A 72,089-nucleotide genomic window follows, 5' to 3' on the forward strand; every position below is an offset into this window, starting at 1 on the left:
TCTTATCTTAATATTGTATTCCCATAAAAAAAGCAAACAATTAATGTTCAAATTCAGCAGAGACTCTAATTGCTATGCCTAATGTAACACTATCATCCTAAAATGACTTTTGAACTAATCTTATATGTTTTAACTATTTATTTATGTTGTGATGTTATTTAAAGGTCATTTGATTGAATTATTTGCTTCGATCTTTATTAAAAAGGTTATATATCTAGAAAATACTAAAAAAAATAAATGTTATGCTATTGAAAAATTATGGTCATAAGCTTCAATCTTGATGAAGAATGATGTTTTTTTTAACATTTATACTAAATCAAATAATGCTAAATTTTTAAAATTTAAGTCTTCTATATTTATCATTTTTCTAAGTACTAATAAATATTATTTTCTAAGTATATAATTTAAGTTAATCACAAAAAAAATTAATATAGCACCAAATATTGTATAGTATTAGTATAATACAGTGATAACACTACAAGAAAATTGACAATAGATGACGGAAAAAAACTATCATAAGGGGAGGTGGATGATAATAAAATTATCCGTCATCTATGTACCTATCACTCTTTTATGATAAAAAAAATGTCATTAAATTATAATAGTGTTTAGATGTCATATGTCTATCATGACAAAAATGAATATTTTAATTAATTTTTTTTGGCGGGAAAATTGAATTTTTATTTGAAATTTTGACGAAAAAATTAATTTTCATGCGTCAATTCTTATCCAGTTAATTTCAGTGGATAAATTATTTTGTTTATGACGGAATCTATAGTTGAGGTTTTCTGTCATAAATTATTTTGTTTGTAACATAATTTATAATTAATATTTTCTATCGCATGATTTAAATTTATATTGAAATTATGAATTATTTCATTTAAATTTATACATTCTTGTATTTGAAATTCAACCACAAATTCAATATGAACCAAAAATTAAATTATACATTCTATTAAGTCCAAAAACACTTTATATTAATAACATCATCCAACAATAATATCCAACAATAATTCCAGCAATAACATGACCCAACAGTTAATATCCAACCAAAGTAATTCAAAAGACAAATTCCAGCAACCAAGAGCAAATGTTTCAAATTTTACAAGCTAAGAAGCCATCAAATCTTGTAGTGCAGGACTCCTCCCATATTCTCAGTAAAATTCCAATAGATAAACTCCCATTGTCAACAAATACCCAGCAAAACTCCTAAGTCCAGCAGTTTCTTTCAACCTGCATGTGGAAAACCAATTGAATATACCAGCACTATCATTATAAATCATTAACTACTATAGTAAAACTCTCAAATTTTGGATGCAACAGAATCATTTACAAATTCAAACTCAATCTGCATGCGCAACAGAAATGAATCTAGCCAATACTATCATTATAAAGAGTTATCTATTAAAGTAAAACTCCAACTTTCAGATGCAACATAAATTAATTCCTTGTTGCAATAAAACATGGAACTAAAAGGGTATATATAAAAGCTGGTTAACTTTCCTACAAGTACGAAAATAAGGAAGAAGCTTTGCTTTGAATAAAAAGTAAGGAAAAAATGAGGAATGAATTCTTATGCTGAGAAAATGGTTACTATGTTGGGTCAACGAGACATGGGAAATTTGGGCTACAATTCCTATGTTACAATGTTTCTCCATCTCATAAATTGGTGCTGCAGAAATAAAGTATCAGATTTAGTTAAAAAGTAGCATTATTTCAAACTTGAAATCCAACAAGGATGCAATATTATAGTTTTTTCTTCTCCATATTTTCTCTCGCGGAGATTCTTGGAAAACTTGAGAAAAATCCAAGTTGTTCAAAGAACATGTAACAAATTAGTAATCAAAACACCCATCAATAAAGATGTTTCATAAGATCTGAGACATATATGTTTGTTGATCAATGTCATTCATAGCCAAAAACAAGTATTTATCAAAAATCCAATCCCATAAATTCCCAACAAATAGTTTCCCCCAATAAACACTTATTTTGAAGTCAAAACCACATCATGTTAAAACAAATTCTTATCAAATAAATAGTGCTTTTTTACGATAATAACAGTAAACCAATGAGATAATTGAAAAAATTAAATTAAATAAGTGACCCCTAAGCAACTCATTAGGTACTTATCCTGAAGCATTATTATGTAGACCAATATCTATTACAAATATCTCAGTAATGACTTGATAAAAAGTGTTACCAAATGATATGGATTTAATAAAATATAATCATCTTCTTGGCTCGGCTCTCCCTGTTTTCCACTGTTATTGTCCATGAAAAATGAATATTTAAGTTAAAATGCAACAAAATGACCAACTCCAAGATTAAGTAATCACAAAATTGAAATAACCAATGGATCTAAAGCCAAAAGAGCCATATAAATTACAACTGTTCTCTAATAAAACAAGGCAAGGGAACAAATACGTCAGCTTTTATGTTTGCATGCATGTGAAATGTAGTGACTAGTGAGAATAGTTAAAAGGGAGAGCAAGAGCAAGTTTTAAGAGAGATTTAATGAAGTCAACTCTTTCACGCAATAAGAAATCGGTGAATCACATAAATTAATATATTTTTCTTAATTTGAAAAGACCAAGCAAGCAAGCTTTACATGATAGTGGAAAATTGCTTTTCCAGGATTGCATCACTGCACTTGCAAAACCACAGTGGGATTTACAAGGACATATGAAATGGTAATCTCAACAAATATAGAATGATTTAACACAGTATATTAAGGCAATTTTACAATTATTGTTCCGTGAAAACATAAAATCAAAAGAAAACTTATTATGCCACGATAGAAATGACTTCAAGAGAATGAAGAATTGGAAATAACTATTTCAGACCATTTATTGTAACAAGAGAATTTCACACAAACTTCCTAGAATTGGCAACCAAATTTATTTTCAGTCTTTAATACATATTTGGTGCATAAAAAATCAGTTACCCTCTTTAGATAATAATTCACCTCTCAAGATAAACTAAGTAAACACATGATAACCAAAATGATGCATTGCCTCAAATATGACCATGATAAATTGGTTTAACTCACTCACCTGGACATAATGCACACCACCTATTTTTGTTGGATTGCTAACTAATTCAATGATGGAATTGCCATTTGATTTTCTAAAGTCTCGAAACCTAAAAGAGTTATTTGTTGAATCCAGAAATTTCCAAGTCCCTGCACACATCCAAATATGCCACTAGTCAAATATATGTTGCAGTACAATATTGTGCTTAGACGTTCTCAAACGTCATAATTTTATCAATGCTTTTCACAAATTATATTTGTATTTCTTCAATAAAATAAAAATGAGTAAGAATGCAAAGCCAAACAATTATTAACAGGCTCATCTGAGTGTATATCCTCCGACATCTGACAAAAATAGGCAACCTTACTCTAGCAAGTGAAAAATTTAGAAACTTGGATAGAATGCATATACAACTTATTTATTATATAACATCACCATGGTTTAAAACAATTTATTCAAAAAGATAACTTACAAACCTCAGTATGTTCCTATTATGTTCCATTTAAAATGTGGACCCAATTCATTTTCATCTTTTCTAACAAATAACCATTGCAAAAAAGAAATATTAATAATAGACAAAAGAATAAGCTTATTTCAATTACATTTTCTGTAATGTTAAGGCAAATCTAATCCATGAAAAATAACAACTTTACCCACTTCCTTGAAACATTAAAATGTAATGCTAAAAAATCACATAGTACACTTATATCTTGAGAAGATAACAGGTTACAAAAGAAACCATATCAGCCCTAGACAATTTAAATGGTGATTTGAAAAGACACTTTCCTCACCTATCGTAAAGCTTTAAGTAGACTACTTATTACTATATTACCATAAATTGTACCACAACTCAGTCAATAACTTTATCAATTAATTAAGCCAAAATGATTGATATAGTTGATGATAGGATTGCATTGTAGAAATATTATATTATATTTTGTTTATTTATTTCCTCTAAAAAACAAGTGACTCAAACAAAGTAACACAAAACCACATACACATCCGATGAGGGAATAATGGAAACTTCAGGCTATTATTGTAAGTTTCACCTCCCAATGCGTTTAATTTTATCCTATGTTAACGTCAAAGGGCATTGACTAAATCTGGACCCCTGAATGCAAGTGAGCTTGAAAACTAGTTTTATGAACCAAAAGATCCTGCAACTATAGACCATACTTTAACACAAACTAACAGTAGAATTTGCAACAAAGGATTTCTTTCAGTTGTCATAATAAACTAACTTCTCTTCAATTTTTTTTCCCATTCTTCCCTCCCCATTAAACTACTAGACACCACATTTCCCACTCCCATTTTACAACATCTGTCTTCAGAATGCATTCAAACGCAGAGAAATATAACTCTTGAAGCAATTATCAAAACCCATCAAAATAATGTCAAGCAGAAAAACTGAAGTATCATTGCACCGTGGCTTCCACTAAAAGCACAAATTCACTACAAAAGAGTAATTTGACCATACAAACACCAAATTTAACCAAACTAATTTGCATCATCACAACCCAATTCACAGTCAAATTAAATTTAAGTAACAAAAAAAAACTAAAAAGTACCAGCCTCATTGCCCTAGGTCCATGCCCGTGCTCGCTCCCTCAACGATCTGAGACCTTCCACAGGCTTTAAAACCAAGAAATCAAACCATAATCCTAAAATAAAATGAAATCATAACCCTAATTTCCTTCTCCTCTAGAGGAGCAACAAAAAACCCAATTGCGTCGCGTCGTGCCATCACCATTCATGTTTGTGGTGGCTAGCTCGAATTGGATCAATGGATCTATGATTTGGGTGTTGATTTGTGGTGGTGGTGACCAGTTGTGTTTGGAAAACCTGTTGGGAAAATATGCTCTTTAAAAGCATATGTGTTTATTTAATTGTAATAAACAATTTTTCTGATTAATAAAATAAATGAGGTATTTTATTCAAATATCTTAATTGCATTAATATTTGTATTAAAGTCCATTTAATCATATTATATGTATTTATGTGATCACCATGTGGATTCACAGAAGACATAAATACAAGTTATCTTATGATTAAATAAATTTAGTTCGCAGTTGATAAATAAAGTTGGGCACTTTATTTAGGTATAGACTGTAATAAATTCATTGAATGATTTGTCTTAATCATGTATGAATTTATTGATGTAGTACGACTACATTGAACAGGATCACATATGAGATTTAATTAACTTTGTAATAACTGTCAGACTTATTAAATCTCATAGGTATTGATTTTACTGTAATCTTAATCTTGAGTTAATTATGATTTCATGATTGTAATTGTTATTCCATTTGAGTTACCAACGGGCACGACACATACTTGTGGTCAAGATTACCCGGTATCTTGGTGGGAGCAATTATGAGTATTGGAGTTATGGATTAACAATATAGAATTTGTACAACACATCTCTTGATAGGTTTTCGGAACTTGATCATAGAATTCTCTGGCCAGAGTGTGTCAACATATTTAGTATGTTGAAAATGATCATTAGAGAAAACCAGTAAGGATCAAGGAATAAGATGTTATTAAATTGATTGGACAGTTGAGATATCAATTTAATTAACGATGTGGTACAAAGGATTGTGCAGTAAAGAAATCAATGTGGCTTGGGGCGAATTATTATTCGAGCATACAATTATGGAAGTCAGTTCCAATCTTTTAGTGGAGTAGATTTGGAATTAAATAATTGGGCTAGTTTAATTACAGGCCTAATTATTGTAGCCACTATTGTATGTTCCCAAATGATCCCCGGGTTAGCTCATTTAATTGACTGCACCACTACTGGACTAATAAGTAAGATAACTAGCTATTTGGGTCAAAAGCCTAAATATATCATTTAGTGGGAGGCTCCATTTAATTAGCTTTTGTATAAGGGGCCTTATGTTATTTTACAAGGTGGGTCCCCTATTGAAAAAGAAAATAACGTGAGTTTTATTTATGGCATTTTTTGGAGCCTAGGGTTTTCACTAAAGGGAGATATATAAGGCTTATTTTCTCTAAAGAAAAAAAGGTGAAGCCACTTTATACAGATCAGAGAATAAGATTTTTCTCTCCATTGTTGAGAGAAAAATTTTCTCGTGCTAGTTGCTTTGGTAGTGATAAAGGCGCCCACACGTCAAGTGCAGATCGAACCTGAGTCATAACCTGGAAGATCATTGGTGACAGTTCGTGATCTAGCAAGCGTGGTGGTGACGGATCGTGATCTAACAGGAGTGGTGGTGGCGGATCGTGATCTAGGAGCCTAAATCATTTCAACGGAAAAAGCCAAATCGGATTTTCAAGGTACGATTTCTGGATTACGTATTCTTATATATTATATGAGAGCGATCTTCAAAAGGTTTAATAAAAATTTAAAAACCTAATTTTTCCCCAACAATTGGTATCAGAGCCATCTCATATTAATATATAAAGAATTTCGTATGAAATCATTCTTGAAATTTATGTATTAGAGTGGCACAATTTATTCAGATATATATTAATTGTTTAATATATGAATAAAGCATGTTTTGATTTGTCTTAATTCATGGTTAGATTTTCCGTTGTATTTTTCGTTTGGATCTGTAACAAGAGGGGTGGCTTTTTATCACCATAATTCCCTCTTGATTTATTTTACTGTAATTGAAATTTTGTAAGCCAAAATTTGCGTTGAAAATTTGTAAATCACCGAAGCATCATCACTGGAAAACGAGCGCAAACAATGGAGGACGGAAATTTCAGCAACGGCCAGCAGCACACGCTGCTGCGCGAGCAGCGCGCGGCCCGCATGGGCAGCAGCGCGCGCTGCACGCCCAGCAGTTGCCGCGTGCGCGCTGCAAGCCCGCAAAGCACGCTGTGACCAGCAACTGCAGCGTGCAACCAGCAGCGTGAGCAAGGGCTTCCAGTTGCACGCGCGGGTTTGATGCGTTTCCGGCGAGGCGGCAGCGGTTGGAGATGTGTCGGAGATCGGCGGCTGTCCGGTGTGAAACAGTGAACAGTGGCTGGAGGTTTTTGGAGATGGCGGCTGGGGAAGAAAGAAAGAAAAATATGGATTTAGGGTTTCATGGTTTTTATCATGGAGGTCCCTATGGTTCCATAAGTTTTCACTTGGGCAGAAAATTTTAATTTTTTGCATTTAAGTTTAAAAACAGTTTTGGGCTTAATGAATCCTAGTTTTAGGCCCAATTTTAATTGGGCTTAATGGATTAAAATGCATAGATAAAATTGAATACATTAAATTTATTTTTGGTCTAAAAGTTTTATTTTAATAAAAAAAAAATTTTTTATTTTCTTTCAAAAGTAAAATTGGACCAATTATAAATTTAAAAGTCCAATTTCCCCTAGTCCATTAACAAAGACAAGATTATGGAAGATGGACATTGACAAGAAGCCCAATGAAGATTAGGCTTAGGTTAATGTATTTTTCATTATTAGGAAAGCCATGAATTAAGATTATTTAATTATTTTTCTATATGTTATGTTTTGGATGATAATATGCCATGATAACATGTCATATAGAATAGGAAGTGCCACTCTATGCATAATGATACATGTCATTCATTAATAATGAATTTCATTATATTGTTTGAAATTTGCATATGCTTAATAATATTTGATATCATCTAGATAATATTATAGGAAGCATGCAATTAACAATATGTATGTTTTAAAAAAAAAAAAAAAAACCAATTTTAAAATATTGAGTGGGAGAGGGAAAATTCAAGATAATTTTCCCACGGGCTCCATTGTTAGTTCAATAATAAAATTATATATATACCTCGACTTCATGATACAGTGATGCTCCCTTCGGAGGGTATATATATTAGATATTTTATTTGATGAACTTCTTCAAAGATAAAATTGAAATATTTTTTAATCGATTGTTCACCCCAACGGTGACTATTGATATGAAAAATACGTAGATTGAAACAATGGTTATACACTCAACTAAAGTTTGTTATTAACCTTCCCAACGAAGCTCTGTTAATAAATTTAGGCCTAAAGGGATAACGATAATTATTTATCATGTCTCTACATGAAAGTAAATAATCTAATGGATAATTGGGTCTAGTAAGTGTAGACATGACTTCCCCAACGGATAGCTTGTCAAAGCGGTACTAGATTGTCGTTACAATAAATTAAAATGCATTTATGGTTTTTTGCATTTTTGTCATTTATTGTGAATATTGTTTCAAAGTATTTATGCATGTCTATTTTGTTTTTTTTTCAGAAAATGTCTTCCATCAACCCATTATTAATTATCCTTGTTAAAAATGAACTCACTAGCGAAAATTATTTAGATTGGAAACGCAATCTATTTAATATTCTCACTGCTAAGGGAAGCAAATATGTTTTGACTCAGCCTTGCCCTCCTGAACCATCGTTATACGATTATAGAAATCAGAGGGAGCCTTATGAGAAATGGTGCGAAGCTAACAAAATGGCTAAGCGCTATATATTGGCTTCGATTTCTGTGGAACTGCATAAGAAACATCGGAGCATGGAAACAGCCACTAAAATAATGGCTAGTCTTCATCAGATGTTTGGGCAAAATACCCATTTTGCCAGAGAAGCAGCATTGAAATGTATTATGGATACTAAGATGGAAGAGGGCACAAAAGTTCGTGATCATGTCCTCAAAATGATGGACTATTTGAATGAGGTAGAGATTCATGGTGTTCAAATCAATGATAAATCAAAGATTAACATGGTGATTGAATCTTTACCTGATACATTCAAAGAGTTTAAGGTCAGTTATATCTTAAACAATAAAGATATGACCTTAATTGAATTAATGCACGAACTACATGCTATAGAAGAATTTTATCATAGCAGAAAACTTCCTGAAAAAGGATTCTCTTTAAAGCTTAAGTCGAAAGACAAGAATGAGCAAGCAAGAGTTGGGATCGGCAAACTGTCCACTAAAAGAAGTGGCAAGCCAAAAGGCAAGTGTTACAAATGTGGACAGAAGGGTCACTGGAAGAAAGATTGTCCTAAGATTATTAAAATCAGGTATAGGAAATCTTTAAGCTTCCTAATTAGTTCAGATTTCTATTGCATCATACAATAATGAATTCTGAGATAACTAATCTTATTTGTAATTCATTTATTTGGTTTTCAGGAAACCAAGAGATTAAGTGAAGAAAACATCAAACATCAGTTGAGGACATGCTAGTTTATATCAATTGAAAGACTAGATCAATTTTACAAGACTTTAGTTTTGATATTTGTCTTTATATTAGAGGAATTTAATTTCGGTGGCTTGTTTTAATAAACAGGAGTACACTGTTATTTTTTGGATCCTCTATTTATTATTTATTTTGGTTATTTATAAAGACAATTTATATCATAGAAGTCCATTGATCTATTCAAAGTAAGATATAATGATAAAAAGTATATGCATTTATCTAAGAAAAGAAATGTTTCTTCTAACCAAAAATCACCTCTGATATTTATGCCTAAGTCATATAAACTATAATAAGATTTTAAGAAAATGATTAATGATAGACTTGTTGGCCTATTAAGATTGATCATTGTAACTCTATAAATCTTATTTAGAAAAGTAATATGATAAGGATGCTCTTTTTGAGCTAAAAGCATAACATTGTATTTGATGATTTAGCGCATACAAATGTATACGGACAAATCAGTTTACATGTTATAAGAGGTTATGAGTATTCTATCAATCTTGTTGATGAATATTCATTTTATTTATGTTTGTCTAAGTGCGTCATGATTCCATTGCTTTTGAAATTCAAAAGAGTACGTGGATAAGACATAAGCAATTAGACAGGAACATAAAAGAACTTCGATATGATCGAAACAAAGAATATCTCTATGGAGAATTCAAGCACTATTTGGTTGTCAATGAACACTATGATACAAATAGTGTAATTAAATGGAGAAACAAGATTCTTTTGGATAAGACAAGATATATACTAAGTGGTTTATCATTTACCTTTTTGATTCCAGATACTAGTATTTGAAACTACAAAGTTTATTGAACTTAGTTTCATCTATCTCGGTGTCTATTACTCCAAGATATTATGAAAAAGTCACAAACATAGTTTGAGACACATTCGTATTTGGAGTTTACTAGAATCAGAGATAGAGAAGATGGATTCGTGTTCAGAAGCTTGCATGTTTTAGGTATCTTAAAGGAATAAGGGAAAGTCTGAATTATAGTCCTCAAGATAGGAATGTATTTATAGAAATATTCTTTACTTTCTTTGAGGAAGACTATATAATGACTTATAACCTAAGAGTAAGGTAAAACTAGAGAAATAAGAGAGAGATCAGGTTGATGCTCAGCTTTCAACACCTGTTATAGAACAGGAAGAACAGCAACAACCAGCTGATCAGCACAGGATTATCCTTGAACAACCATCACTTTTAGAACCTCGTCGTAGTGGGAGGGTAACTAGGTTACCTGCAAGATACATGTTTTTGGGAGAAACCTATAAGGCTACCTCAGATGAACATGTATAAGATCCCACTAGTTACAACGAAGCTCTAATAGATAGAGATGATGAATTTTGAAAAAGGCCATGAATCAAGAAATGGAATCTATGTATTCCAATAAAGTCTGGGAACTTGTAGAGGCACCAAATGGGGTAAAACCTATAGGGTGCAAGTGGATCTACAAGAGAAAAAGAGGAGAAGAAGGAAGGGTGGAAACATTTAAAGCAAGATTAGTAGCCGAAGGGTTTACTCAGAAAGAAGGAATCAATTATGAGGAAACCTTTTCTCCGGTTGCTATGCTTAAATCCATCAGGATTCTGCTCTCCATTGCTGCAGTGCTAGATTATGAAATTTGGCAAATGGATGTCAAGACTGCCTTTCTTAACAGGCATCTTGAAGAAAACATCTACATGCAGCAACCAGATGGATTTATACAAAAAAGGCCAAGAACACATGGTATGTAAGTTGCAGAGATCTATTTATGGATTGAAGCAAGCATCCCAGTCATGGAACATCAGATTTGATCAAGCGATTAAATCACTTGGATTCATTCAGAACATTGATGAACCATGTGTGTACAAGAAAATTCAGGGAAAATTTGTAGCTTTCCTAGTTCTTTGTGTAGACAATATTCTCCTGATTGGAAACGATATAGGAGTATTGACTACAATAAAGATTTGGTTAGCAAAACAATTTGATATGAAAGACCTGGGAGAGACAAGTTATATTCTTGGTATCAAGTTACTATGAGACCGGAAGAATAAAACTTTAGCCTTGTCTCAAGCGGTCTATATCGATAAGATATTGGCTAGATTTAGTATGGAAAATTCCAAGACTGGTTTATTACCATTCAGACATGGAATTACATTCTCTAAGGATCAATCACCTAAAACATCTGAAGAGATAGAGAGAATGAGACGAGTTCCCTATGCAGAAGCTGTGGGAAGTCTCATGAATGCCATGCTTTGCACTAGGCCAGACATCTGTTTTGCGGTAGGGATGGTTAGTAGATATCAATCTAATCCTGGACCTGAACACTGGACTGCGGTCAAGCATATAATGAAGTATCTGAAAAGAACTTAAAATTATATGCTTGTGTATTCTGGTGATGAACTTATTCTAGTGGGTTATACTAATTCTGATTTTTTGTCAGATAAGGATTTTAGAAAATCAACTTCCGGCTATGTGTTTACATTGGGAAGTGGAGCTACTAGTTGGATGAGTGTGAAACAATCTTGTATCACAGACTCAACAACTAAAGCTGAATATGTGGCTACATCTGAAGCTGCAAAAGAAGCTATATGGCTCTGCAAGTTCCTACGAAATCTTGAGGTGGTACCTGTTGTAACTGCACCCCTTAAACTATTTTGTGATAATGGTGGTGCGGTAGCTCAATCTAAGGAACCAAGGAACCACAAGAAACAAAACATATTGAAAGGAAGTATCATCTTATAAGGGAATAGTGTAGAAAGGTTATATGACAGTACCCCAAATGGCATTAGATGCTAAATGGCAGATCTTATTACAATGGCCATTAGTGGGAAACCTTTATAACCTGCACTTAGAGCCCTAGAGCATGTGCAATATTGAAAGGAAGTATCATCTTATAAGGGAATAGTGTAGAAAGGTTATATGACAGTACCCCAAATGGCATTAGATGCTAAATGGCAGATCTTATTACAATGGCCATTAGTGGGAAACCTTTATAACCTGCACTTAGAGCCCTAGAGCATGTGCAATATGCCAGATATGCTTTGAGAGCTAGTGGGAGATTGTTGGGAAAATATGCTCTTTAAAAGCATATGTGTTTATTTAATTGTAATAAACAATTTTTCTGATTAATAAAATAAATGAGGTATTTTATTCAAATATCTTAATTGCATTAATATTTGTATTAAAGTCCATTTAATCATATTATATGTATTTATGTGATCACCATGTGGATTCACAGAAGACATAAATACAAGTTATCTTATGATTAAATAAATTTAGTTCGCAGTTGATAAATAAAGTTGGGCACTTTATTTATGTATAGACTGTAATAAATTCATTGAATGATTTGTCTTAATCATGTATGAATTTATTGATGTAGTACGACTACATTGAACAGGATCACATATGAGATTTAATTAACTTTGTAATAACTGTCAGACTTATTAAATCTCATAGGTATTGATTTTACTGTAATCTTAATCTTGAGTTAATTATGATTTCATGATTGTAATTGTTATTCCATTTGAGTTACCAACGGGCACGACACATACTTGTGGTCAAGATTACCCGGTATCTTGGTGGGAGCAATTATGAGTATTGGAGTTATGGATTAACAATATAGAATTTGTACAACACATCTCTTGATAGGTTTTCGGTACTTGATCATAGAATTCTCTGGCCAGAGTGTGTCAACATATTTAGTATGTTGAAAATGATCATTAGAGAAAACCAGTAAGGATCAAGGAATAAGATGTTATTAAATTGATTGGACAGTTGAGATATCAATTTAATTAACGATGTGGTACAAAGGATTGTGCAGTAAAGAAATCAATGTGGCTTGGGGCGAATTATTATTCGAGCATACAATTATGGAAGTCAGTTCCAATCTTTTAGTGGAGTAGATTTGGAATTAAATAATTGGGCTAGTTTAATTACAGGCCTAATTATTGTAGCCACTATTGTATGTTCCCAAATGATCCCCGGGTTAGCTCATTTAATTGACTGCACCACTACTGGACTAATAAGTAAGATAACTAGCTATTTGGGTCAAAAGCCTAAATATATCATTTAGTGGGAGGCTCCATTTAATTAGCTTTTGTATAAGGGGCCTTATGTTATTTTACAAGGTGGGTCCCCTATTGAAAAAGAAAATAACGTGAGTTTTATTTATGGCATTTTTTGGAGCCTAGGGTTTTCACTAAAGGGAGATATATAAGGCTTATTTTCTCTAAAGAAAAAAAGGTGAAGCCACTTTATACAGATCAGAGAATAAGATTTTTCTCTCCATTGTTGAGAGAAAAATTTTCTCGTGCTAGTTGCTTTGGTAGTGATAAAGGCGCCCACACGTCAAGTGCAGATCGAACCTGAGTCATAACCTGGAAGATCATTGGTGACAGTTCGTGATCTAGCAAGCGTGGTGGTGACGGATCGTGATCTAACAGGAGTGGTGGTGGCGGATCGTGATCTAGGAGCCTAAATCATTTCAACGGAAAAAGCCAAATCGGATTTTCAAGGTACGATTTCTGGATTACGTATTCTTATATATTATATGAGAGCGATCTTCAAAAGGTTTAATAAAAATTTAAAAACCTAATTTTTCCCCAACAAAACCAAGGGTAGGGAACAGTCAGCCGGCTATGGGTTTTGATAGTGGTAGCGGCTGATTGATTGGGAGTGACAATGACTATTTAGGATAGGGTCTGAATGCTGTGTGTGAGAGGGAGAGTGACGATGAGTAGAGAGTGTTGATTATGAGTTTAGCACTTAGAAAATTTTGTTTTTGTTTACATTTACTTTAAACACAGCGTTTTGTTTTATATTTAAAAAAATCATTTCATAATCTAAATGTTACATTTTGGATTTTTAAAAAATAAAATATTACTTTTATATTTAGTCAAACATGGTCAATATCAATTTTTTATCACAACATTTGTGACCGAGTTAATTTCTATCGCATGCGTATCATTGAATATTGATAGATAATTATTCTATCACAAGTATCATTAATAGTTTGATAAATTAAAATTTTATCACGACTCTATCATACTTATATAATAAAATGATTTATGTCATAAAGTGGTCATTATCTATTGTCAGTTTTCTTGTAGTGTAATAAAATGTAGCATAATAAAATATTCATGCATTAAAATAATATGATATAGTATAATACAATACAATATACTAAATGCACCCAAAAAATGTTACTAAATGGCCAAAACAAAGAGAGGACAACAAAAATACCGGCATGTGCTTCCATTTTTTGCCTCACTCTCTCTTGCTTTTGACCATTAAAAACATTAAAAAAATAAAAGAACGATAAAATACTAGCATAATCTAAGCCTATCCTCCCCATTTCACATTATCCTCTTTTACAAATTACCTCTAGCATGATCTACACCACGATCGATTATAAAAGCAAAGGCATTTAATGATCAATGGAGTTGCCGGTGTCACTGGGTAACAATGACCACTCTATCGTCCCCTTTTCACTTTATCCTCCTTTGCAAACTAGCTCTCTCTTCTGTCACCTCTCTAACAATTTGTTACCCAAGGGGGACAAAAAAGCACTTGATGACTAACAGAGTCGCATATGGCATTAGCCAACAATAATCATGCTAAAGATATCTTATCCCCCTTAATAACCAGATAATGATATCTTATAAAAACAAAAAGCCAATACAAAAACAATAACCTTGCACTCAATAGATTCATTGCCACCATGTCTATGTATAATGAAGCCAATAGAGTTACCGCCACCACGCTGACCCTGTCATCATCAAAGGCCCCATTTAAACTCTCTCTTTCTCTGTCTTTCTTTTATACTCGTACATAATCAAGTTTATGTCAAATAATTAAAAATAAATAATTTAATTATGTAATTTATGATAATTTTTGGGTTCATTGTGGTATAAATGGTTAAATAGGTACTAATATATAGCACCATGTCTGCCTGATTTACAAAAAATTTCAAAATTGAAATTTTGTATTTGAGCCTAACAAAGCAAATTGTAAAAGCTTGCTAATTAATTCAATTTTACAAATATTTGAATTTATTTAGTTTTATACCTAATGTATGCAATTGTATCAACTATCCACTAAAAAGATTTAATTACCCTTATAAAATGATAAAGTAAAAGCAAACACAAATTATAGTTATAGTGGCAAACACAAATTATAGTTATAGTTATTTTGTAAAGATAATTTTGTCTTCTTGGGGGGCAATGATTACACATTGGAATCAATGGGTCGAAAATCAAACAAATTCAAACTTTTAAAGTATTTTAATAATAGAATAAAATTAAGGTGGATGGTTGATAATTTCCCTTCCATCTATTTGACAAAAAGCAAAGCCAAACATTCACGAGTTTCAAGTTGCAACCTTTTCAAATTCTCCAACAACCTATGCATGATCCAACTGTTAGAAATTCAAACATAATGTATATTTATATTGTACATGCATGAACAATGAACATAACAAAACATGAACACTGAATGGATTTGATTTTTTGTTCATGAATTCAATTATGTATTGTTATGTCATAATTATCTCATATCTCATTAATTCAAATCCATTGAATGGATTTGTTTTTAGGTACATAAATTATGTTCAGTCTATTATTTATAGAGTTGGCATTTTATGGCAAGTCTAGTTAAATTGGAAGTTTATTTATTGCATATCTTGTAATAGGGATTAATTTATTAATTCCCTAATTTAGTGAGATTCTAATTTATTAGGAATATTTGTTTCCTAATTTAATTATATGTCTATTTTAGCAATTCAATTAATGGTTGGATTCTATAATTGACTCATGACATCTATTTAGAGTAAGAAGTTGTTTCAAACATGAAGTCATTAAATGCTCTAGATATTTCTTAGGAGACAAGTAAGGTAAAAATATCAGATTTAATCCTATTCAGATTCATGGGAATTATAAGAGCAAAAAACTCTTATTTGCAAAGAATTCAAGTCTTTTAAGACTTGCTATTTTGGTGAAACCCTAGTGCCTATATAAAGAGAGGTATTTCAAAATTGAAGGGTGATCGCATAACACAGAGCGTAAAGCAAAAAAGCAAAATTCGGCCTCCTCCCTAGAGAATCCGGATTTGGCGCATAATGTTGTGTTGATTTTTTTCTTATCTTCTTTTCATCTCTGTGGAGAGTTTATGTGGATCTTGGATCACTAAACATTGAAGAATTGAATAATTGCTATTGATCACTTTGCGAAGTGCCTTGAGGATCGTGGATCAAGAGAGGTAGCAATTATTCAAGAGAAGCAGATTCATTCTAAGGTTGAGTAACCTATAAGTGAGAGTCGTAAGTTTGGTAAATCTATAGGTTGTAACATCTCAACTTAGTGAATTACTTTTCATCTGGGTGTGGCCTCGTGGATGTAGGATTGATTAATCTGAACCACATAAAAATCTCCGTGTCATTTATTTTCTACACTTTATTGTGTTTTTGGAAAATTAATATTTTTTATGCGGATGAACAGTAACCGTGAACAGTTGCAGTAAACAGTAAAGGTGAACAGTACTTTAGAAAAATTAATTAAGTAATTAATTTTTTATTTTTTAATTGCCTACATCTATTTTTTATAGATCTAAATTCCTTTCAATTGGTATCAGAGAGGGACACTAACTATTTATTTAGTGAGATTCTTGGAACCTAGATCTATTTTGTAGGTATGAGTTTGCAAAGAGAGAGAGGCTCTTTGGCTCGTCCACCTGCACTAGATGGGACGAATTATGCTCATTGGAAGCAAATGATGGAAATTTATCTGACAGCTATTGATGAAAGAGTTTGGCAATGCATACTCACAGGATATACTCCACCTATCAAAATTGGTGAAGATGGTGTAGAATTTCTCAAGCCAGTCAAAGAATGGACTAATGATGAACTTGATACGTCTGGATATAATGCAAAAGAGCTTAATGCCATTGTTAATGGAGTTGATGTGTTTCAAAACCAACTAATTTCTACATGCAAGACATCCAAAACTGCTTAGGATATACTCCAGAGTACTTTTGAAGACGACAATACGGTAAAACGTTCTAAACTTAAAAAACTTACATCTGATTTTGAAAATCTGAAAATGCATGAACATAAAACCATATATGAATTTAATTCTAGAATCCTTGCTTGGTTAATAATTTTTTTGCTCTTGGAAAACCTATTTCTGAGGAAGAAATTTGTTGAAAAATTTTAAGATCTGTCCATCCTAGATATTATCCTAAAATTTTGGCCATTGAAGAATATGCTGATATGTCTGCTATGATTAGGGGTTCACTTATAGGAAAATTGATGGTCTATGAGACTAACTACTTGAATTTGGATCCCAAGAAAGGAAAATGTATTGCTTTTCAGGTTGAAACGGAGGCTCCCGTCACCAAATCAAGTGAAGATGATTATCCATTTTTGTACGTGGATAATTCTCTTGCACTCATTGCAAAGAATTTCAAGAAGATGTTGAAAAAGAAGAACTTCAACAAACTAAAGAAAACATCAACATTAGTGGCTCCTAAGGTTCAAAAAGGTTCTTCTAACTCTAATTCTAAATTGTTTGATTTCAACAAACTTAAGGGTATCCGATGCAGAGAATGCGGAGGCATAGGACACATATAAGCATAATGTGCCAACACTCTTATGAAAAAGAAAGCAATGCAATCCACTTGGAGTGATGATAATTCTAACGATAGCATCGATGAAGAAGACCTTCTTAGAGGACTTGTTGTCCATAATGATGGCAGTAAACAGGAATCAAACATCATAAATGCATCCACATCTGAAGCCTCTCACTTAGCTCCTTGTAAAGAAGACATTGATTCTCATCTTGACACAATTGTGCAACATGTTAACCAGAATAATAATTCAGATAGCGACGTCAGTGACATTGATATAAATGACAAGAAAGCATTTCATGAAAGCTACAAGATGATGTTCGCTAAATAGGAAGAAGTCTATAATGAGAATGTGACCTTGATGACTCAAGTATCCAATCTTTTAGATGATAAGGCGAAACTTGAGAGTGAAGTAATTCATTACAAGTCTTTACTTACTGACAAAGATAACCAATTGCTTGCAGTGACAACAGAATTAGAGAATACCAAAAAGTCACTTAAGATGATAAGTTCTGGAACTCAAAAGTTAAACCATATCTTGTCACTTGGCAAATCTAGCTCAGATCATCATGGTCTTGGATATCAACATAGTAAAGACTCGAATTCTCAAAGTGTGTTTGTTAAAGCTTCTTCACAAACAGCTTCTCCACCTATAGTGAAACTTCTATATCTTCAAAAAGATAAAGTTGTTGCACATTCTTCACCAGTTCATCAAGGTAAGAACAACAAGTTTATTCATACTTGTCATTTTTGTCACGTGAAAGGGCATATAAGACCTAATTGCTTCAAGCTCATTAAATATATGAAAAAGGTTATGTTCTTTAATTATACCCATGGAAAACCTAGGATGACACCTAGACCTAAGGTTGAGACAAGTGAAAATAAACCTAGAACTACTTGGATAAGGAAGACTGATTATAAAGCTTATGTTTTCTTTATTTCCTTGAGAACTTTTACTACTGATTTTTGGTATTTTGATAGTGGTTGTTCTAGACACATGATAGGTGATAAAAGTGTCTTGGCCAATTATAAAAAACTTGATCGAGAAAATGTAACCTTTACTGATGGTGTGAAAAGTCGAGTGCTCGGAAAGGGAACTTTAAGTGTGGAAGGGTTTCCAAAACTTGACAATGTTCTGCATGTGGAGGATGTCAAAGCAAAATTTACTCAGCATTAGTCAAATTTGTGATCAAAACTTATTTGTCAACTTTGACAGGAACAAATGTCACGTTCTTGATGTTGATGGAAATTGCATTTTGGAAGGACATCGATCATCTGATCATTATTATAAATTGACTAGCTCAATTGTGTGTCATAAGACCACTCTTGATGACACAGAATTGTGGCATCAAAACTTGGGTCACTTGAACTACAGATTACTGACTAGAATTATGAAAACAGGTGCTATAAAAGGAGTTCCAATGCTTAAAAAGAAACAACCTGGAATATGTGGCTCATGTCAATCTAGAAAACAAAAAAGGGCATCGCATAAAGCCATTCAGGATAAAGCAACATCAAAGGTGCTACAACTACTTCATATGGATCTTATGAGACTAATGCAAGTTGAACGTTTGGCTAGGAAAAGTTACTCCTGAAGTTCGAGTTATTGAGAAAAGTCAGTCTAGTGAACCTCCTTTGAAAGAAAAAGAACTTGTTGAAGAAGACACCTCTAAGGAAACACCAGAGATTATGAAGGAGAAATTTTCAAAACTCCAGGCAATCATGTACCTGTAGGACCCAATCAGAAAGGAACCATCATCAAGAGTTAAGAAAAATCACCCATCTGAGCTTATTCTAGGTAATATTGATGAACAAATGGTCACAAGGAAAAGGTATGCAAATATAGTAAGATTTACTTACTTTGTATCTTTTATTGAACCTAAGGATCTTAATGAAGCTTTAGTTGATAAATTTTGGGTCAAAGCTATGCAAGAAGAATTAGAACAATTCGAGAGAAATGATGTTTGGATGCTAGTACCTATACCAAGTCACACTAATGTTATAGGAACCAAATGAATTTTTAAGAACAAAACTGATGAATTTGGTAACATAGTGAGAAATAAAGCTAGGTTGGTTGCACAAGGCTACACGCAAATTGAAGGTGTTGACTTTGATGAAACCTTTGCACCTGTTGCTAGAATCGAATCTATTCGTTTGCTTTTTGCAGTTACTTGTTTAATAGGCTTTAAATTATTTCAAATGGATGTTAAGAGTGCCTTTTTGAATGGCATCTTAAATGAAGAAGCATATGTTGAACAATCTAAAGGTTTTGAAGATCCTTATTTCCGAAATCATGTTTTCAAATTGAAAAAGGCTTTATATGGTTTAAAGCAGACTCCTCGAGCTTGGTATGAAAGGTTGACAAAATTTTTGCTTGAAAATAGTTATAAGCGAGGGGGAGTAGATAAAACACTATTTATTAAGCAACTCAATCCAGGGATTTTAGTTATTCAAGTCTATGTTGATGATATAGTGTTTGGTTCTACTTCTTCTGATCATGTGCAAGAATTTGTGAGTCAAATGAAAAGGGAATTTGAGATGAGTATGGTGGGAGTATTGACTTACTTTTTGGGTTTACAAGTGAAAAAAATGGAGAATGGAATTTTTGTTAATCAAAGTAAGTATGCAAAGAGTTTAGTCAAGAGGTTTGGTTTAGATTCTGCAAAACACTTGAGAACCCCTATGAGTACTAATGCCAAGTTTATTGTTGATGATAGTGGTTCTAGTGTTGATCCTAGTCTTTACAGAAGCATGATTGGTAGCTTACTTTATTTGACTGCAACTAGACCGGATATATGTTTCAGTGTTGGTGTGTGTGCTAGGTACCAAGCAAATCCAAAGGAATCACACTTAACTACTGTCAAACGAATCATTCGTTTTGTTACTAGAACAGTTAATGATGGTATTTGGTACACTAATGACACTAATTCAAGTCTTGCAGGATATAGTGATGCAGATTGGGCTGGTAATGCTGATGATAGAAAAAGCACCACTGGAGGATGCTTTTATCTTGGAAATAACTTAGTATCGTGGCATAGTAGGAAACAGAATTCAATTTCTCTTTTCACAGTTGAAGCAGAATATATTGCAGCTGGAAGTTGTTGCACCAAATTGCTCTGGATGAAACAAATGCTTGCAGATTATGGTATAGTTCAGGATATTTTGACTGTGTTTTGTGATAACACGAGTGCTATCAATATTTCTAAAAATCTTGTTCAACACTCTAGGACAAAGCATATTGACATTCGTCATCACTTCATTAGAGATTTAGTTGAGAGTAAGACCGTATCCTTAGAATACATTGATACAGAAAAATAGCTTGCAGATATTTTCACAAAAGCTTTAGACTTCAAACGATTTGAATCTTTAAGGAAAGCTTTAGGTGTGCGTTTCATCTAATTCAAATTTTTTTCATGCATTTGTGCATTAGATATAGGTCATGCATTTATAAATTTCAATTTTAAATCATTGTTTTTGTGTTCCATTTTCTTGATGACAAGCAATTTTTCATGTTTTTTAAAGATTTGAAAGTCTTGAATAAGTTTTGACTAGAGTTATTTAACTTTTCTTCAAAAGCACATAAATGACAATTCAGTCTCTACTTTGACTCAAGGTTTTGATATTGACATGGTCCTTGTTGAGAATATTTGACTTGAGTTATGACTATTTGCCTTGAATCTTATCTTGTCATAAGACCTCAAGTATATGCAGACACTATGGTCAGAAATAGATACCTATAACTCTTAAGAGTGAAGATATCCTTGAGTAATCTGAGTCTGCGTATCACAAATATGACAGAGGACGAACTACCATGAGAAGAAGGCTATCCTTAGAGTGAAAGCTCCTGACCATAAATTTTAAAAAAAAAAAGAATGAAAGGCTTTGCAAGCACAAAAAAAAAAAGAAGTATGTCAATTGAAATGGTCAAAAATTGAAGATCAAGATGATAAGGTTAGTTTGACCAACTCTATGTTTTATATTTAAGACTTTGACTGTGAAAATTGATGAATTTTTGGGAAAAATGTTTAGATTGAGTGGTTTGCACACACACACAAGCTTAAATTTCTCTAATCTTTACTTAATTGAGGCAATTAGAATCTTGATTATATGAATCAAACATTTTTTTTGTTCAATTTCATTATTAATGCAATTTTTAAAACAAAAAAAAAATTCACGTTGCATGTGCATTCTCATTTTCTTACATAATGATATGTTTTTAAGTCTGAAGAGTCAAATATTTTTTTTTTAACCAAAACTCAAAAGTTTTTTAAAGTGCATTGACAAGGTTTTCCCATCACAACTGAGCATGTTGCGATCTTTTGGTCATAACTTTGTCTACAGAACTCCAAATTTGATTTTGTAAAATCTTGGAAAAGCTAATTCAATAAGCTTTCCAACAGTATATAGATCGCATTATGATTCTGCCTCATTCATTCCCAGTTAATTTTGAAGTTCTCTGTTCTACAATGTCTGTTTGTTTCATAAAGTATCTGCATGGGATTTCGTTTTGATATTTTCCTCTTTGTTTCTGACTTGTTTGAGTCGGTTTATGTTTAGTTACTGATTTGGAACGAAATCTATGATGATTTGTGCATTAAATTGGAATACAATCCGCTTTATTAATGTTTTTCTTATGTTAGTTGGATTTCCAAACCTTACTTGAACAAGTCAAGTTCTTCTATATAAGGCAACCCTTAGATCCTTGTTCTGCATTCAAATTTGTGGCTTCTTTCTCCCTTCTTTCGGTTGGTCTAGATTTTGTTCATTCTTCTTGTTTAAATTTTTCTCCCTTGTTCTTAATATTCCTCTTCCATCGCTTCTAAGCTTAACATTGGTGAGAGCTCTCATGCTAACTCTAATCCCGAGCGGCATCCCACTCTTACACTTTTCATTTGTTTTGGTTGTGGACGACCTCATGAAATTCATATACTTGATGATGATGAGGATTTTGGTCCCAAATTTGGACAAATACCTCCTGAAGAATCCATGCATTCAAGTGACAGCGACTCCATGGAAAGTGACCCTAATGAAGATAGTTTTCACTCTGGCCCTTCCTTCTTTGACCCTAGGATCACCACCAATGCCACCATTGTTCATGTTGCCATTACCGACCACCAGTCGCCGCCACACGCGCCCTCACACGCCGTCACCAATGGAACTCCTCCTAGTACTCTTCATGATCTTCCTACTTTTGTTGCAGCCTCTGTTTGCTCTTCTCCTCCACCTGCCTCTTTTGCTCATAATCTTGAGGCCACCATTTTGAAACAAGGGCAAGATATTGCTAATCTTTCTACTCGTTTGGCCAAATTGCATGCAAAACTACTTCCCTTTTGTAATCTTTTGGCAAAAGAGAGAGAGTAATTTGTTTCAAGTCTTCAATTGCTCAATGCAATGAGTTAGAGGGAGTAGTATTTTCCATTCTAGGGAGAGTTTTTATGCAAGAATTTTAATTTTTTGGATTCTAGTTCTTAGGGGGAGTTTATGTTTTTATTGCTCTTAATTTTCTGCTTAATGTTGTCTTTCCATTTATTGATCAATAAAATTAGCATTTTATTTTAATTCTTGCCTTGGTTTATTTTCATGAACTAACATGCTAATTGTCAATTATTTTGGTTAGTTCCTTGTTGTTTTTATACTTGTCCATATTTATATCTTAGCGCCAAAGTTCATGGAAGACTTGTGTTAGTTGCTTTTGCCACAAGAATGCCAAAGGGGGAGATTGTTAAGTCCATTATTTATAGAATTGGTATTTTATGGCAAGTCTAGTTAAATTGGAAGTTTATTTATTGCATATCTTGTAATAGGGATTAATTTATTAATTCCCTAATTTAGTGAGATTCCGATTTATTAGGAATATTTGTTTCCTAATTTAATTATATGTCTATTTTAGCAATTCAATTAATGGTGGGATTCTATAATTGGCGCATGAGATCTATTTAGAGTAAGAAGTTGGTTCAAACAGGAATTCATTAAATGCTCTAGATATTTCTTAGGAGACAAGGCAAGAAGATCATATTTAATCATATTTAGATTCATGGGAATTATAAGAGGAAAGAAACTCTTATTTGGAAAGAATCCAAGTCTTTTAAGACTTGTTATTTTGGTGAAACCCTAGTGCTTATATAAAGAGAGGTATTTCAAAATTGAAGGGTGATCGCACAACACAGAGCGTAAAGCAAAGAAGCAAAATTCGGCCTCTTCCCTAGAGAATCCGGATTTGGCGCATAATGTTGTGTTGATTTGTTTTCTTATCTTCTTTTCATTTCTGTGGAGAGTCTATGTGGATCTTGGATCACTAGACATTGAAGAATTGAAGAATTGCTATTGATCACTTTACGAAGTGCCTTGAGGATCGTGTATCAAGAGAGGTAGTAATTATTCAAGAGAACCAGATCAATTCTAAGGTTGAGTAAACTGTATGGTGATATATTGTAAGTGAGAGTCTTAAGTTTGGTAAATCCATAGGTTGTAACATCTCAACTTAGTAAATTACTTTTCATCTGGGTGTGGCCTCATAGATGTAGGATTGATTAATCTGAACCACGTAAAAATCTTCGTGTCATTTATTTTCTTCATTTTATTGTGTTTTTGGAAAATTAATATTTTTTATGCGGATGAACAGTATACGTGACCAGTAACTATGAACAGTACGGTGAATAGTACAATGAACAGTACTTCCGAAAAAATTAATTAAGTAATTAATTTTTGATTTTTTAACTGCCTACATCTATTTTTGATTGATCTAAATTCCTTTCAAATTTAATCTTATGATTTATGATTGATAAATTGTGTTGTATAGTGCTAGTATGTTTATTAATCATATCATATTTTTGTTAGCCTAAAGGGCTACACATAATGTAATTTTGATGACAACAAATATGTGTCTTAAGTGATTTAATAAATATTGTATTTCACATTTTCACTAGTTCTTGAAGGATAATATTTATGATGAAGTGAACCACGTGAAATTAAGTTCAAGACATTCAACAAACAACAGCACAATCAAGAATAAAGTTTAGAGTTCAACAGACTCATTATTGCGACAATTCTTGTAAAGCCGATATGATTTAATACATGAATGATTTAGCATTTAAGAAACTCAAGATTTTATTTAATAAATCATTATTTTTCATAAACAAGCGAAGTATTTTATGAAATTAGCTGTTTTTCAGGATGTGGACTAAAATGAAAAAGTTTTGTCATCTTTGATTTTAATAAGTATTGTTTTAAATTCTAGATTTGAATCTATTTGCAAATATTTCAAACATTTTAGGCCATACTATGATTTATTAAAGTTTGAGGACCCCAGTGTAAATATCCAAAATGGACAGAGAGTTAGCGGCTAACCGCCTGAGGGCTAGTACCTAGCCACCTGAGGAAAATCTCATATTTTCAAATTTTGGACTTAATTGAAAGGTTTTGAGAACTTTAAAATTTATAAGTATTTTGTTAAATTTTCAAAAGGATTTATTTGAAAAATATTATTATATTTTGGGTTATATCATAATTTCAGAATGTTTTGGGAATGACAAGTATTATTTAGAAATTCTGAAATTTGACCTTTTTGCAACCTTCTATGACGTTTTGGGTCATAGTATAATTACATAAAGTATTGGGTAAAATTGCAATGTTGTGAACATTGTTACTGTAGTAAAATTCAAATTTAACGGTAACTTTATTGTTCTGAAGCGGGGAGTCGGCTAAATTAAGCGGCTAGCCGCTTGCTTACTGGAATTTACCTATAACGGCTAGTTTTCGGGCTTTAACTATAAAAACTTAACTCCAACTTCAATTTTATGTTTCTTGCAAGTATAAACAAGTTTAAAACAACATATTTTGAGCTTTTAATTCGCAAATCATCATAGATTAAATATTCATTGAGCTATCATTTGTATATCTACTCCGAAAGAGAGTTCTTTGTTGTAATCTTTATTTTCTCATCAAATTTGTGAGTGTATAAGTGTGGGAAACATGTGAGTGAAGAGATTGAGGGATAATTTCTTGTTGTAAAGGTTCATTGACACATTGGAAGTCAATTGTAAACATTTGAAGCCTTCAGAGGTTTGGATAGTGAAATCCTCAAGGTTGGTTTGCTTGGAGGCGTCGACGTAGGCGAGGATTGTCGAACCATGAAAAAAATTTTGTGTTTGCTCTTTCTTCCCTTACTCTTTTATTTTTTAGTATTGTTAAATTTAATGCTTTTGATTTGAGTATTGTTAAATTTATTGTTTTTTATTTCATTAAGGCAATAAATTGAATTGTTATGTGATTTGTTTTGCTTAACTTTTAAAATCTCAATTCACCCCTCCTCTTGGGTTACGTAACTAGCATTTCAATTTTTGTTGAGGGTTATTCAATAATACCGTAATTAAATTAACGGCATCAATACTGTAATAAACGTGGATCGTTAAATTTGAATAAAAACTATCTACCATTAATTCTAAATAAATAGGAACCTTATTACCTAAGTAACAGATAATTATCCTTTTTTCTTCAAGTTGCAGGTTACATTTACTAATTTTATGTATAATTTACAAAATTAATTAGTTATTTGACACTTAATGTTGATTTACAAGTTTTACACAACATTTACAAATTTTTGTTTTGTTTGCAATTTTGAAAATCAATTTATAACTCCAACATTAATTTATTTTCCTTCAATTTACTAATTTTATGTATAGTTTACAAATTTTTTGTTTCACTTCATACTAAATGCCAATTAACAAGTTTTATGTTATTTTTCAAAGTTTTTGTTTTATTTATAATTTCTTGTTCCAATTTACAACTACAATATTAATTTACTGCTTTTTCCATTAATTTACTAGTCTTCTATTTGGTTTATAAATTTTTTTTTATTTCTTATTAATGTCAATTATAAGTTTTATGTCATTTTTATAAATTTTAATTTTGTTTACAATTTCTTGTTCCAATTTACAACTCCAAGATTAATTTACCTTTTTTCCTTCAATTTACTAACCCTATATGTGGTTTACAAATTTTTTATTTTATTTTACACTTAATGTCAATCTACAAATTTTACAAGCTATGTCATTTTTCTTAGTTTTTGTTTTGTTTACAATTTATTGTTCTAATTTACAACCCAAACATTAATTTACCTTTTTGTTTCTTCAATTTCCTAGTCCTATGTGTGTTATATAATTTTTTTGTCATTTCACACTTAATGTCAATTTACAAGTTTTATGTCATTTTTCTAAGTTTTATTTTGTTTACAATTTCATGTTCCAATTTAAAACTCCAATAATGATTTACTCATTTTCCTTCAATTTACTAGTCCTATGTGTGGTTTACAAATTCTTTATTTTATTTCATACTTATTACAATCTACAAGTTTTACAAGTTATGTCATTTTTTCAAGTTTTTGTTTTGTTTACAATTTCTTGTTCCCATTTACAACTCCAACACTGATTTACACCTTTTTCCTTTTAATTTACTAGTCTTATATGTGGTTTACAAATTTTTTTGTTTCATTTTACACCTAATGTCAATTTATAAGTTTTATATCATTTTTCTAAATTTTTGTTTTATTTACAATTTATTGTTCCAATTTACAACTCCAACATCGGTTTACCCCATTTTCTTTCAATTTACTATCCCTATGTGTGGTTTACAAATTCTTTTTTCGTTTCACACTTAACGTCAATTTACAAGCTTTATGTCATTTTTTTAAGTTTTTGTTTTGTGTACAATTTATTGTTCCAATTTACAACTCCAACATTAATTTACTCATTTTTCTTTCAATTTACTAGTCCTATGTGTGTTCATAATTTCTATTTTCATTTCACACTTAACATCAATTTATAAGTTTTATCTCATCCTTCTATGTTTTTGTTTTGTTTATAATTTCTTGTACTAATTTACAACTCCAACATTAATTTACCCATTTTTCTTCAATTTGCTAGTTCTATGTGTGGTTTATAAATTTTTTGTTTCATTTCGCACTTAATGTCAATTTACAAGTTTTATGTTATTTTTCGAAGTTTTTGTTTTGTTTAGAATTTCATATTCTAATGTACAGCTTCAATATTGATTTACACTTTTTCCTTCAATTTACTAATCCTAAGTGTGGTTTACAAATTGTTTGTTTCATTTCATATTTAATGTCAATTTACAAGTTTTATGTCATTTTTCTATACTTTTGTTTTGTTTACAATTTTTTGTTACCATTTACAACTCCAACATTAATCTACCCCTTTTTCTATCAATTTACTAGTACTATGTGTGATTTACAAATTTTTTATTTCATTTAACACATAATGTCAGTTTACATGTTTTATGTCAATTTTTCTACATTTGTTTTTACAATTTTGAAGATAAATTTACCACTCCAGTGTTAATTTACCCATTTTTTCCTTCAATTTACTAATCCTATTTGTGATTTATAAAATTTTTGTTTAATTTCACACTTAATGTCAATTTTTAAGTTTTATGTTATTTTTCTAAGTTTTTGTTTTGTTTGTAATTCCAAGGACCAATTTACCACTTCAACATTGATTTGTCCCTTTTACCTTAAATCTATGATTTACATGTGTGATTTAATTTTTTTTTTCTTATTTCACATTTTATCGGAATTTAGATTCATTAGTTTAGGTTGGTTGACTCAACTTTAATCCAATGTGAAATTGGTTAAGGAGTTGGACTATTGGCATCATTTTGAAAGTCTTTGAAAACCTTTTTGTGTATTTTACATTTTTAGATAGCATGATGTAGAGGTGTGCATGAGTTGGGCTAGATATTATTGAATGCGTTGAGAGAAAATCCACCTAACCTAATTAAATAAAATTGTTTGACCCAATTCAATTCAAGCCTTAAATCATCTAGTTGGGTTGATCGGTTCAAATCAAAATTTTAAAATTAAATAAAGAAAATGATATGAAACTTATTAAAATCAAATAGAAATCTATTATAACATGAAAATTTCATTCACCGTCTAGTGTTCAATAAAGAAAAATAAAAAAATCAACTATCTTTAAATTAAGAAAATTTCGACAATAAGCATCTAGACTTTATTTCTCTTGCACCTCTTTTTTCAATTCCAAATTCATACCTTTTAGATAATTAGCTAGCATCATGTCCAAGAACAAAATGAAAATGATATATAATTATGTTCCGTTAAGTATTCACTAAAAAATAAAGAGAAATTGAAATCAACTTACTTTCAAAATTAATCTTATAGGACAATAAATTTACTTATATGAGAGAGTGATTTTGATTTTGGAATTAGAGTTTAGAGCAACAAATACGAGAATGAAATGGTCTCTTCCATTAAAAGAATAAAAAGAATTAAAAATTAGGTTAGCCATTCAAGTCTTTAGAATTTTACAATTGAGAATTAACACATTATCATTATTATTGTGGATTTGGTTGAATTAGACGGTTTCATCATAATTAACTCAACCGAACCCAATTTTAAATTATGTTAAAAAAAATTAACCCAACTAACCCACAATAATCCGCTTAATCCCATCAAAATTATATGGGGTTGAGTTGGATTGAATCGGATCTATTGGGTTGGATTGGATTTGCCACCCCTAGTATGAGATTAAAATGATATTAAGTTTGAATTTAACTAATGAATTCATGATGGATTGCTAGTATGTTCGCATCTTAATTTTAATTTCAATTTAACTGAAAAGTGATAACCTTTATTTTTCTAATTTTGTCGGTCCATGATAATTTATTACACACCCTTTCATGCGATATCATATTTTATCTTTAAGTAAAAAAAATAACGTTCTAACAATTATGATATCATCAACAACAACAAAAATAAAAAAAAAATATCTAAAATGAAATCGTCATTATCTTTTTTATACCATTTATTCTTTCTTTTTTAAAAGTAAAAGGCAGTAAAAAAATGTTTTCCTCAATTCTCAACGTCACTGTAGAACAAAAAAGAAAAGAAAATCAAGACAGAAAGCACTATCTCTATTCTTTATTCCCAAATATGAATTTCTCTCTCAAATCTCAATTCTCCTAAATTTAAAGCCAAGATCTGCCAAATCCGAACTCAAATCTACTGGCATGTGAATCATACAACCGTTGATCGCAATCCATAATGTTCAAAATATAGAGATGGCATCCAGATCATTGTTCAGATTCAAACTTTGTGGAAGAAGCCAAGAAGAGCACCAAAAGCATCCGTTTGTTTTAACCCTGAAATTGTCTTTGAACTCCAAAGCTTTGCAGATTAGTTTGGCGCACATTGCTTGAGGTAAGCACTTTGGGAAATCATTCAATAAATCTTAGTAACTTCAATTTAATTTATGTGTGTACGTGGTAAATAAAATCGAACTAGTATATAGATTTACCAAGATGGTAGTGGTTGAAGGTTATCATTAGAATTAATTTTAAGAATTACATTCTTAATATTCTTATTGGGCTTATGTTGATTATGTTCTATGAATGATCATGATGGATGGGTCGAAGAATTTAGAGGAGGTACTTACTTACAATATGACAATATGATTAATACGAAAATATGAGAAATTAATCCTAATTAATTTTGGAGAAAAATGAAAGAAAAATTGAGAAACTGAAGCAAAATTGTGGAAAGAATAAATACTAGTATCAGTTAATATAAAATTGAATAAGCGATCTAGAGCTTAGCAAATTCAAGCAAAGAAAACTAAATTGCTTCATAACATGAAACCTTCGACTCTCCAAAGTTGGAAGCCAAGGATTAAACTTACCTTGCACTGGTGACAATGGACAAACCAAGACAGAGGCAGCTATGGCAGAGATGCAGCAGTTGGACTAAAGCAGAAAATCGGCTCAAGAATAGCTACAATCTGCAGATGTATCGTCGCGCACCCAAACGGAAGTAAAAGAAGCTTTATATTTTGCAATTCAATCCCAATTTAAGATAATAAAAGAAGATTGAATTTTTCCTTTTAAAAGAACAAAAAAATATAAATGCAAAAGTCAATTTGCACACAATGGGTGTGACTTTCTCTTTTGCAATTCATTAATTAGGGATTGAATTTTGCCTTTGTACTTTTTTATTCTTTTAAAAGGCAAATCCTTTTTTCTAAAAAAATATATAGGTAACATTTTACTTTTAACATGATATTTAACCGGATTATAATTGATTAAATATAATTTAATTTAATTCATTTATTATATTATAATTATTGTGAATCGTTGATCTAATCTAACAGTCCACGATAATTATGGTATTGATACCATGATTTTAGTCATGACATCATATAATTTTCCTTTTGTTGAACCATCCCAACACGTTACTTGTTATATATTTATGACACAAATAAATGTTGGTAAGCTTAATTTTACCCTTACTTAGAATAATAATCTTCGATTTACTCCCCAAAAGTATAAAAATATCAATTTATCCCCATTTGCTGTTAAGAAGGAAAAACATAAGATCATCAACATGCTCCCATTTGCCCTCATCTTCTGATCGATAGCAAAATTTACTATGATTTTTGCACTTTTAGAGGTAGATTAAATATTTTCATTTTATCTAGGATCAATTTGGTGTTGTAATTGTATCATGTCATGTTATTTGTATCATCATGTTACTTGTGTCAATCTAGTAATTGTATCGTAATCATGTTATAATGGTGTCAAATATAAAATTGACTCCTTTATTAAGCGTTTCAATTTATTGTGTCATTTTGACACATTTAATAAACAGTTGTGTTCCTTTTAAATACTTTGATACGATTATTATGTGGGTGACATCCATATTTGCTTAAATTTGAGACAACATAATAAGAACAATACATGATAATACCAATTGGCAACCCTAGCAACGAATCAATGTATGATATTATATTTTTATTGATGTGTGAAAATCATGGGATTCAAATTTTTGGTTTACTTTTACAATTATAAGAGATAATGAGAATAATAACAAAAAGATTTGATTAATAAATGAGGCCTAATAATAGCTATGGGTGTTTGATTGTTTAAATTCATTGGATTTTGTCAAATCCATTTTCAATCCACCATATACTGAATTTTATATTTTAAATCCAATCTAATCCAATCACTTATTGAAATCCACTACAATCCAAACTAATAAAAAATCATACCGAATATAATATAATCAATCACTCCAACTAACATAAAATTTACAAATAAAAATTGTCAATTGCTTTTCAGAGTTCTAATTGATGACAATTGAAAATAAATAAATATAGATTCCTTTAATATTTTCATATTTCATGATTCATGTATTTTTATTACCATATGGTTAAAAAAAACAATAGAAATTTAAAAGATTGAAAGTAAATATTGGTTGCAGCTTGCAACTTTTACTCTGTATTTTTATTGTATTTTTATAATTAATAAAATATTAGGTTTTTTCTTTTAACTAGAGTTTAATCCATAGTATTCATGTCAAATTATAGAATAAATGGTATGCAAGAATATGGATTTTTAAAATAAATGTATTCGTGATGAGTTAAATATAAAAGTGACATGTAGTTTTTCAAATAAATGAAGAAAATAAAAATTAGTTGGTGGGATTATTTATATTAGATTTGAATGAATGGATCCATGACCAAGCCAATACCCTTGAATTTTCCATTTTGGAATCCAATCCAATCTAATCAAAATATCAATCGACAAAAATTGAATTGGTTTAGATTAAATCGATTGGTTTAATTAAGTTGGATTGGATCTTGAACGCACTTATAGGATTGAGAAGTTAGGGGCTTCAATTCAGGGCAAAGCATTTGCCTTTACACAACAGCTCCAAAAAAGACAGATTGAGCTCGGCCCTAACTTTAATAATGATGATAAGCTATTGCCTCATACAATCGTTTGGTGCAATCGTCGGAGCAAACAACGTGCCATTTTAACAGGTTAACTTCAATTTGTTCTTATTAATTTGTAAACTTTAATGACTATATTTACAAAAATTTTACAAAATTAATGAAAATTTTTTGAAACATCATCAGCGAAACTCAGTCCAACTATTTTGCCTAAGCGGTTAATTCGTTTACTAACCCGACATTTGTCTTCTAGTGAATCAACCATTACATTGGCTTTTTTGTGGCGAAACATTGTTAAATATAATTATTATTGATTCAATTTCATGATATAGTGGAATCTAACTTGAGGTCAATTTTCTTTGCCTTTTAAAATAATTTGCATAAAGGTTGGCATCAGTATGGTTCGGTTCAGTATCAGAATAAATTGAATTAATTGGTCCGATTTGCTATAGGATTTTGAAGAATCGACATGAATCGAAATAAATTAAGAACCAAACCGTAATTGATTGCTTCGTTGCCATACAGTTCTAGATCGGTATATCGATTCGATATCAGTTTAAAATTTTGGTATTTAAATCACCATGTATATAACTCGAATCTATCTCTCTTCTATAAGCATAAGAAACATGAATGAACGAAAGAATGAATAAATAAATAACACTATTAAAAAATTTAAAAATAGAAAAAATCCCATTAAAACTAAAAAACACAGCACTTTATAATTTCATCAAAAAAAATTAATAATCAAACAAAATGAACACACAATTCAATTTTTTTAATTTTTATTAAAAAAAAGAAGTAAAAAAGGAACCATCAGTCACGACGCTACCAAAGGCAGGCTCAGTCGTCGAATACTTGAACTTGAAAGAAGACAATAGCAGCAGCTTGGAATTGAAAAAATTGGCTGCCCTCAAACCCTAAAGAAGACAGTAGCAATAGCTCGAAGTTGAAATAGGTACCGACAGTAGCCAGTAAGTTGCGAAACGAAGGGAAATAGGCAACAAACTGGGGACGACGAAGAAGACAAAGAGCAGTAATTTCTTTTCATCGGCAATGTGATTGTGTCAAGAAAACAAGACAATATCAAGTGGAATTGAAGATGAATAGCAACGATAGTAGCAGCAGCCAACAAAAATTGAAGATGAAGATGAAGATGAAGAATTAAGGCCAGCGGTTTTTTGGTTGTTGGCTGTGATATTGGATTTAGAGAAAGTAGAGCAACCATAAAGAATTGAAGATGAAGATAAACATGAAGATGAAGAATTGGTGCTTAGGATTTTTTGGCTGTCAGCTGTAAATTTATGAAGAGGCTTTGGCTACAACGGTAATTCGGTATAGTGCTGGGTTCTCAAAAACACAGCCCGGCTGTCTTGGTGCAATCGGTTTCTTAACTGGTTGCACCTTTTTTAAAAATTTAAAAAATTAAATTATATTATATATTAATTATCAAATTATGAAAAAATAATATCTATAGTAAAAAAATAAAAAAAATAAAAAATGAAAGAAAGATATGATTTTATCACAATCAAGAAAAAAACATTATATAATAAAAGACGCATATTTATTTTATATTTTATCTGTGACATCTCATATTCAACGTCAAAATTTTCAGATATTTTGTTACTTATCTCAATTTTATTATTCTAAATACACAAAAAAAAAATTCCGCCTATTTCATTTTTGACATCCATGTTACAAGGTGAAGGCTTTTTGAAAAAGTGTTTTTTGTCATGTAAATGCATTTTTTTTCTTTTTATTTAAACAAAGAGGGCTTCAAGTTCTTATTCTTAAGAAGTGTCATACGAGGCAGCTTGTTAGCCTATATGGCTATAAATGTTGATTTTGATGATAATAAACCACATGTTTTGGTTGAACAAAAATTTATGTATTGTGCTTTTATAATAAGAAAATGATTTCATGGAGTTAAGTTGTTTTCAAGTTGTGGACTAAAATGAAAGAATTTTACAATCTTTGATTTTAATAAATATTATTTTCAATTTTGAATTTGGACCTATTTGAAAGTATTTAAATATTTTAGGTCATTCTATAATTTTACATAGTTTGGGCGATATCATAATTTCAAAAAATTTTGGGATTAACAAAGTATTACTTAGAAATTCTAAAATTGGACTTTATCTGAAAAGATTCATAACGTTTTGAGACATAATATAGTTATATAAAGTTTTAGAGTCAAACCATAGTTTTGACAAAAATAGTTCACTATAGCAGTTACTGTAGCAAGCGGCTAATCGGATGTGACAAGCGGCTAACAGGATTTTGGGCAGTAAGCTTCTGGAACATAAACGGTTATCCGAATTTCGTAAGCGACATACCGAATGTTCTGAAATTCAAATTTTTGCTGTAACATAAAAGCGGCTAACCAGATTCCATAAAAAGTAAGCCGGTTATCACCAAAATGTGCATAATGGCTAGTTTTTGAGCTCAAACTATATAAACTCAAATTCAATTCATTTTCAAGCTCTCTAGAAAGCAAAAATCAAAAAGCACACAACGTATATTGAGCTCTCATTTCGCAAATCATTAAACATTGAATCATCTTTGTTCTTCAATTTGTATATCTACTCTTTAAGAGAGTTTTTGTTGTAATTTTCTTTTGCTCATCTTAATTGTGAGTGTTTGAGTGTGCGAGACACTTGAGTGAAGAGATTGAGAGATAATCTCTTTGTTGCAAAGGTTCATTAACACCTTGGAAGTTAATTGTAAGCATTTCAAGTCTAGGAAGGCTTGGATAGTAAAATTCTCAACCTTGGATCGCTTGGAGGCGTGAACGTAGGCGGGGATTGCCGAACCACGTAAAACTTCGTGTGTTTGTTTTTCTTTTCCATTACTCATTTATTATTCTGCTTTTATTGAACTTATTGCTTTCAAATTTATTAAGGCATTAGATTAGATTGTTGTGTGGTTTTGTTAGGAAAAGTTTTAAAATACCAATTCACCCCCCCCTCTTGGGTTGCACAACTTGTATTTCACAGCTTACGTACGGTTTGGGAGCCGAGCCCCAACACGGGGCCTTAGGTCAACACTTCTGATCTTTCCATCATTGTAGTAGATTACAATAGACCAAGTTCAATATGCTTCATGCAAATTTATTTGTTGCTGCTTTCTTTTTCTAGGAATACGAGACTTCTCCAATCATCAATTCTTTCCTCCTATGATAACTCAAAACTATCAATTGTTTCCTCCTATAATCACCCAAAATGTATGTGAATACAAAATGCATTTATGACTGAAGGGCCTGCTCGAATATTATTTCCTCGACTAAGAATTATTTGTGTACCACAAAAATTAGTTCCACTCATTTATGTACAAATGTCTGAATTACTTTGGTGCATGTAGTAACTAAAATCTTTATTATGAAAGCACTCTTGGGTTATCAGACACAACTCAAGTTGCCAGTAATTAAACTCTTAATTGTCAAAGCACTCTTTGATTAATAGACACAGGTCGAGTTGATGATGTAAGTTATATTATTGTCTAACTTAACCACATCGTAAAAGAATCCTCCCCAGCCTTCCCCATAACCAAAACATGAAATTGCAATATTGTAGAGTTTTCTCTATATATATGGTAAAATTGCATTAATACTCATTTGATACACGCTGTTTTACTAAACTGATTTAAGTAATAAAGATACATTAAATTGAATTCAATTCAACTTGTGCCCAATAATTACATTTGGGAATATATCTAATTAACTAATTTTTATTTAACTCGTACACAAATTATAAATGTATTCATGAAATTAAACAAATAAATTTAATGGTCTAACTATTTCTTACACAATTGACAAAATGTGGGCTTTTAAAAGAACTTGTAATTAAAAATAATAATTATAATAAGATTACATATCTATCCAATTTTTTCCTTATTTTAATTGGACAATAGTTTTGAAAAGAATTTGATAATTCAAGTGACAATCTCTATTCTTATATGTCCCATAATGTTTTTTTAGTTACATTTTGTTTGATTTTTTTTATTTAGAGAAACTAATCTTGATGGATATTTTAAATTATAGAGTCACAAAAATTCTAAGTTCAATTGAAATTTAGAATCATTTATGAATGAAAATATGTTAGCAGGACAAAAAAAATTGAGGGATAAAAACAAAATATGGTAGAAAGAAAGGGCAACATCAATATGATGATTTTTCAAGAAACAAAAAGCCAAAATCCTTGCAATAATATGGGTCATTTCAATAAAATTGCAACCTAATAGAGTATCCAGCTACCAAATATCCAAAATTGACTGTAAAAATTGATTGCAACTAATTCATGGTAAAAATTGATTGCAACTAATTCATGGCACATTTGAGGGTGTATTGAACCTAGTGTATCTTAAATTGTTTTTAATGAAATTTTATGACACTTTTTCTTTCTTTCTTTTTTAAATTACATTACACTTATTTTAAAAGAAATTTGTTAATGAAAAGCAAAATAATGAAAATCAAAAGCGCTAACTTATAAAAATAAGCTATAAAAAGAAAAGTAAAGTTTTTATAAGTAGAATCTCCCAAAAAATAAAAGTATCATCGAATTAAATTACAAACTAATTATTATTTCATCAAAAGATTGTCACAACATCAAAAAGTTTCCTCTAAAAACTTATGGCAGATAATTTATAGATCTAATCAATATCCAGTTGAATTCTAATTTATAGATTTAATCAATATCCAGTTGAATTCTCCCCTACAAATAATTAAAATTTTCAAGTTAATCAATAAGATAAACAATCGTTAATCATGATAACAAGTAATAAATTACACTGAAAGTAGCAGCAAAAAAAAAGCACTAAAGCAGCAAATATGAACAAAAAACAACAATAAACAATGCTAAAAAAGAGAAGAAAAAGATGTCCAAAGTAGCAACAAAATTATCCTAAAACAGTAGTGAAAACTTAATCAACAAATGTGAAAGTATTTAACAAAAGAAATATCAGAGGCCAATTATCACAACTTTAGCTAGATATATGGCTATCATGAAATCAACTAGATATGCATATCATGAAATCAAATAGATAAAATCGACTAGCTATGCTAATCATGAAATCAACTATATATGCATATCAACAAGAATGTTTTTTCACCTGCCTGCAACTATTTTAATCATCAACTTGTAGCCACTTATGGTTTCTAGGACTGCCATATTTATCTTTCAAAATGGTGAAAATCAGTCTTCACAAAACAGTAGACATTAGATACAATAACACTTACATGATTCTGAGATGTAAAACATACTCATAGTATATCCTCTATCTGCATCAGCAGAGAATAAAATATATAAAAAAGCAAAGATTCCAAACATTAATATGCCCAAAACTTTCAAAAATTACCTAACTACTAACTCATCATAACTACTCAAAGCTCCCCCAATATAAGAATGGCTGAAACAAAAAGTCTACATATACCTGCTCAAAGATTATAACAATTATCATAACTTTAGTGAAAGGAATTTAGATCTATTACAAATAGATGTAAGTAATTGAAAATAAAAAATTAACAGCTTAATTAATTTTTTCGAAAATTAACAGCTTACTGTTCACGATTACTGTCCATCCGCATAAAAAATATTAATTTTCCAAAACACAATAAAATGCAGAGAATAAATGACAGAGATTTTTAAGTGATTCGGATTAATCAATCCTACATCCACGAGGCCACACCCAGATGAAAAGCAATTCACTAAGTTGAGATATTACAACCTATGGATTTACCAAATTCAAGACTCTCACTTACAGTTTATCACCATACAGTTTACTCAACCTTAGACTGAATCTACTTCTCTTGAATAATTGCTACCCATCTTGATCCACGATCCTCAAGGCACTTTGCAAAGTGATCAATAGCAATTCTTCAATTTTTCAACATTTAGTTATCCAAGATCCACATAGACTCTCCACAGAGATGAAAAGAAGATAAGAAAATAAACCAACACAACATTATGCCCCAAATCCGAATTCTCTAGGGAGGAGGCCGAATTTTTCTTCTCTGCTTTATGCTCTGTGTTGTGCGTCAAATTTCAATTGTGAAATATCTCTCTTTATATAGGCATTAGGGTTTCACCAAAATAACAAGTCTTAAAAGACTTAGATACTTTCCAAATAAGAGTTTCTTTCCTCTTATAATTCCTATGAATCTGAATAGGAATATCTATGATCTTCTTGCCTTGCTTGTCTCCTAAGAAATATCTAAAGCATTTAATGACTTCCTGTTTGAACCAACTTCTAGCTCTAAATAGATCTCATGCGCCAATTATAGAATCCCACCATTAATTGACTTGCTAAATGCCAATTATAGAATCCCACCATTAATTGACTTGCTAAATTAGACATCTAATTAAATTAGGAAACAAATATGCCTAATAAATTGGAATCTCACTAAATTAGGGAATTAATAAATTAATCACTATTACAAGATATGCGATAAATAAACTTTCAATTTAACTAGACTTGTCATAAAATACCAACTCTATAAATAATGACCTTAACATTTAGAATTCATTTCTATATTATAAAAAGAAGAACATTTTTATGTTTTTATAAAAGGAAATGTATAAAAAAATATTGAAGAAATAAAGGAAACAGGAAACAAATATTTTTTATGAGAAAGAATTTTTTTTTATATTTCTATATATATACACGCACATACACACCTTATTAGTCTTCAATTACGAAAGGTGTTTCATCTCAAAATAATTTGTCAATCATATTGAACTAGAAGGAACATATTGCATACCTGAGCAACAACTGAAGAATTAATATGACTTTTTCCCTGCACCAATCTAGATTATTATTACAAATGATAATATGAGGATGAAGATGAAGATGATAATAATAATAATAATAATAATAATCAAAATTATACAATAAAAATGTTGATTTTTGTGTATATCTCAACAGCCAATTAATATGAGCTTTAAAAGCGTACCTTTTGGTCCCTAAATGTGGAAGCGGATTGGAACGAGGTTATGTTACTGTAGAGTCAGAGGATAATCTCGTGCAAAATCCTTATGCCATTGTATGCTTATGATTGGAGGATAATTATAATAAAAGAAAATCCCTTCAATTAAATTGCAAGAGCACATTGCCTTTTTACTCTCTAGATTTTCTAATACGTTCTACATATTTTCATGCCACTCACATATTTGTATTTTAGATACAATAGGTATGTTTATATAAAAGCTAATAAGAGTGATTGAAATCAATCAAAAGACTTTATAACTCTCAGAGTCCAATTAGTCTTATAATAGTCATATGGAACTTTATCTAAAATAAGCTCCTAGATATTTCTTTATGTTGGGCCGATCCAGCCTATCATGGGTGCTAATTCCAACATCTCCCACTCGCACATGACGGGATGACACCATATACAGAGTGACGAAAGTAATTCGGCCCAAAGCCTTTAATGCAGTATCATATGGACAAATGCAATGTGTGGCCCATGAACAATAAGTTAGAACTTAAATCTCAATTGTAAACAAACACAAGAGATTAGATATTTGTTCATCATGTATCCTACATTTTATTTCCATTACTTCGGTCCAAGCAAACTTAATCCCTTAATGAAGAATATGCTTGATTCTATGAACTCTATGTATCCATAATTGTAACTATCCCCATGTGAATTATACAACTAGTCAATCAGTGAATACATGTAAGAAAATAAATCTTCCAATCCTACTCATATTTTGAAAATTCTAGACTAATTACTTTCTCAGACATGTTTCATGAGCTGAATAATGTCATAGCCATGATAACATCCCAAAGTGCAAAAATTAATCTTTTACCTCAAGATATAGTCGACGATCACTAGATACTAACTGAGATCTCATTATACCTCGAAAGAACTTACACAATAAGGAAGCAGGGATTCATTTTTCTTCATTTACTTTCTTTATTGGTCACGAGAAGCATGCAAGGTATGAATCACATGTTACAGTTAATTCTCCCTCAATAAAGAGCATATGTTTAACAATTCACTTTGCAAGTCATAGTTCAATCGCCACTAAAAGCGCTTAACTTGAGTTTTAACAAGCTCGCCTTTATAAAGTGCTAAACTCACATCTGACTTAAATTAAGTTTCTACAATATTAGACTACATCACAGTCGGTCCAATAACTTACTTAATGTGACCCTATCTTGACGTATTCAAGTCGACACATTCTTTAAAATTACATAAGCTCCATGACAATAGACCACATATGTTGTTATTTTGTAATTCTATATGTCTTATCCCAACTTGCTACTACAGCAACTAGGGCGACCTCTTGTGTAAGAAAGACAATCTTAACCTGATGACATGTCTTTTTACGTTCTTATATGTGTGATTATGTTAGTTCCACATTTTAAGAACTAAACAGGTACTTTACTGATAACAAGGTATTATAAGAATATCCAGTGATGACATTTTTAATCCACGGCAATAAGCTTGCAAATCACCAAAAGACCAAGCTTTTGACAAACAAATATCTCGAGTCACATCTTTTTAGGGATATATACCATGTTATGTAGATCATATTATAAAGTTATAATATTTTGTCTTATCATTATGTCTATAAATGTTTTGGATTTTGAAGTACATAATGTCTTCTATATGTGAAATCCTTTTGTTTAGTTTATCATTTTCCGTCATAGTCTTTAAGTAGTTATGACAATCTCTAGATATTACAAGATCCAAACAAAAGATTTCTCACATAACCACTAAAACATGCCTATGGATATAGCTCCAACTTGGACAAAGCTATGCATGTTTATTATCTTACTACTCCATGTAATAGCACTAATGCTACAAAAAGATGAGTGCAATTATCTTGAGGTTAATTTTTGCTCATCTAGATCACCATATCTATTGGTGGTCAAGCACAAATTTCCTCTCAATACAAAGAGTAGTTCACAGTGCTACAAATAATTTATTACTTCTTGTAGGATTGAATTGGTATTTTTTACCAATCTCATAGCATATATCAATTGTTGTACTCCCAATATACATGAGACTCTTATTGGCATTGTGATAAAGAACACTATCCAATTGTTTCTTCTTTTTTCCAGAGTCTAATCTTCATGCCAAGGCTAAGAATTTGTTATTCTCTATAGAGATATCAATTTGGCTTCTAATTTGCCATTTTTCGAATTCTTTTAAGAATATTTCTAATATAAATATAACTCTAGCGACCGACTTAGAAAATTCTTAAAAGATTTTGTTTGGATTCGAACCCCTAAAACATAGACAACTTTGCGTATATTTCATTAGATTATCAATATTAGTGATTTTGACAAAATCCATTTTATTTCTAGTTATCCAAAAATATCCCCCACATGCATAAATGCAATGGCTATCTTTAATCATCTAAGACTTGTAATGAAATATAGCTCGATGAAATTTAAGAATCCATTAATAAGAAGATGACATAGAAAATATACATATATTAACTTTTTAGAGCAAGCAAACTATACTCTTAAGGTCTTTAGAAAAATTCTTTTGAGCATGCTGAGTATACACTAAAAAACATTGGCAAAATATCGAATAGTTGTTCCATATGTATATTTCTTCTTCCAATTCTCCATTGAGATGCATTTATGACATTCATTTGATGTAACAACAAATGCATGTGTAATGTTGACAAAAAATAATTGCCTTAAAGAAACCTCTTAGTCAAGAGTTTCTTTTTAGTTTACACCCCTTGGGCATAACTTTAAACAATCAATCAAGATTTATCAGTGTACTTGTGCCTCTTGCCTTATACGTACACAACTTTGTTGTTTGCAATGGTTTATTTAGTAATTGACCAATCATGTCCCAGATATAACTGTCATTTAATGACTCTATCTATTAATCATTGCTTTTATCCATAAATCTTGAGCATTTATAGTGTGAGCTCCATGCAAATAATCCTAGTTCATCACCACATTATGAAATAATTGTGAAGAAATTTCTTTCAATCTCTGAAAGATGATATAGAATTCCTTTTCAATTATTTTATTGGATTGAGTTATCTCATACAGTCACCTCATTAGGTGTTTGCTTTCACAAGGATCAAGATTTATAAGAAAATCTGACATATACTCAATTCTCAACTCTACAGTGTGAACTCCATGCAAATAATCCTAGTTCATCACCACATTATGAAATAATTGTGAAGAAATTTCTTTCAATCTCTGAAAGACGATATAGAATTCCTTTTCAATTATTCTATTGGATTGAGTTATCTCATACAATCACCTCATTAGGTGTTTGCTCTCACAAGGATCAAGATTTCTAAGAAAATCTGACATAAACTCAATTCTCAACTCAAAAGTGATATCATAAAAAGGATAATCCAAATCATAATTTGGGATACTCTTTATCAACTTTTATAATGCTTAGAGAATTCAAAATTTTATCATTTAGGGTATCTTATCTAGTCACTATCTCAATAATTCATTTACAATTGAACATATACCCTATTTGCTTGTTCAATGTATCTTACTGCAAACTCTAGGTTTGCAAATAAGTTATGTTAGAATGATAACTCTATGAAGTGAAAGTTATAATGACATTTTTAGACTTAAATCAATATTGCTTAGAAAGTAAATGATCCGTTTTTATTGTATTTTTAGTTACATTTTCCATGAACATCTATTTAAGTTTAATTTTAATAAATTGATTGTATTTCAAATCACTTGGTTCTCTAATTATGTGCATGATTGTAGGTGACCAAAAACCTCAAGTTTTATGGATGGAATGCAGTTGCAACAGACTTGCAGAGATGACAAAAGAACTTGGCTGTAAAGGAATTAAAACAAGTCTAGAATAGAGAATATGTTATAGCCGTGCTACAGCAATCCTATAGCAACGACATACTAGATTTCATGCGCGTTAACTGAAAGATTACGAGATGAAGTTTCCAAAAATGGGAGATACGTGGCCACACGGTTTTGGTTGCCCTAACTCCAAACTGTAAAAGGAGCACACATGAAAAGAAAAAAGAGAGTTGTCACTGAAGGAAAAATAACAGAGAAAAACAAAAACAAAATAGAGAAAAAGAGAGATTTAAGGGCTACAACAAAAGATTTAAGGAGAAAAAGAAGGAGGATCGCAAGATCAAGCGGAACTCAACTCCTCATCTTATTTTCTTGTTTTTATTTTTTGATGGGAATGTATTTGATGGCTGAAATGATTCCATTTACTGTTTTATCGTAAATCATGAACTAAACTTTATTGTGGTAGAGTGATAAACAAGCTTAATGGTTATTTGACTGATATATATGTGTTGCTTTGGATTTGCTGTAACATTTTGTCTAGATTTTACTTACTGCAATTTTCTATTTCAGCTAGCCACCCATTTAGAGGATATTATCTAAGAAAGTGTTGAGTACTAGAAAGTGTATATTTACAAAAGAGAAAATCGTCATTTTACACTCCAAGTCTCACTAACATCCCTACTTTTATGTATTTAAGTCTCTTGTAATTTAATTATATATTTTATGTATTTTAAACGACATCATGATCATTTCACAATGAACGAGAGATCAGATAGTAAAACGAACAGCAATTTTGAACTCAGGACAGTCGACAACCTTAGGAGGAGTATAAAAGGATAAAACAGTATTGTTCACATATACGGTACTATTCACAGCACTGTTCACATATACGCTACACTGACGTGGCACTAACCGATGATGTGGCAACATTCGATTAGACAAATGATGTGGCATTAACTGCTTATATGGCGTTGACTGATGACATGGCTTGATCAATGATGTGTCACGATCTTAATGGACTAAAATGATTATGTGGAGTTGACCGGTGATGTGGCAGTATGTTAGTGGACTGAAAAAATATGTGTACAATACATGCATATACATGGAATGACAGCCTTGATGATGTGTTCTATCCAATCAGAACTTGCCATGTGGCGCAATCCTGAGCATACAAATTATTTTAATCCGATGGCCATGATTTACTCAGTACATCTATAAGGGATATTATCCACCATCCACTAGTTTTTTTCCAACTTTTTCAAAAATACACAATTCTTTTTTTTTTTTTTTGCTGGAATCCACCTGAAATTACATTTATTTTCACTTTTCTACTTCCGTTTGGAGATCGTTAAGAAAACTAACGGAATATTGTGTAAATGATTTTTTCACCCTCAAATATAAAAGATAAATTATCCACCGACCACTTATTTTTTGTATATTTTTTCAAAAATACACAATTTTTAATTTTATTTTTTTTGCTGAACTCCACTTGAAGTTATATTGTTTTGCACATTTCCACCATTGTGTCGTTGTGAAATGATAATTTTACCCTTATAATGTCAGCAAAGTTCTAACGGTGTTATAACGAGAGTGGACCAATGAAAAAAATGTTAACTTCAGGTGGAGCGCTGCAAAAAAGAAAAAAAAATTTGTGTATTTTTGAAAAACGGTGACCAAACAAGTGGACGGTGGATAATTTCCCTTGAATTCATTTTTGAGCTCTATTTTCTGTAATTCCTTCTCTATCATGTATTTTTAGCGTATTTTAATAAATTTCTATTTTACCCTTAGTTCAATTATTAGTAGCTAATTTTCTTTCAAACTTGAGTTGAAGGTGAAGTCTCAACATGTTCCATAGGCTTTATTTGATAAATTTACTCTCTTCCCTCTTATTTATGTGGATGTTTTGACTTTTCGTCAACAGATAATAATAATCTTGTCTAGATACCGCACTAGTATAACCGGTTCTCTAGTACAAGGTTATTAATATTTGGCACGATAAGCCCTTAGCACAATATTGATTAGATTGTGGTTCATGAGGAGTGGAAACTCCCCTCATGATTTAATTGGCACTAATAAGGAATATTAAGCCCATGGTGCATGTTGAGTGCGGATCCAGAAACCCAAGCGCTTCATTTGAATAGTTTTCACTTTAATTGATTCCCGCCATTTTCATTTAAATTCTAGGATAATCTAAATCACCTCCACCACAAATCCAACCACCCACTTAGAAAGTTAACTCTATATACAATTAAAATCCACTTTCTCGTGGAATCGACACTCGTCACCATTGATTTATTCTACAATAGATTTGTACACTTGCGAGTTCAATAAAATTTACAGAAAGAGCCTCAAAAAGTTTGATTTAGTGGAACAAATTAAGACAATACATGGTTTTAGATTGGGTTTCTCAAGTTGAGTTAATCTCGATTTGAATAAGGTCATATTTGATCTAAAATTAGTGAAGAACTAGATATAGTAATTCACCTTGTGGGCCAATTGAAGCCTATAATGCATAATGTTATATCTAATACTAGCGTAATAATTGGTCACTGTTAGGTTGCATTTCGACATAAGATATCCAACAGGGGTCGGCTGAGGATACATGAGGGATTCTGTTTAGTGCTATGGTAGATGTTATAGCAGCAGAATCTTAATTAGAAAAACAGTCAATACGTTTAAGTGAGTTTAATCATTCAACTACTCTATTCCCATTAAGTTTGTCCTTGTGTTTTGCTTGAGAATTTTCCTTCTAGCATTTTGTTTATTTGCATTTTTAATTTAGTTAGTTCATTAGTTTCATTAATTATTTTGTTTTAATTGAAATTGAAATTACACTGTTAAAATTACTATAGCAAATTCGATAACATCAATCCATGTGGAGACGATCTGAATATTCATCAATATATTACTTGTTGTGCACACGTACACATTAACACCTATAGCAATAGAAATCACCCAACGGTATTTTACCTATAACTTGAAATAGTGCGTAAGTGACTCATTATATGAGAAATTAATTAATATTTAAGATATAATCAGATAGAATATCTCCAACAACATATTGGAGAAGCTTATGTGCTATTATTACTTTATCAATTATCATAATGTGTTATTCCTGAATTTCCACTACTCCAAGTAGTGGAAAATTTTAAGAATAATCAGTTATTTATCCATATCTTTATCATATACAATTCTCGGAATTGTACAGAAAGATATAAGTATTTTGGTTTTTCTTAACATTATCTCTACCATATCCAAAATTAATCTGAAGTAACAGAGTACAACTAATGTATAGGAGATCAAAGAGATTTAGACCAAAATAGATAGATATATGAATGTAATCACTATAGGCTTTACTTATTAACCTTTACATTCATTTTACTACAATTGTTAAAATGGACTACTCGCAATGAGCATTTGGTGCTAATTCCTTTGCCAAGTGGTTTTCCAAGTTGTTTTTCTTTATTAATGACTTTCACACATACGCTTTACAGCGAACAAGCCCAATGTGCTTTCTCTTGCAAACTTAGCCAATATCTTCACTACACTTCACTACAAGATGAAGTAGTGAACAACTTTTCATAAAACCTCTTTTGAAAAATGGTTAAACAAATACCCCAAAGTAAATATCCCAATCCTAGAAGGTCAAAAATAAAAACAAAGGTTTTGATGAATTTTCATGTACATTTGTCATTGGAAAAATAAAGACCACACAATACTAACTTGCAGTTGCTTATATTCTTGACTTCTACAACAAGGATTCTCCATATGTATTTTTCTTTCCTTTGACAATTACAATAAAAACATTTGTGATCTCTAATCACAAGGTATGACTACTTAGTTTATTTTTGCTTGATGCAATCACGAGTAAAAAAAACTCAAACTCATGGTGCGTAGCCAACCATATATTTTCCATTTATTTTCCAAGCTTTCTAACCTTATTTGTCATTTCTTAGTATTAGTCACTAAGATAATCGAGTCCTTAATTCCTACTAGGAGAGACTACCTCATTTGTTATGCTCAAAGCTTGAAGCTTTACATAAGCCAAACTCTCTTGTTGAGTTTGTTTTAGAAGCATTAGCCACCCTTAAGTGTTTATCTTCTTTAATTAGAGTAAATCATATAGAATTTATTAAAAGCATTAGCCGCCTCTAAGCAATTATCTTCTGTAGATGGACTTAGTCATAAGGAGTTAACTAGAAGCATTAGTTGCATCCAGGTGCTCATCTTCTAGATCTAAGTAATACATATTTGATTAGAAGTTTTAGTAACGTCTTGGCACTAGCCTTCAAATCCCTAAGGTTATGTGTTAAATAGAATCTCATATTGTCCCAGCTATTGTGGACATTTTATTGCCTAAACCTAACATTGTCAATTACAGTGTGTCTAACATATTTAAACTCTTGTAGATGAGCAACCCAATACTTCTTAGACTCATTAATAAGGGCATAGTGCATGTTGCTCAGCAACAAGATACACATATACTAGACTTTTGTAAAACCCCATAAAATGCTCCTTATCTTCTAAAGAGAAGTAGCATGCTCAAGCTCAAAATCGGTGTTTGTTTAGAATCTCAATAGTCTTTCCATTTAATTTGTACACAACATATTCCAAAACATAGAATAAATTCAGTTAAAGAGACAGTCAATGCTAGCATAATATTCATTTAATTCACATACGTTAATAAGGGCATAATACATCTTATTGAGCAACAAGATACAAGTATACTAGGCTTCTGTAAAACCCCATAAAATGCTCCCTAAAGAGAACTAGCATGCTCAAGCTCAAAATTGGTGTTTGTTTAGAGTCTCAATAGTCTTTCCATTTAACATATTTTACTACAACCATAAACCAAATTATTGAAAATTTAATATAAAGATTGGAATCGAAAAGTCATCAATGCATCTGATCATCATCCTTTCCAATCATTAAATTAATATAATTTTATTCTAATGCATAAAATATTTAGTTAAATTATTATTTATTCCCAAAATCTTGATAATTATAGAACTCCCACTAAGAATTTATAAATATAATGGGAATAAAGCAGTCTTCTTGCATCTTTTCAAGTGAATAATGCATTAGGATTACTTTTGGGAGGCTTAAAAGTGATTGTGAAAAGTTAAAAGCTAATTTTTGTGTTTGGTAAATTTTTTTTAGCAAAATCACTCCACTCTGTAGTAGCTTTTGAAAAGTAGGAAAGAAGTAGTTTTACAAAATCTGATTTTGGGAATCACTTTTATATTTAATACAATTCGATATATGTCCTCAGATATAAAATAAAAATTCTCCTTATTAATTAAGAAATAAAAATCATTAACTTTAAAGAGATTATTATTATTACCAATTATATTAATATAACAAAATAAAAAAATTAATAGTATAAAATATTTATTTTAGTTATCAATTATTATATAAACACAAAAAAATATTTTATAATTGCGTAAATAAATTTTATTTAATATTATACTCAATTCAGTCATTTATATTCTTACAGTAGTTTAACAATGAGATTTACCAAACCGATACGACTACTTTTAAAATTCATAGCACTTTCAAAAATAAATTTTATCAAGGGTTTAACTAATTCTTTTCAAAGCTGATTATTTCTACAATACAGTAACAATAATTATTTTAAAGTTACAACAATACCAAACTGATCCGAAGAACCTGTTTTGAGACTATTTTTTGGAGACTCAAAAGTGATTTCAAAAAGATAAAAGCTAATTTTTGCATTTGTTAAACTTTTTTAGAAATCACATTGAGTGTTTAGTAAACTATTTTAGAAATTACTTTTTGTAAAATCAACTCATCCTACAACAGATTTTAAAAAATATGGAAGGAGTAGATTTTCAAAATATGATGTTAAGAGTCACTTTTATATTTAATACAATTTCATCTATATCCTCATATATACTATAAAAATCCAAAATTATCCTTATTACTTAAGAAATAAAATCATTACTTGTAAAGAGATTATTGTTATTACTAATTATATTAAGTTAACTAAATAAAAAATTAAATTAATAATATAAAATATTTATTTCAGTTATCAATTATTATATGTACATGATAAACAATATTTTATATACATGTTTATAAATGTTTAAATAAATTTTATTTGACATTATGTCTAATTTAGTCAATTATATTCTTACAACAATTTAACACTAAGATTTACCAAACACATACGACTGCTTTTAAAATTCACAACACTTTTAAAAGTAAATTTTATCAGACATTTAATTGATTCTCTCCGTAGCTGATTAATTTTATAACACGGCTAACAATAATTATTTTAAAAGTTACAACATTATCAAATTAGCCGTAAGGGCCCATTTTGAGGTTGACATTGAGAGGCTCAAAAGTGATTTAAGAAAGCTAATAGCTAATTTTGGTGTTTGGTAATTTTTTTTTTTAAATCAATTTTAGCAAAATCACCTCATCTTACAACTGATTTTGAAAAGTTGGGAAGGAATAGCTAATTTTAAAAAGTTGGGAAGGAGTAGCTTTTCAAATTTTGATTTTGAGAATCACTTTTATACTTAATACAATTTCATATATATTCTCATATATATTATAACAATCCAAAATTATTCTAATTAATTAGGAAATAAAAGTCATTAATTTTAAAGAGATTATTAATATTACCAATTATATTGAGATAACAAAATATAAAATAAAATTAATGGTATAAAATATTTATTTAGTTATCAATTATTATATGTACATAATTTAAATAAATTTTAATTCAACATTGTATTCAATTTAGTTATTTACATTCTTATAATAATTTAACAGTAAGATTTACTAAACACATATGACTATTTTTAAAACTTACAACACTTTTAAAAATAAATTTATTAAATGTTTAACTACTCTCAACTGATTATTTTTACAACATAACTAACAACAATTATCTTAAAAGTTACAATATTACTAGACTAACCCTAAGTCAAATGGCAACAATATCCTAATTGTTATCAGGGTAATTTTTAAAAACCTCCCTTGAGGTTTGGGCTTGTTGTAAGTAGATGGCGAGAATGTATTTATTTGTAAAAAATCCCCTACCGTCAGTTAACTTTAACATTGACCGTTAGTTGACTGTGCAAAGACAATATTACCCTTAACAACAGTTTGTAGACGGAAATAACTAAAAAAAAAATTAAAATTGTTGACTATTTTACCCTCTTTAAATTATTGATATTTTCTTAAAGTTCCTATAAAAAAGATAAAATTAAAAATTTGAAAAATCCTCTTTAAATTATTAATATTTTCTTAAAGTTCCTACAAAAAAGATAAAATTAAAAACTTGAAAATGAAATAGTTATAATCTTTACCTATGATATTATAAATCTTTGGAATTGACAAGGATAAAATTGTCAAAAAATAGGGTTTGTGCTTTTCGCGCCAATAATTTTAATTTTTTTTTAGTTATTTCCGTCTACAAACTATTGTTAAGGGTAATATTATCTTTGCACAGTCAACTAACGGTCAATGTTAAAGTTAACTGACGGTAGGGAGCTTTTTACAAATAAACAAATTCTCGCCATCTACTTGCAACAAGCCCAAACCTCAGGGGAGGTTTTTAAAAATTACCCTTGTTATCAAGACAGCTTTGAAAATGTTTATGGAACTATTAATTAATAAATTATTAAATACTATTTTATTCTCACGAAAAAAATTTAAATTAAACCCCTTAACAGTGTCCTTAGAACAAATCAAATATTTTAGGTATTGTTAATAGTAAAATTAGATTAGGAGTTAACATTAGACTTCTTTTATTTTAGAAGAGTTATTATTAATTTTAATTTTTTACCATTTGTTTGCATTGTTCAGTGATAAATTAGGGGCGGGTATTTGGCTCAGTTCAGTATGAACCAAACCAAACTTTATTGAAACAATTCAGTTCAGTTATATTCAGAAGCAAAAACCAAATGGTTCAGAAATGTCTAAACTAATTAGTTCTTGTTTGGTTAGGTCTAAATCCAAAAGAACCACCGAACCAAATGGTTCACCAAAAAAATTAAAAATAGAATTTATGAAAATAAAAATTGAAATATGAAAACCCTAGGCTAAATTAGATCAATATAGAAGTTCTTTGACTACTTACATGGTTGAGGCATTGATATTTACATAAAATTAGTTGCAATCTTTTCTTTTTCTTCAATATAGCAACAAACCTTAATAAATTAGTTCAAGAAAATGAGTATATGGATCAACTTTTATAAGATATGTTTTGTAAAATTTAAATTCAAGTTTATTTTAAGTAGACTACACAATTTTGATTTGTTTCACTTTCATTCATATAGTTCAACATGAAGAACATTTAAATAATGAAACTGATACTTTTATTTGTTAGCTAATATATGTGATTATCAATGTGATATCTTACACTATTTTATTTTGTTTAATTGTTGGTACTTGGCTAATGTCTCAACTTGACTAATGTCTCACTTTGAGAGATAATAAATGTATTGTGGACATGAAAGTTTAAGGATCAAAAAGTGGTGATTGGGAAAGTGCCTAGTAGCAATGAAACTTTGAAGTGAAGTTTCTTTTGTAATATATAGTGGATTTCTAGACTATTGTTGAACTTTATTATGTTGTTTATTTTTGTGGATTTATGTACTTAAGATTATTGTTGTAGTAATAGTATATTAATATTGTGTCATTTTTTTTGTAAAATATATAAGGTAAAATTACTTAAACCAAACCAAAGCAAACTATAAACTGAATCAAACTAAATTAATTTGGTTCACTTCAGTTTGATTTGGTTTGGTTCAGTTCTAGTGTTTGGTTTGTGTGTGGTTCATAAACTCATGAACTAATTGGTTTAGATTTAGTTTGCGTCTGAGCCTAAACCAAACCAAATCAAATAGTACCACCCCGACTAGGATGTTGGACTAATGTCGCGGGATAAGTGTAATGTGCAACAAACTAATACAACACTTAGACGACTTCTAGCACACAACTCGTTAAGTAAACCTAATGAACTTCTCAAACTATTGAAGCAAATATACTTGCGGAAATGCTAGAGAAATAAGAGCAATATAGCCAAATATAATTTTATTACTTACAAAGAGTAAATTACAAGAGAGCTTGAGAGCTTCAGTGGTTGTGTGTGTGTGGTATGGTGGTGTGCAAATGAGGAAGGCTCACCCTTATTTATAGTTGTTGGATGCTAGGTGAGGAAGCTCCCTCTCAAGTGGGTGCAAGTTGCACAAATATCTCATAGGATCTAAATGCAAAAGTCTAAAAAACTCTAAGATATTTACAATTGTAGAAAAGTCTAGAGTTCAGGCCGGGCTTGATTGATCGCTAAGTGCACCACAGTTGGCTAGTTATATACAGCGGCCCAGTGCTGAGTGCACCACGCTGCTAAGTACATCTCACTGGTTAGCAAAGCGCACCCCACTTCTAAGCACATCCCATTGTTACGTGGATTTTTACTAAACGTACTCACATATGCGAAGTTAGCCTCCATTGGTGACAAATTCGAGCAGCCCACAACACTAAGCTCATATGGCAATAATGTCTCGACTGATATTAAGCTAGCTTTAAAATGTTTACTAAAATGTTAATTAATAAATTAATCAATTTTTAATTCTCAAAATATGACTACTATTGGACACTTAACAATGTTATTAGAATAGACGAAAGTTTTTGCTATTATGTCAATTCTACTATTGTTCCCATGTAGATTTGATTTTAGACCAAAGCAAAGTATTTGCCACGCTTTATTTAGGCAATAAAGTATTGGATCATTTCTGAATATTTAGGCCATTTCTTTATAAAATTCAAGATATATTTTAGTCCAACCCATACTTACACAGGAGCAATGAGTAGCTTCGATCATTACTTGCATGTTGTGACAATTTGTTGCATATATCATGGTCTTAGTTAGCAAATTTTCAACGTTGTAGTTGTGATTTTTGGTCTAGCAATTGTCTCTCTAGATAACTGGTTTAGGGATGTTAAAAATACTTTCTTGGTCCGGACCCAGAGGATGCTGGCCGCATAATACAAAGCCCAATTTGTATAGACCATCAAACAGCAGAGTCGTGGCCAGCGTACCTTCGATGACCGTTTGAAAGTCAAATTTGCATAGACTTTTAGAAGTAATGTCTTTTACTATATATACAACATTCTCGAGATTCATTAATGCAACCGAAACTCATTGTCATTTTTCATGTCAAAATAATGGTCCAAGTCACATTCTTTAGTTTGATGAAATTTTTTTATTAATATTTATTTTGATATATTATTAATTTGTTTGTTAGTTGGTGCATATGTAATTTAAATTATAACGTAAATTTTAGAAAATAAAATAAAATAAATTTGTCAATTTAGTTTTTTTAGCTGTTTTAATTTTAATTTTTAAAATTTATAAGTCATGTTGTTCACATTAGTTTGTTCAAAAATAATTTGTATAATAATTATATGTATATTATATCCTAATGGACGTTAAAAATAGGACAAATAAAAAGAGGCAAAAAGAAGATAGATTAGATAATTCACAACAACCTCACATAAACTAAATTTCAATAACCTAATATTAAACGCTTTTTGAATAATCCAATTTGATGGAATAATAGTGCCATATCAGATTAAAAAGTGCAATTTTGAAAGCATATATATCGTTAGGTCATGGCTATGTTAGAGTAATTTTAAGGTAGAGCGCGAATCATAGCCACACACGTAAAGTTATAAATAATAAAAATTACATTATAACTTTAATCGTGTGGTTATGAAAGAGTGTTCCACTATGGAGCGATTCCGACATAGCCGAACCCATATCATTATAGTATTAGTTTACACAATAAGATGTTTATCATTATCACTAGCAAATGAAAAACATTTTCGTACCCACAAATATGATTAAAAAAATAATAAAAGACATTTAAAATTATAGTTTTAATTCAATTATATTGATATTTATCTTATTTGAATCTAAATTATAAATTGCCATGACATTCATTTATAAAATAGCAGGTTAAAAAACTTCATTTATCTCTAGGGGCTTAACTCAATAATTTTCAGACAGCATTTTTTTTTCCAGCAAACTACCTGCATTTGAATTTCAGAGAGATATGAAGTAAAATATTAATTTTAGACTATGCCTCTCCCTAGTTTTTTAAATAAATAAAAAAAACTCAATCTAAATCTAGGGATGGCAATTGGGTGGGGTGGGGGTGGGGAGGCCTAACCCATCCCCACCCCATTAAATTTTTTTGCCTCCATTCCCCACCTCATTCTCCAATAAATTTAGTGAGGTGGGGAATGAGGAATCTCCATGTGGAGAATGATTTTCTTATCCCCACTCCATTCCTCATTTATCTATTTTACAGTAGGTATAGATGCACGATTTTAGTAAATTAAAAATTAGAGACTTAAAATAAAATCATCACCATATTATAAAATATTTAATTTATTTTTAAAAAATCTCTAAAAGTTTGAAATAATATCTTAAAATGATATCAAAATTGAAAAATATTTAAAGAGTAGCACCTTAAAAAAGAAAAGAAGAATAACAATGTTTTAAAGTTGAAAAATGATTATATTGTAAGGTTTTCTTTTATTCATATCATATTTATATTATATAAAAACTAAAAATAAATTTATTAATTGATATTATAGTTAATAAAGTAAAAATTATTAAATAAGAATTAAAAATATATTTATATATAATGGAGATTGGGGTTGGGGTGGGGGTGGGGGTGGGGTGGGGGTGGGGGTGGGGGTGGGGTGTACAAAACCAAACCCCACCCCGTTAAGAATTTTGAGATTATTTTTTCTCCACTTCCTACTCCATTCTCCAAAAATTATTTAAAATTTTTTTCATTTAGGATAGGGCTCCATGAGACCCCAAACCCGTGGAAGATTTTAGCATCTTTATCTAAATCAAGTGAGCAGGGTTCAAATTAAGTCTTTTGTAGTTATATTCCTATAAATAGATTTTATTTTTACCAAATTGATCTAATAATTACTCTAATAATTTTTAATAGTTTTACATTTTTACAATGTAATAAATAAAAAATCTTATATTGAAATTATACATAATAAAAAAAGAAATTGTTTAAAAATAAAAAACCAAAATCAAAATTATAAAAGTATATTACAGGCAAATAAAGTGTAGAAGTAGAAGTGAATAAGCAAAGTACAAATTTCAAAACTGAAAAGGAAAAGAAAAAGCTTAAAAACAAAAGGACTTTCTTTCCTAACAAGAAACGGAGCCACCCTTCTCTATAAAACACCTCAAGCCATCTTCTCAGATCCCATTCATCACACAAAATTCTGTTTTCTCAATTCCTCTAATCACTTTCGTTATCTCATTCTCTTCAATCAACTAATTATGTCTAATCAAGCTGAATCCTCTGATGCGTACGTTTCAGATCTCAATTTTCTTTCATTCCTGAGATGGGTTTTTTTTTTTGAATCTTTTTTTCTTTCAATGTTTTGATTTTTTTTATTATGTTACAGTAAGGGGACGAAGAGGGACTTTAGTACGGCCATTTTGGAGCGAAAGAAGGCACCGAATCGTCTCGTTGTTGATGAAGCTATTAACGATGATAACTCTGTCGTTGTTCTTCATCCCGATACCATGGAGAAGCTCCAATTCTTCCGCGGTGACACGATCCTCATCAAGGTGTTATTAATTTTTTTCAATGGGTGTTAATTAAATGTTATATTTGATTAGGTTTTGATGGTGGAAACTAATATGCTTTACGGTTTCTAATCTGGGTATTATTGGGTTCATGTTATAATGTAGATTTAAAGATTTGTTGTAGTGAATGGTTTTGGGTTGTATTAGTTAATGAAAGAATAATTTTTTTTAATGCAATTTTGTGTTTTGATTTGGTTACCAGGGAAAGAAAAGGAAAGATACCGTTTGTATTGCCCTTGCCGACGATACATGTGAGGAACCGAAGATAAGAATGAATAAGGTCGTGAGGTCGAACTTGAGGGTTAGACTCGGAGATGTTGTTTCTGTGCACCAGTGCGCTGATGTCAAATACGGAAAGCGTGTGCACATATTACCTGTGGATGACACAATTGAAGGGGTTACTGGAAATCTCTTTGATGCATACTTGAAACGTGAGTTTATTTTCAACTTATATATTCCGTAATACTGGCTAGCATTTAAAAATCTTTGACTTTAAAAAATCTCTGACCGTGTAGAATCAGCTTATCTTTTTCTGGTAGATAAGTTTAAAAATAATCATTTTGGTATTTAGGATTGTCTTATATATGGTTTTACTCTCTGGCAAGATTGGTTTGAGCTGCAGTGCTGGATTTGATTTGTTAAAAACTTTATGAAATGTTTCATTAGTAGTTTTGTCTCTCAATTTCTTTTATTGAAAAGAGTAGCTTTGTAGGTTCTTCTAGCCATACCTTTTTTCAAGCTTTAGATGTCTTAGCTTTAATGTAGTAAAGGATGGTTTTTTTTTTTTTTTCTTTTTCGGTCTCTTGTTTATTAATATAGCTGGTAGCCAGTTGCCCTTGCTATTCTCTCTCTGCCACTCATCTCTGTCTTTCTCTTATGCGCGCCCACACACGCATGCGGGCTGTAAGGGATATATATGTGAGCATCTGCATTCGTGCTTTTGTCTATGTAGTGTATAGAGACACTATTTTTTTACTTTTTCTCAGTTTCAGATAGTTCTTAGATGTCAAATGCTTGGAAATAATCTTCTTTTAAGTTGGCTCAAAGTCTACTTTTATGATTTTTTTGGAGCAATCTATGCTAATTATAGAAGCATTCTTGTGATCAATGTGATGATTTTCTAATGAACTGTCCCTGATAGTCTTTTTCAACATAAGATTGGTTTTGGTAAACTCTGCAGCTGCCTGTGGATATTGCAAGAATTAAATGATCATCAGTATTCCTCTCATGACTATTACGATTTTCTTTCTGCATATGATCAAATCATTGACCTTATTGATTCTTTGTCTATTTTGTCATTTGTTCTTTTGTCCCATATCATCATTTGAGAGTTGCTAGTGTGAGTGATTTCTGAGTCCATTTTTTAATACTTGTAGCTTATTTCACGGAAGCTTATCGACCAGTGAGGAAGGGTGATCTATTCCTTGTTAGAGGTGGAATGAGAAGTGTAGAGTTCAAGGTTATTGAGACTGACCCTCCTGAATACTGTGTGGTTGCCCCTGATACTGAGATCTTCTGTGAGGGAGAGCCAGTGAGAAGGGAAGATGAGAATCGATTAGATGAGGTTGGCTATGATGATGTTGGTGGGGTTAGAAAGCAGATGGCTCAGATTCGAGAATTAGTAGAACTTCCATTAAGGCACCCGCAGCTCTTTAAGTCAATTGGTGTGAAGCCACCGAAAGGAATTTTGCTTTATGGACCTCCTGGATCTGGGAAGACACTGATTGCCCGTGCCGTTGCAAATGAAACCGGTGCTTTCTTCTTTTGTATAAATGGACCTGAGATCATGTCAAAATTGGCTGGTGAGAGTGAAAGCAATCTTAGGAAAGCATTTGAGGAAGCAGAGAAAAATGCACCATCAATTATTTTTATTGATGAGATAGATTCAATTGCTCCTAAACGTGAGAAGACTCATGGAGAAGTTGAGAGGAGAATTGTTTCCCAGCTTTTGACACTCATGGATGGGCTGAAATCACGTGCTCATGTGATTGTTATTGGGGCTACAAATCGTCCCAACAGCATTGACCCAGCTTTGAGAAGGTTTGGTAGATTTGATAGGGAAATTGACATAGGTGTGCCAGATGAAGTTGGGCGTCTTGAGGTTCTCCGTATTCACACAAAGAATATGAAGCTTTCTGATGATGTAATGTCATGGAGAACTTTTATTTTATTTTTTTTCCCATTTCCTTTTTCTGGCTCACTGTTATTTTCTTTTTTCTATGTTTTGGAAGGAACACACATATTTGATGAAGTCTCTTGCTCTGTTCTGTATAGGTTGACTTGGAAAGAATTGCAAAAGACACACATGGTTATGTTGGTGCTGATCTAGCAGCTCTGTGTACTGAGGCTGCACTTCAGTGCATCAGGGAGAAGATGGATGTGATTGACTTAGAAGATGAAACCATAGATGCTGAGATACTCAATTCTATGGCAGTGACAGATGAACATTTTAAGACTGCTCTTGGAACAAGCAATCCATCTGCTCTGCGTGAAACTGTGAGTATTAGCAAGGCATTTCTAGTGATTTAGAGCTCCTGATGTACTTTTTTCACTTTCGGGTTTCTAATTAAGAGTTATACGGTCAGGTTGTGGAAGTTCCCAATGTCAACTGGGAGGATATCGGTGGCCTTGAGAATGTTAAGAGAGAGCTTCAAGAGGTAACTCTGATTGCTGCATGGAATATGTCCCCTTCTTTCATGATCTCATTCATGCAACTCTTTTTTAATGAATTTTTTATTCTTGCAGACTGTTCAATATCCAGTGGAGCATCCTGAGAAATTTGAGAAGTTTGGCATGTCCCCATCAAAGGGAGTGCTTTTCTATGGTCCTCCTGGATGTGGGAAAACCCTTCTGGCCAAAGCTATTGCCAATGAGTGTCAGGCAAATTTCATTAGTGTCAAGGGTCCTGAGTTGCTTACAATGTGGTTTGGAGAGAGTGAAGCCAATGTACGAGAAATTTTCGACAAGGCCCGTCAATCAGCTCCCTGCGTTCTATTTTTTGATGAACTTGATTCGATTGCTACCCAGGTTTGTTTTAATCTTATTGCAAATACTTGAAACTTCTTTTAAGTTGTGATGACTATTTGTGAATTTGGTACAAATCTATAGCATTGAGCTTCTATGGCAAGTATATGGCTTTTATGATAGATCTAGGAATAAAATGTACAAAGAATTTATTGTTATTCTAACATTGGCTGATGATGAGAATGGCTGGTGGTGGTTTTGTACTTTTTGCAATTGCGTTATTGGCAGATGAAATGAAATGACTCTTGTTGCGTGTATATTTAATTAGTTTGAATCATAAAAGCACATGTAATTGTTAAGGCTCGTGTAATTTAGTTATTGTACTGTGGCTATTTAATCTATATTTTGCATCTGAGTTACATTTTTTGCTGCTGCTCGCAGAGAGGAAGCAGTGTTGGAGATGCTGGAGGTGCTGCTGATAGGGTTTTGAACCAGCTTCTGACAGAGATGGATGGCATGTCCGCAAAGAAAACTGTCTTCATTATTGGAGCCACCAACCGACCAGATATCATAGATCCTGCCCTTCTCCGTCCAGGCCGTCTTGACCAGTTGATTTATATCCCTCTCCCTGATGAGGAATCTCGCCTTCAAATTTTCAAGGCTTGCTTGAGGAAATCACCGGTGTCCAAAGATGTTGACCTCAGAGCTCTTGCTAAGTACACCCAAGGCTTTAGTGGTGCAGATATTACTGAAATATGCCAGCGGGCTTGCAAATATGCCATCCGAGAGAATATCGAGAAAGTATGTTCTTGCTGATCTTGTCACTTTATTTTCTTTTAAGTACTGAGGAGAAAACACCTATGGCGTTCATAACATACCTTAATAATTGTGCCTTTGTTCTTTGTTCCAGGATATTGAGAGGGAGAGGAGGAGAAGTGAGAACCCAGAGGCAATGGAGGAGGATGTAGAGGATGAAGTGGCTGAGATTAAAGCTGTGCATTTCGAGGAATCAATGAAGTATGCTCGTAGAAGTGTCAGTGATGCTGACATACGCAAATACCAAGCATTTGCTCAAACATTGCAGCAGTCAAGAGGGTTTGGAAGTGAATTTAGGTTTCCTGATGCTGCTCCCCCTGGTGCTGATGGCGGATCAGATCCTTTTGCGTCTTCTGCAGGTGGCGCAGAAGACGACGATCTTTACAGTTAGATTATCTCCATGTTTAAAGTCTATCAGTTTGCTGTCTAATTTATGCTGATGTTGGTTTACCTATGTATTTGACGATTCGCCATATGATTTGTCAAAAGCTTCAATGTTTCTGCCATAAAGCCGAAAAGGTTGAATGAGTTTAGGCTGCTGGAACGCAATTCTCTATTTTGATTATAATGGATGAAATGAAACTCTGCAAGATTTAAGTTAAATGCTAGTATTGTTCGGACTTTTTCTTGTTGAGATGCATACATGGTTATGGTTGTGGTGAAATGCAACTCACTTGGCATATTTCTTATAAAGAACCTTAAATTTCTGATTAGGATGGCTATGTCTCTGAACAATGTATCTGACATTGGTCTTTGGTTTGATATTTGTTTCTCATTTCATAGCTTTTTACAAAATAATTTTTATTGGCAAATATTTTTTAGTTAGGAGTTTATAAAAAAAGAAGGTAATGTTTATTTTGTTGTCATCTCCAATCTTCAATTAAAGTAATAAGGCAGTGTTTACTTTCTGGAGTGAGGAGTGTGAATTCCTTCCACTCGAGTGTTTACTTCAACAAAATAGAGAGGGACTGAGAATCTCATTCCATGGGCTCCACTCATTTTTGGAGTGGGGAGTGGGAGTGGGACTCCCATGGGGAGAGGTGGGAGTGGGAATCCACTCCTACCTCTCCCTTTTCTACCCTTTGTTTTTAATTTAATTTAATAAAATAATTTATAATTATATTTATTTAAATAATATAATTATATTTAACTAAATAATAATTTACATTGATTATAAGTTAAAAGTACTTAAAAATAATATTATTATATTAATAGAGAATTAATAAATATATGCTATCTTTATTTAATAATATAATATTATTATATTAATAGAGAATTAATAAATATATGCTATCTTTATTTAATAATATAATATTATTATATTTATTTTAAAAACAATAGTACTATATTTATTTAATATTAATAAGTAATAATAATAAATAGTTTATTCTAAGAAAATATTAATTTTGTACTAAATAATATTATATTAATAAATTTAATATAATTATATAAAATAAAATAATGTTTCATTTTATATTTACCCTTCTTTTTATTAAATTTACCATAACTATATTTAATAAATATTTAAATAATATTATTATATTTAACTAAATAATAATTGGGTTTGATTCTAAGTTTAATTTACTTAAAAATAATATTATTATATTAATAGAGAATTAATAATATTACTATATACAATCTTTATTTGAAAATATAATATTATTATATTTGTTTAAAAATAATAGTATTATATTTATTTAATATTAATAATTAATACTAATAAATAGTTTATTCTAAGAAAATATTAATTTCATACTATGTTAATAGTAAAAATATTTCATTTATATTGCCCTTATCAACAATTTTTAATTTATATAATTAAAATTAAAAAAAATTGTGATGTTCATAATTAAGAATATTAATAATTATTATAAATTTACAAATATAATAAAATAAATGTTTATTCATTAAATATATTTTTTATTAACTTTGTAATTAAAAACTATAATTCTTTACATAAAGACAAAATTATAATTTAAAACTATTTACTCTCAATCCAAGACAAAATAAACACATAAATTAAATTCTGATCTTCATTCCATATATTCTATTCTAGTGCAAGTAAACAACTTACTTTTACTCCCACTCCACACTCTCAATCCTAGGATTCTCACTCCTCAGGATTCCCACTTCAATCCAAAAAGTAAACGCTACCTAAATATGTAACTATTAGCTGTATGGATTGGGAGAAAATAAAAGCAAGAAGATCAATTCTTTAGTAATAGTAAAATATGAATTGATTTTTTCATTATCCATTGATGTACTTTTGCCCGATTCTGGAAGCAAATTTAAAAGGTATATTTATTAGCTGCTGTCATTATTATGTTTTCTTTTTTGAAATTTTGAGTTCTTTAGCTTGTACTCAACAATAAATCTTGAATTTGAACAGCTTCTGAGATTTTAAATGTTATCAGCCAATATGGATTCACTTTTACATAAACAGAATAAATAATCTGATTTCTTTTAATTATCTGGGGGTGTTAATGGGATAGGGCGCTCTAGAAGATTCATGATATCCGAGCTCGAGAAAAAGCTTGTTTCTTCCTTTGGTCCTAACCCAGGTCCGGCCCATGCTTTTTTTGAGCTGAGTGGTGATTTTTTATTCATTCAATTTATTTTATTATCCTATACTTTTAATTAATATTATTTATTACAAAATTATCTTTGTTGCAAAATAAAAATAATTAAAAATAATTATTTTTTCTTCTGTGCAGTTCTCAATAGATTAACCTCTCATTTCTCTTTTTTTTTTAATTGAACCAAATATTAACTCCGAATCTAATCCCAAATTAAAATTAAATAAATCTTATATTATCACACAAAATAAAAATTAATATCATTAATGATAACAAAATCCATCACTTGTTCATAAAATTTAATAAAATCCAACATTAAAACTCAATATATATTAATATAGGTGATGAAGAAGATAGCTAGTGGTGGTGATGATGAACTTGTTGATACAAATAGGTAGTGGAGATGATGTTTATGGTAGGGAGAGAAAGAGAGAGGAGTGGAGAGAGAGAGAGAGAAAATAAGAAAAACAAAAATAATAGTTTTTTTAATAAGAATATTTCTAGAAAAAATAATAAGATAAATTAATAAGTAAGGGCCGATAAGATAATTTGAGGGGGTTCAATTATCATTTTTCTTTTTGAGCTTACTTTTAATTGTTTGTAAATTTTTATATTTCTTAGAAAGCAACTTTGATATGTTTTTATAATATCATGTCCTTAAATCTTACTTCATTATTAATATTGTCCAATCTTCACGTTCAATTCGGTTGTATATGAAATTTATTTAAAATTTTGTTAACAAAGTATTTGGTTATGTAACACTAGCACTTAGTATAGTAAGATAACATGAAAATAAAATTGAAAGTCAAGTACAAGCAAATATATTTCATACAACCGAGTTAATTAAATACATGTGAAAAGAAACCAAATATAAAACCATTTACCACCATTCAAAAAAGTAAATTAATCAAATGCACAACAAGCTAATATTTATAACTTGAATTTGAATTTGATTTTTTTTTTTAAAATTTTATAGTGTACTGACTGAGCCAAGGCGGGGTTCAGGCTTGGAAACATTAAGTCCGGGCCTGGCCTGGCTCGGGCTCGGAAACATTAAACCTAGGCCGAGACACAGAAAGCCATTGTTTCGGATCGAAGCTGGGAAGGTTTCAAGTGTTGCAGGACAATGGGGGGGTCATGTCCTCTTCCAACCGAAAAAGTGGAAGGAGAATCATGTTCCTTCAAGTAAAGCAAAACATAAAATGATGGGAAAAGGGGGGAAAGCTAAACACATGTTTGATTGAATTGTGATGAATGATAACAAGTTGGGTATTTGATTAGACTAAGCCACTTTATGGGAGACAAGCCCACATGAAAATTTGAGACAGCAACACTTCTGAGTTGAGTGTTGTACTCGTCTTTCTTTGCTAACGCATAATTGTCCTTGCACTGATGTTTACTCTTTGATTGATGGGTTATTTTTCGTCGCCCCCCAAAATGTTTCAGCAAATTTTGCCACGCACCTAATTATTTTAACAACTACTATCACATACTCATTCTGACAAAATTACCATTAACTTTATTGGATCCAGCACTCATTTAAATTAAACTCAATATAATTACTAAAATAACCTAAATAACTCAAAAGATCTTAGCCAAAAAAACAAAAGTATTATAATAAATAAAATACATTTCTATTTTTGTACTAAATTTGATTAAAATACAATTATAATAATACAGTAAAAAAAAACAAAATCATTATATTTGACTAAAACAAACTCAAGCACATTACTATTAACAAATATAGATTATACTAAAAAAAATTTTCTCACTTAGCTTTCTTTAACTATCTTTGACCATTCAAATTTATTCATCATAAGTTTTATTTAACTATTTTTACTTATAACATGGAATGAACAAATTGCCCCAATAATATATATTCTTGTACTTAATACTTTTAGGTATTTAATTTTATGAATTATAATCTAATATTTTTAAACAAAATCTAATGATTTTCAATACCCTACATGTAAAATTTACATAACTTGACAGTCCAATAATTTATATATGTATTGTACCACAAAGACAATCTGATATTTAATTAAAAATTAATAATCATACGAATAAAGTATTATTGACAAATCATTTAGAAATGATGAATTTTGTATAAAAGTTAAAGTTAAATTAAATTAAATTATTTTATACTTTTATCTTATAAGAATAAAATAGTCAATTTAAACTTAAACCGAAACAATCTTTACTCTTTAGTAGTCAAATATAATAAGTCTAAGTCAAAAAAATTAATATAAAATTTAATTAATTAATTTTCTAAAATTCCTCTTTACTTAAAATTTTTAAAAATTATGTGAACTTTGTATAATTATTTTCCAGATGAGGGGTGGATAAACAAAATGTGTGAGATGGAAATATTAAACAATTTTGACTTGTAACGTAATTTCATCTGAGTAACGAGCATTGTTGATGATGGCCAGTGTCAAATCTTAAATCCAGCGGGGAAGATATAATTTTTCTGAAGTATTTTTTTTATTTAATTTTTTACTATAACACGCTCCCTTAAAGTGTTTTTGGTGATAAAAATATAACTTTAAGCATATTTTATGTATATTATTAAAAGCAAATAAAATTTTTTGGTTAAAACTGAAAATAGGATTTTGAAAAACTTAAACTCAGTGCTGAGCTATCTCCACTTGTCCTTACATGATTTTGTCATTAATTACTGATTCAAAAATATAAAATTATGTTTATAGAAAATTATGAACGAAAGTAAGTGAGAGTTCAAGAGTATTTTAAGTGTTTTGAATAAGTAAATGTTTGTGAGAAATGATTGTTTTAATAGTTAGAAAAGAGTTTACATATAGATTTTTAAAATAACTCATCGTTTGAGTCATTTTTCGAAATTCTAAAAAATTGTACATGACCCTAAAGACAATAAATATTTCACTAAAAAATAAATTCATTGACTTTATTTATTTTATCTTTATATACGGGTCATTCTATAATGCCGTGATTAAAGTTACGGCATCAATATCGTAATTAAATATAAATTATGTAAATGAAACATAAAATTTATAAATTTAACATAAAACTTGTAAATCAACATTAACTATAAAATAAAACATAAATTATAGAAATTGAACAAAAGACTTGTAAATGAAAGGTAAAACGAGTAAATTAGTATAAAATTAGTAAATTGATGTATTATTTGTAAATAAAACATAAACTTACAAATATAACATAAAACTCATAAATCAACATTAACTATAAAATAAAACATAAATTTTGAAAATGAAATAAAAGACTTGTAAATACAAGGTAGAACAAGTAAATTACTATAAAACTGATAAATTAATGTATTACTAATAAATAAAATAAAAATTTACAAATATAACATAAAACTAGTAAATCAAAATTAAGCCTAAAATAAAACATAAATTTTAGAAATAGAACATAAGACTTGTAAATAGAAAGTAAAACAAGTAAATTAATATAAACTAGTAAATTAATTTATTACTATTAAACAAAACAAAAACTTGCAAACATTATATAAAACTAGTAAATCAACACTAACTATAAAATAAAACATAAATTTTGGAAATAAAATATAAGACTTGTAAAAGGAAGGTAAAATAAGTAAATTACTCTAAAGCTAATAAATTGATGTATTACTGGTAAATAAAATGAAAACTTATAAATATAACATAAAACAAGTAAATCAACATTAAATGTAAAACAAAACATAAAGTTTGTAGATTATGCCTAAAACTTATGAATAAAAGGCAAAATAAGTAATTATAAGAGTTACTGTAAAAAAAAAAAAAAAAGGTCCACAATTGTAAAATAAAAATTCGATGTTGTTGAACCCTAATTGGTCTTCAAATACAAGTAAAAAGTATGAAACTACATAAAGTATACATAATACTCAAAATTAGATATAATTTTATTGATATATCATATATGTGTCTAGTAATATAAGAATATCTTTTTTATTTTGTTTTTACTTGATCCACATCAAGATGAATAATTGCGCTTAATTAACATGTGTAATAAATAGATATCATTATAGAAAATGGGGGAAAAAATATACAAATGTGCAAGAATAAATATAGAATTTATGGTAACCAATTCAATAAAACTTATTCCACTTTTTTTAGTATATTATTTTGTTTAATTAATGAATAATTTTTTTTAATTAAAGAAAATATTTTTTGTAAATGAATAAAATATTTTTCACTAAAATTATGTACAAACAATGTTAATTTTTTAAATAATTAATAATCTTGTATGAATGTACTGATTTTATTTTATATTTACTAATTTTATGTATAATTTATAATATTTATTTTTATCACGGTATTGATGCCGTAATGAAAATTACGGCATCATAGAATTTTCCCTCTATATACAGGTGTTTTCACTTTCTCTGTCATGTGTAATTTTATGTACTAATAACATTGCTCAAATTCTAATGCGAAACACTGGAATTTTATTTGCTTACGTGTCACTCCATCATCCCTAATTTTTTTGCACAAAATGAAATTCATTTTAGCAAAATTGAAATTCTGTTTCGGTAAACTGTAATTCCAACAAGAACCTATGTACTCTGGACCCGAGCAAAAAGAAATCTGAAATTCTTAATATTCCCAAAACTTTGAAATACTTTCTGAATAGTCCATAAAACTTTGAAAATATTACATTTAGGTCCACATTCTCAGATTTTAAAATATTTTTAAATACTTCCCAATGAACTTCCTAAATTATGAATATCGGTCGTTGTCTGAAATAAATTATATAGATAGAAATTGAAGTTCCATTTTCGTTTTAAGTACTTTAAAATTCTACTTTTTAGCCAAATAAAAAAAATTAGTAAACCTTCTTTTTTAAATAAAAAAACACTTTGGCAAATGTGATATACAAAAGTTTTTAAGCCCATTTTCACTAAACATTTAAAAGGATAGCAAACTAGCTTTACAGGAGTATGAATATGAAAATAATCACTCGAGCTAATATTTTCTGCTTGAATATGGGCAAAGATATATTAGCAGTGTGATTTATAGATGATAATTACTGAAAAAGAGCTTAATAGTAAATCGATTGTATAAATTAATTAATTTTATTTTTATGAAAATAATACAATTGTTGTTGAGGGACAGACTGAGAGTATACTTTTATCTCTTAATCTTTTAATTCTGCATTTGATCAAACTGTAATGCTAGGTGCAAGATAATCTAAATAGATTCCTATGCTTGCATATTTGTTTAGCAAGTTTTGAATTCGAATATTAAGATAAGAAGTAAGAAAGAAATTAGAATTATAAAAATACCATTTTTTTTCTCACAGTTTTAGTTGTTGTCTTTTTTGTTGATATTAGATGATATCATAGGCATGCAATTATGTATTTTTATCAATCAACCATGATCAAACCATTCAAATAAGCAAAGAAATTTACATTGTGGCGTTGTACTAATAACTTTGCGAATAATTGGGGGCGGATTAATAGTCAATATATTTAGCAACACAATAAAATTGACTCTAAAATTTTTTATGGGTAAAATCGCAAAAGGCGCAACAAATAAAGTTAAAAGTTAAAATTGTTTTTAGTAGGGTTTTTTATGAGCTTTGGAAGAAGAGGGTGATGATATATTCCAAGCTTTTTTTTATCATTTTTTAGGGTTGGAGATTTTTCCACCCCACTATTTTTGTAAATCCTCCCACTTCTAGAAAATAATTACAATGAGTTCATAATATTCTTAAAGAATACAAATTAATAAAAGTTTTGTACAGTTAATTAATTAAATCATTCTATTAATTTTTTGCTTTGGATCTTTGACCATCTTTAATCATAAATTTTAATAAAAGTTTTATTTTACTATTTTATTATTATATGATATAAAAAGAAAAAATTACCCTCATAAAACATGAGTTATTATATCTAATAATTTAGGTATTTAATAATGAAACTTATAATCTAATATTTTTAAATGAAACCTAATTATTATTTGACAGCCTAATAATTTACATGAGAATTGTACTATCAAGACACTATATTGGTTTTTTAATCACACTAATAAAGTACTATTAGAAACAATGAGTTTGGTATAAATTAGAAAAATATTGAAATTAAAGTAAATTTTTGATAATTTTACTTTATAAGGGTAAAATAATCAATTTAAATTTATGTCAAAACAATCTTTGTAATCAAATATACTAAATAAATTTAAGTCACAAAAAAGTGAATTAACATAGATTTAATTAATTAATTCTCCAAAACTCTTCTTGATTTGAAAATTTAAAAAATAATATGCAACTTTTATAATTATTTTTTTGAAAATGGGGTGGATTCACAAAAAATGTGGGTGGAGATATCATCCCTCTTTTTTTAGGGTGGTAATTTTTCACCCCTAAGAATGTGTAAAACCACCCCAATATTTAAAACATAATTATAAAATATTCACAATATTTTTAACAATTTAAATAAAGAAATTTTTTTTTACAATCAACCAATTAAATCCTAATCAAACGACAATGAACCAATTAAATCCTTATTATTCCTTTTGTGCTTCTGTTCTTGACCATAAATTAGCCATTAAGGTATCTCTAACACATATTGAATTTCACTATTTAACCCCTCTATGGTAAAATTACCAAAATACATACAAATTATTTTTACTTCACCATTTTTATATAAAATTAATATTTTCAAAATGATTTATTGCTACTACTTTATTAATACGATTATTAAAAGTAAAAAAATCAAATTAAATTTATGTTAAAGGAACATTAGTGGTCAATGATATTCAAGACTTAGTAAAAAAGAAAAAAAAATGAATCTAATTGATTAATTGGTTTAAAATTTCTATATTTAAAATTTGAAAGAATAAGGTGAATATTTTGTAAATAGCTGTTAAAAATGCAGTGGGTTTATGCAAATTATAAGGTTAAAATATCTCCACCCATTTTCCTAAGGAAAAAGTTTAATTTACCTCTTATTTAAATTACCAATCTTCAATTTACCTCTAAAAGTGTGAAAACTTCAATTTACCCCATTTAATGTTATGAAGATATATATGGATCCTGCTACCTTGCAACAGTTGCAAGGTACCACAACTTTTGTCTTTTTGTGTGGTAAATTTCATTTGACTCCTTGCTTTCCTTTTTATTTTCAATTGATTTTTAACTATAATTTTATTTTCCTCTCTCATTCTTTCCTTCCACTCCATAGGTGGCCCAATGCTTTTCCATTTTCAAATCATTAATCAACAAATTAAAATTAACGAGAGCCAACCTGACATCATTTGGGAATTGTGTTATAATAATAATAATAATTATTATTATTATTATTATTAATTAATTAATAATTATTATTATTATTATTTGCTTAATGGTTATTTTAATTAAAATCAAAAAATATAAACCATAAGCTGTTAATTATTAGCCTAAAGGAGTACAAAAGCAAGTATTGAGTTTGGGCTTTGGCCAAATTTTGGAAATTTTTTTAACATTTTAATTAAATTAGAAAATTAAAACAATTTGATATAATTAGGATTCCATCGGGATCCCGATTGAAGTCCTAACTAGTCCCGAGTTTTAATAAGAATAAATTTAATCTCAAATTCTTATTTATTTTAATTATTTTTTAAGTCATATACCATATCATGTACCATTTGGTACATGATTTGGGATTCCGATTGCGATTCGATTTTTTCTACCAAATTTAATTGGCAAAAAAGTTTTAATTAGTTGTTTGAGAATGTTATGTTAATTAACAAAGTTATAATAATCTACGATTGTTATAATAATCTACAATTTATAACTTAGGAATAGTAAAGCTCCTATTATTTAGCTTATTTGGGTGTATAGGCTTATTGAATTAATTCATATCAATATAATTTGATTAGAATCGAAGTATCATAATTATGAACTTTATTCTTCTACTCTTTTGCAAATGTTAATATGTTAAACATATTCTTACTATTTTGAATATTAAACATTGACATACTAATATAACATCATAAAAAATAGTAGTAATTGAAAATTTTCACTACAATTTGGGTTGAAACTTAAATTAATAATTTGAAATTGCATTTTTTTTATTTTACATTGAAGTTCCAGCCTGCAGGTACTAAACCAAATTAATGGCTTAGGCTAATGAAAGGAATGATTGGTTAATGCTTTTCTAACTTGAACTGACGATATCTATTATTTCATTCTACGATTATTTTTTTATTTTTTTAATTACTTTCGGTTCTAGTTCATGGTACATGAGATGGATGAGATGCAGAAATTGGGAATTATTTTTGAATTAATTTTTAATAATTTTAATTTTATTCAAAAATTAAATTTATTTATTTTTTATTTTTAACAATGAAAATGTTAATGAAATTTCTCCTAATTTTAATTGTCTAATTATTGACAATTTTGAGACAATTCGGACTTATACATTAAAAGTTGTAACTCTTTAATGTTTTTGAATTTTTAAAAAACATAGGGACTATAACGTTAATTACCAAATAGACACATGCTTACCATGGACACTACTTTTCCATTAAATCGGACGGTGAAGAGCTGAAGTCAAAAAAAGACAAAAATCCTGGTACGTTGCAACTGTTGCAACGTAGGCGACTCCTATATATATATATATATACATACATACTCTTATGATCTAAATAAAAAGTCCAATTTATCTCTTATTTGAAATAGTAATCTTAAATTTATCCCCCAAAAGTATGAAAATATCAATTTACCCTATTTAATGTTAAAAAGATTGAAAAAAAAAGCATCAATACACCCACATTTATTCTTATTTTCTAAAAGAAAATAGATGTATATTGAAGTTTTCAAGCTTTTCAAATAATAAATTAAAAATTACCATTCTATCTGGAGATAAATTAAAATTTATTCTTTTCTTAATCGTAAGAGAATATGGAGTCATGTTTCTAAAAAGTAAAGCAAAGTATGAAATGAAGGGAAAGGAGGGTGAAAGCTAAAGGCATTGTTTATTTGTATTGTAATGAGTAATAATAAGTTAGGGAGAGTAGGGAGTCATATTCCTAAAAAGTAAAGCAAAGTATGAAATGAAGGGAAATGAGGGTGAAAGCTAAAGGCATTGTTTATTTGTATTGTAATGAGTAATAATAAGTTAGGAGAGTAGGGAGTCATATTCCTAAAAAGTAAAGCAAAGTATGAAATAAAGAAAAAGGAGGGGAAAGGAGGGAAAAAGCTAAAGACATTGTTTATTTGTATTATGACGAGTAATAATAAGTGAGGTATTGATTAAACAAAGCCACTTTATGGGAGATATTGTTGAGAAAATATGCTCTTTAAAAGCATATGTGTTTATTTAATTGTAATAAATAATTTTTTCTGATTAATAAAATAAATGAGGTTTTTTATTCAAATATCTTAATTGCATTAATATTTTTATTAAAGTCAATTTAACCATATTATATGTACTTATGTGATCACCATGTGGATTCACAGAAGACATAAATATAAGTTATCTTATGATTAAATAAATTTAGTTCGCAGTTGATAAATAAAATTGGACACTTTATTTAGGTATAGACTGTAATAAATTCATTGAATGATTTGTCTTAATCATGTATGAATTTATTGATGTAGTACGACTACATTGAACAGGATCACATATGAGATTTAATTAACTTTGTAATAACTGTCAGACTTATTAAATCTCATAGGCATTGATTTTACTGTAATCTTAATCTTGAGTTAATTATGATTTCATGATTGTAATTGTTATTCCATTTGAGTTACT

General features: G+C 30.1%; 1 protein-coding gene and 1 long non-coding RNA gene across 3 annotated transcripts; one reads left to right on the top strand and one right to left on the bottom strand.

The window, feature by feature from the left end:
- Positions 1-938: 938 nt before the first annotated feature.
- On the bottom strand, positions 939-13,977 carry LOC102630516 (uncharacterized). 2 transcript variants are annotated; one of them, XR_001506511.3, is made up of 5 exons: positions 13,809-13,977; positions 4,601-4,874; positions 3,054-3,181; positions 2,201-2,261; positions 939-1,233 (listed from the first exon to the last, which is right to left on the bottom strand). It is a non-coding gene; the product is annotated as an uncharacterized LOC102630516 (long non-coding RNA). The 2 variants fall into 2 exon arrangements; XR_372346.4 differs by lacking the exon at positions 2,201-2,261.
- Positions 13,978-55,494: 41,517 nt separating this feature from the next.
- LOC102630724 (cell division cycle protein 48 homolog) lies at positions 55,495-60,383 on the top strand. Its single transcript, XM_006492965.4, has 9 exons — positions 55,495-55,717; positions 55,817-55,982; positions 56,203-56,431; positions 57,377-58,143; positions 58,275-58,496; positions 58,586-58,657; positions 58,746-59,027; positions 59,406-59,765; positions 59,875-60,383. Exons 1-9 carry the CDS (start codon positions 55,689-55,691, stop codon positions 60,169-60,171), a joined length of 2,424 nt encoding a protein of 807 aa, XP_006493028.1. The 5' UTR covers positions 55,495-55,688; the 3' UTR covers positions 60,172-60,383.
- Positions 60,384-72,089: the final 11,706 nt, after the last annotated feature.

Source organism: Citrus sinensis, chromosome 6 (genome assembly GCF_022201045.2).
Source record: "Citrus sinensis cultivar Valencia sweet orange chromosome 6, DVS_A1.0, whole genome shotgun sequence".
In the NCBI taxonomy this organism is placed as follows: domain Eukaryota; kingdom Viridiplantae; phylum Streptophyta; class Magnoliopsida; order Sapindales; family Rutaceae; genus Citrus; species Citrus sinensis.

What these genes read in the sequence shown, in the direction of transcription:
- LOC102630724 (XM_006492965.4), top strand. Translation starts at nt 55,689, where the DNA reads ATGTCTAATCAAGCTGAATCCTCTGATGC. An exon ending in GTGACACGATCCTCATCAAG is followed by an intron (nt 55,983 to 56,202) that starts GTGTTATTAATT and finishes TTTGGTTACCAG; the next exon opens with GGAAAGAAAAGGAAAGATAC. An exon ending in ATATGAAGCTTTCTGATGAT is followed by an intron (nt 58,144 to 58,274) that starts GTAATGTCATGG and finishes TGTTCTGTATAG; the next exon opens with GTTGACTTGGAAAGAATTGC.